This window comes from Nerophis lumbriciformis, linkage group LG01 (assembly GCF_033978685.3).
Source record: "Nerophis lumbriciformis linkage group LG01, RoL_Nlum_v2.1, whole genome shotgun sequence".
In the NCBI taxonomy this organism is placed as follows: Eukaryota; Metazoa; Chordata; class Actinopteri; order Syngnathiformes; family Syngnathidae; genus Nerophis; species Nerophis lumbriciformis.
The window spans coordinates 54291634-54357500 of NC_084548.2; the positions used below are offsets into that span (position 1 = coordinate 54291634).

Here is a 65867-nt window from a genome sequence, read left to right on the forward strand (position 1 = left end):
CATAGTAACTTACTTAAGTTTGACTGCCATCCATCTATTTTCCATATCATTCCCCTTTAAGAAAGTATGCCCACATGATAACCACTTTAAAGATCCAATGTCACAAATGTTTAATCGATACTGTACCCTAGTGTTCCTTTTGATGTGTAGACTACAACGTCCCTGTAGTGTTTCCTTGCACTTACAGCACACAAAAGATTGCAGATTATAGCACATTTGAGCAGAATATGTGAGGATGTCAGAGCTATCGGATTGGAGGGAAAGTACTCTGATCTTCAAGATACTGTCAGTGTCATTTTGCTGCATCTTTATACCATAGCAGTCCTTTGTTGCAGTGAATGTGTGCCAATAGGATGTGGGCGCGACTACATCAGTGCAACTGGATTGGAAGTCAAGTTAGTGTATGATGATTCTGTCTATGACCTCGCCTTTGATCTATGGAGCACCAAATCTATCACATACACCGGATGTGATGCAGTTTATATTTCAGATTTTGTTTTACCCTAATATAACCTTGTTGCAATGTTACGAACACAAGGTGAATACAAAATAGTATCATGATCTCATCAACTTATCGTTAGCACAATGTAGCATACCATTAGACACAACACAGCACAAGCGCTGACAGAGAGAAACTGAATGGAGAGAGACGTGACTGACTATACTGAATTATATGTATATAGCACTTTTTTCTAGTGACTCAAAGCGCTTTACATATTGAAACCCAATATCTAAGTTACATTTAAACCAGTGTGGGTGGCACTGGGAGCAGGTGGGTAAAGTGTCTTGCCCAAGGACACAACGGCAGTGACTAGGATGGCGGAAGCGGGGATCGAACCTGGAACCCTCACGTTGCTGACACGACCACTCTACCAACCGAGCTGTACATAGCATGCTGGAAAGGTGAGAAGATTAGGCAGTTAAAACTCGGATGCATTTTATGATAACTGATAATAAAAGAATGTAGAGTGTATGAAGCACACATGCAAGATTAAAACCCCATATGAATTAGCACTGCACAAGCACATGAGATCTGCACAAGCAGTTGGGAAAAACATCAGCAAAACAACAGTTTATATAATTATTTACTTGTTTATTTTTTACATTGGGAATTTGCAGAGACAATTCTCATTACTACTTGGAAAATGCATTGACATTGCCTTATAGCAGGGGTCACCGACCTTTTTGAAACCAAGAGCTACTTGGTTACTGATTAATGCGAAGGGCTAACAGTTTGATACACACTTAAATAAATTGCCAGAAATAGCCAATTTGCTCAATTTACCTTTAACTCTGTTATTATTAATAATTAATGATATTTATCTTTGTGGAAACACTGATCATCTTAATGATTTCTCACAATAAATATACATAGAAACAGATAAATATCAATATGCAACACTTTATTTTTATATTTTCTCTAAGTGCACATTTTTCAAATTGAAAATTTTCAAATGATCACTTCTAAGACAGTCTTGTGAAATCACAATATCCCATTTTAACTAGCTAGCCACTAACATTTTTTAACAAATCATGAATTACTTTGCACCATGTTTGTACAAATAATAACTTGTAAAATACAAAAGTCAACTCTCAAATGTTTAAATAAATCATGTCACACTTTGAACTGGACACCAAATCTGTTATCTGTTTCTTTGTCAGTTAGTGAAGACCAAGTCTTTAAAATATTTTTCTTGGATTTTCAAATTCTATTTGAGTTTTTTCTCTCTTAGATTTAAAAATGTTGAGCAAAGCGAGACCAGCTTGCTAGTAAATAAATGAAATTTAAAAAATAGAGGCAGCTCACTGGTAAGTGCTGCTATTTGAGCTATTTTTAGAACAGGCCAGCGGGCTACTCATCTGGTCCTTACGGTCTACCTGGTGCCCGCGGGCACCGCGTTGGTGACCCCTGCCTTATAGAATTATTAAATATATATACTTAAAGGTTAAATTAACTAATAATACTTATACGAAACAAACGTTGATATACAGAGTCTTGTATGTTTTCCCATAGCCTGTACACAATTTCCAAAGTAAATGGGTTCAATTTGCAACAAGTACACCGCTTTAAATCAGGTTTAAATTGAACTTTTCACTTACAGTTGTCATATACACCAGTGGTACCCAACCTTTTTGTAACTGCGGACCGGTCAACGCTTGAAAATTTGTCCCACGGACCGGGGGGAGGGGGGTATGTTTTTTTTGTTTGCTTTGTTTTTTTTTGCTTACGGACTGTATCCCTGCAGACGGTATTGCTCTATATTGATATATAATGTAGGAACCAGAAATGTTAATAACAGAAAGAAACAACCCTTTTGTGCGAATGAGTGTGAATGAGTGTAAATGGAGGAGGGAGGTTTTTTGGGTCGGTGCACTAATTGTAAGTATATCTTGTTTTTTTTATGTTGATTTAATAAATAAAAATAAATTTAAAAAAATGTATTTTTTTATTTTTTATTTTTTAAATTTCTTGTGCGGCCCGGTACCAATCGATCCACGGACCGGTACCGGGCCGCTGCCCGGTGGTTGGGAACCACTGATATACACAACTGACTGTACAATGGAATATTACATAATACACAATAAAGCCACGTCCTCTATGTTTTTTTATTTTTTTATTTAAATCTTTATTTATAAATTGTAAACATTTACAAATAATTGAGAAATAATAATAATAATCAAAAACAGTACAAAAACAGTACAAAACAGCGCCAGGTGGTAACTACAATTGAATACAATATATATATATATATATACGGTATATATATATATATATATATATATATATATATATATATATATATATATATATATATATATATATATATATATATATATAATAATACTTGCGCATAAGCCAAATTTTCAAAGAGAACGGCCTACGGATCACGATTGAAGCCAACAAGCAAACCGTCAACTTCCTTGACGTCACTTTCAACCTGAGAAATAACAGCTACCAACCATTCACGAAACCCAACACAACACTCCAATACGTGCACCACGACAGCAACCACCCACCCACCACCACGAAAAGAATACCTACCGGAATCAATAAAAGGCTATCGATGCTGTCATCTAGCAAAGCTGAATTTGACCAAGCAACCCCCCTGTACCAAAAAGCCCTTGATGAAAGCGGATACAATTTCACCCTCACCTATGAACCCACGCCAGGAAACCAGCCAAAAAAGAACAGAAAACGGAACGACATCATCTGGTACAACCCCCCATACAGCAAAAACGTCTCAACGAACATTGGACACAAATTCCTCAATCTGATTGACAAACACTTTCCCAAAGACAACATCCTAAGAAAAGTATTCAACAAGAACAACATTAAATTGAGCTACAGCTGCATGAACAATATACGACAAATCATCTCAAACCACAACAAAAACAATTGCAAATGAGCCGTCGGCCCTCAGACAGAGCGACTCCAAAACCAACAAAGGATGTAATTGTCGAAAGAAACCTGATTGCCCCCTCAACGGGGGGTGCTTACAAACATCAGTTGTCTACCAATCTAAGGTAATACGCAAGGACATTAACACATCCGACACATATGTAGGATTAACCGAGGGAGAATTCAAAACCAGATGGAACAATCACAAGGCTTCTTTCAGGAACAAAAACCTGCGAAATACCACAGAACTCAGCAAACACATTTGGGACCTCAAAGACAATAATGTTGAATATTCAATAACATGGCAAATTCTTGCATCCAGCACACCTTACAATAGTGGTAATAAAAGATGCAACCTATGCTTGAAAGAGAAACTGTTTATTATTTACCGTCCAGACCTGTCATCCCTCAACAAGCGCAGCGAAATTGTAACAACATGCCGCCATAGACGGAAACACCTCCTAGGTAACACATGAGCCAATCACCACGCCCCTAGGCCAGCCTGTACCCACCCACTCTGTGCCCTATATAAACCATGGTATGCGAATGCTCCCATTAAAATCTCCTGACGATTGAGGGTACCCCCCCTCATGAAACAGGCCTGTAGAGATGAAATAGTCTTGTGATTTTTTTCCCACACATACATATATTGTGCTCTACTACGGTATCGAGCACTATTTTTTGGATAACCTTATTAAGACATATACTCCGCTCCAAATTGACATTTGTTGAGCACTGTACGACGATCAGAAATGGAAAAATTCAACATCGACTACTCCACGAAGAACATTCCCATACCCGCGCAGAATGACTACAAGCTAAGGCTCATAGAAAAGACGGAACACTTCCTAAGAAGGATGCGGTGGAAAGCACATTTTTTCCTCCACCCTGAAACAAAAGGAATGCAAAAGGAAACTTACGGATTCAAATCTACCAAGAACCCACCCACAGTTGAGGAACTAAAGGATTTTGAGAACGACATGCTCAAAATGATACAATCAGTCAAATTCAAGCCAATCCGCAACCCACTCCTCACCAAGCTGAAAAATGACAAGGAGCGCATCAAGAAAGTAAACAACCTCATCATAGCTGCCGATAAAACCACAAACTTCTACAGAATGGACATACCAGAACACCACACCTTACTGGACAGAAGCATCACCAAATCATACAAAAAAGCGCAACCCAACACCTTACAGAACATCCACCTGGAAAATAAAAGGATCGCGGCTGAACTGGACATTGAGGACAGGGTGGACGCCACAGCCAACAAGGAAGCCTTCATCACATTGAAGGACCACAAACCTAACTTCGCAAATAACCCAACATGCCGACTAATAAACCCAACTAAATCTGAAATAGGAAAAATCAGCAAAATAATCCTGGACAGAGTCAACACAAAAATCAAGGACAAAACACCACTCAACCAATGGAGGAATACAGCAGCAGTAATCAAATGGTTCAACAACATCCAAGACAAACAACAGCACAACTTTATCTCCTTTGATATCGAGGAATTTTACCCTTCCATCACGCAAGACCTACTGACTCAAGCACTAGACTTCGCCTCAGACTACGACTCAATCACAGGCAACGAAAGAAACATCATCATCCACGCAAAAAACTCCATTCTCATCCACAACAGTACACCATGGCAAAAAAAGAACAATGCAACATTTGACGTCACTATGGGAAGTTTTGACGGAGCAGAAACGTGTGAACTCGTTGGGAGTTTCCTCCTCTCCCAGCTCGCTAGCCTCAATCTGAACCTTGGTATTTACCGTGATGACGGACTGGCAGTGTGTCGCGCCTCACCAAGGAGCAGCGAGAATACCAAGAAGCGCATATGCCAAATTTTCAAAGAGAACGGCCTACGGATCACGATTGAAGCCAACAAGCAAACCGTCAACTTCCTTGACGTCACTTTCAACCTGAGAAATAACAGCTACCAACCATTCACGAAACCCAACACAACACTCCAATACGTGCACCACGACAGCAACCACCCACCCACCACCACGAAAAGAATACCTACCGGAATCAATAAAAAGCTATCGATGCTGTCATCTAGCAAAGCTGAATTTGACCAAGCAACCCCCCCGTACCAAAAAGCCCTTGATGAAAGCGGATACAATTTCACCCTCACCTATGAACCCACGCCAGGAAACCAGCCAAAAAAGAACAGAAAACGGAACGACATCATCTGGTACAACCCCCCATACAGCAAAAACGTCTCAACGAACATTGGACACAAATTCCTCAATCTGATTGACAAACACTTTCCCAAAGACAACATCCTAAGAAAAGTATTCAACAAGAACAACATTAAATTGAGCTACAGCTGCATGAACAATATACGACAAATCATCTCAAACCACAACAAAACAATTGCAAATGAGCCGTCGGCCCTCAGACAGAGCGACTCCAAAATCAACAAAGGATGTAATTGTCGAAAGAAACCTGATTGCCCCCTCAACGGGGGGTGCTTACAAACATCAGTTGTCTACCAATCTAAGGTAATACGCAAGGACATTAACACATCCGACACATATGTAGGATTAACCGAGGGTGAATTCAAAACCAGATGGAACAACCACAAGGCTTCTTTCAGGAACAAAAACCTGCGAAATACCACAGAACTCAGCAAACACATTTGGGACCTCAAAGACAATAATGTTGAATATTCAATAACATGGCAAATTCTTGCATCCAGCACACCTTACAATAGTGGTAATAAAAGATGCAACCTATGCTTGAAAGAGAAACTGTTTATTATTTACCGTCCAGACCTGTCATCCCTCAACAAGCGCAGCGAAATTGTAACAACATGCCGCCATAGACGGAAACACCTCCTAGGTAACACATGAGCCAATCACCACGCCCCTAGGCCAGCCTGTACCCACCCACTCTGTGCCCTATATAAACCATGGTATGCGAATGCTCCCATTAAAATCTCCTGACGATTGAGGGTACCCCCCCTCATGAAACAGGCCTGTAGAGATGAAATAGTCTTGTGATTTTTTTTTTCCCACACATACATATATATATATATATATATATATATATATATATATATATATATATATATATATATAAATATATATAACGTGGACCCCGACTTAAACAAGTTGAAAAACGTATTCGGTGTTACCATTTAGTGGTCAATTGTACGGAATATGTACTACACTGTGCAATCTACTAATAAAAGTTTCAATCAATCAATATATATAACAAAGTGCAAAGGCATAGGCTCACACAAGCTCAGTAAATAATTTAAATTTGGAACACAGCATCATCGTTTTCACAGCTTTTTGGTTGTTAGAGGTAGGGTGTTTTAACGTAGAGTTCTAATTCTTTTTTGCTATGTGCACTGTTCTAGAATGTTCGTTTTATTCCACTGCTCATGAGGCCCGCGAGAACAAGGAAATCTCGCGATTTTTGGACAGCGGGCTCGTTGACGTCATCTAGTTAACGGTTTATGTTTCAGTAATCTTCTTGAGCTCTACAACTAGTTCACTCTGTTGTCCATATCATAGTCCGACGGAGGCGATAAAGTGCACGCACAGTGACGATGTAAGTGTTGTTAACTTGGTAGGCGTCCTTGCTTACTACGCTTCGTATTTGAGTGTGCATTGCGGGTTAGTTAGCTAATGTTGCTAACACATGATTTAGCCACTTCAGTGAGTTGATAGTTAAACGGACATTATATCCCCTCAATGAATGAACAGCCTTTCTAAAGTGCATTGTCTATGACCGTATCCCCCCACTAAAATGCCTTTAAAGCTGTGTTTTGATAGTTGTGTGACCTATTTTTAATCGTTAACGCCTTAGCAAAGGTCGAGCTAGCACACCAAAAGCATGGTGTCACGATTAGCTAGTAGCTCAAATATTTTCATTGAGTGAAAACAATTACTATACAAATATTCAGTCTCATTGAAATACCTTGTTGCATAGGTATCGCTTTTTAGGTAATAATACTATTGGTATGATATATACTAGCACAGTGGTTCTTAAAAGTTTTGTAACAAAGTACTACCTCAGAAAAAAACGTTGCTCTCCAACAGTAGCGTAGTAGGCCTAAGCATTCATTAAAACAAGGCAGAGGTTTTATTAAAAAAATATATGTAATATTTTGGCCACTGTAACATTACACAGATTTTGAACAGTAACACTGTGGTAGAATATAGGAAAATAAAATGCTGTACTTTAATCAAATGATTCTTTGACATACCTCTAAATGGAGCCCGCGTTTGTGAATGACTGTACTAGTATTTAGTTAAATGTATAAGGACATGGTAAATTACTAACTAGACTAACAGCGCGCTACCGGAAAGTTATTTGAAATATAAATATGCACCATACGCTACCATTATTTGATGTACCTGCATCATATACAGCAATTGTTTTCGCTGTGTGGCTTAGTCAGACTGCCCTAAGAGAAAATACTTTATATTCTCTTTGTGCAGGAAGTTGGAGATGGGACATATGGCTCTTTGAAGAGAGACAGATCTTCATGAACTATTTTTATCAAAGAGCTGTTCAAACGTCTGGCTCATAGTTTTATTTATTTCAAGTGTTACTTTAGAGTTATTGTGTAGAAATATAAGGAAATAACTACAAAAGTACACTACATTCACTGACTCCGTTTACAAAAGAGGTCAGTTTGAATGTTAATTGTAGAGAACATTCAAACCCTTTTATTTATTGAATCAAAAATACTAAAATGCACCGATATAGTGAATTTGCAAATAGCTAAAATTATGTACAAAGAAAACTATAACCTGCTACCTAAGAATGTACAGCAATTCTTCTCAACAAAAGAGGAGAAATATAACCTCAGAAAAAAATGTAATGTATAACAATTGTATGCATGTGCATCACTTAAGACCTTGTAGTATACAAATTGAGACCAGGAAGTGAATACAGGTGTTAGTAATTGTTATGAAACGGAAAATAATTAAATAAGCTCTGCTTCTTCCTACTGCTTTTCGAACATGTTGAAAAACTAAACTGGAAATTGTGATGTAAGATTTGACTCATTTCTGAACGTCACATCTCGACGCCTCATACTGTACTTTGAAAACCTTTGATGTAAAGAGGTTAATTAGAGGTAATTTTTTCTAACAATCTTTACAAAGATAATGTTCATTGTCAGTGAGTTATTGTAATGTTCTCACAAACATAACAATAAAGTGAAGTAAAGTTAAATACTGTAATTATATTTTGTATAGTACAGTATGTATGGCCAGTTGATGCGTCTTGTCTTTGTTTGTGTGCAACATGTAGGCAGCCTGCAGCAGCTAAGTGGTATGACAGACGGGACTTTGTCTTCATAGAGTTCTGCGTGGAGGACAGTAAAGACCTGCATGTACATTTTGACAAGTCCAAGCTTGACTTCAAGTGAGTGACTTGTATAAAATAGATGTACCTGAGATCAATAGATCTTGTGTTAAGAACATCAAATTTTGGTATGAGTAGTCCTGATTTTGTTTGATTTCTTTCATGTGCAGCTGTGTAAGTGGAACAAGCGACATCAAAAATCAGAATACGGTGGACCTTTATGGGGAGATTGACCCCAAAGTGAGTTTGTCACATGTATTGTACTTCCCGGTATGTGTTACAGGTTTTAAATAATTCTAAGTATTTGTTTCATACAGGAATCCAAACACAGGCGCACAGACAGGTCTGTGTTGTGTTGTTTACGAAAGGCAGAGCCTGGGAAAGCGTGGCCTCGACTTACCAAAGACAAAACAAGGGTAACAATTGGCAACTTTGAAATATTTCACATTAATTGTCGTAACTCTGAGGTGAGGCACAGTCCTTTCCAGAATGCTGGGCCACCTCTGATTTGTTTTGATTGTGGATCCGTTTTTTCCCCAGAGGAAATAATGGTAACCTTTGCTAGTAGTAAAAGGAAAATCACTACACACTTACCGGCTTTACTTTCCTCAGTTTGGTGCAGTCCGGTTCGTTCTTTACTTGAAAGTTGTACCATAGGGAACTACAACAATAAATGCATGACAAGACAACCTAACAAACAACAACAAAATATAAAGAGGGGGCTCCTGAATATAATTTGTAGCTCTGGCTTTTGGGCTGGGTAAAGGTAAATATAATGATTTTAATTTACCGTATTTTCCGGACTATAGAGCGCACCGGGATATAAGCCGCACACACCAAATTTTAAAAGAAAAAATAGTTTTCCCGTATATTACCTGCCTGACTGTAAGCCGTAGATATATACGTTGCGAAATGAGTTATTTAAACAGTAAGATTCTGTAAATGTTCATTTATTTATTATTTATCAGCTAAACAGACTCAATAACTCCACGGTGAGGTATTGGTGAATTTACTGAGGAATTTGTGAAACTGAAACAATACAAAAAGAATGCTGTTGTTAGGTAATCCTAACACAGACACTCGTAAACGTGGTAGCATATTAGCTAATGCTAACTATGCTACCATCATTACCGTATTTTCCGCACTATAAGGCGCACCGGATTATTAGCCGCACCTTCTATGAATTACATATTTCATAATTTTGTCCACCAATAAGCCGCCCCGGACTAAAAGCCGCGCCTACGCTGCGCTAAAGTGAATGTCAAAAAAACGCTGCGCTAAAGTGAATGTCAAAAAAACAGTCAGATAGTTCAGTCAAACTTTAATAATATATTGAAAACCAGCGTTCTAACAACTCTGTCCCAAAATGTACAAATGTGCAATCACAAACATAGTAAAATTCAAAATGGTGTAGAGCAATAGCAACATACCGGTAATGTTGCTCGAACGTTAATGTCACAACACACAACACACAAAATAAACATAGCGCTCACTTTCTGAAGTTATTCTTCATTCGTACCGGTAAATCCTTCGAATTCTTCGTCTTCGGTGTCCGAATTGAAAAGTTGCGCTAGCGTGGCTTCCAAAATGGCCGGCTCCGTCTCTTCGAAATCATCGGATTCAGTGTCGCTGTTGTTGTGCAGCAGTTCTGTGAATCCTGCCTTCCGGAAAGCTCGGACCACAGTTGTGACAGAAATATCTGCCCAGGCATTTACAATCCACTGGCAGATGTTGGCGTATGTTGTCCGGCGTTGTCTGCCCGTCTTAGTGAAGGTGTGTGTGTTCGCCTTCGGTCATCCATTTTTCCCACGCAGTTCGCAGTCGTGATTTGAATGCCCTGTTGACACCAATATCCAGCGGTTGGAGTTCTTTGGTTAATCCACCCGGAATGACGGCGAGTGTTGTATTTGTGTGCTTCACTTGTTTTTTGACACCATCTGTGATGTGGGCGCGCATAGAGTCATATATCAACATGGACGGAGCAGCGTGAAAAAAGCCACCCGGCCGCTTCGCGTAAACTTCCCTTAACCACTCGCTCATCTTTTCTTCATCCATCCATCCCTTCGAGTTAGCTTTTATGATGACGCCGGCTGGAAAGGTCTCTTTTGGCAAGGTCTTCCTTTTGAATATCACCATGAGTGGAAGTTAGCATGGCAAGCTAGAACCACAGTGAAGGATGACTTCTCATTCCCTGTGGAGCGAATATTCACCGTACGTGCTCCCGTTCCACAGTGCGGTTCAGTTGCTGTGAAATACGGTAGTAATCCGTGTGCGGATGGAGAGATTGCGTCTTTTTATGACCCGGATCGTTTAGTAGGAGCCATTTTGTGGTCTTTACAGATGTAAACAGGAAATGAAACGTACGGTGATATCCGCGCGTTTTTTCTTCTTCTTCCGGGGGCGGGTGAAGCGCTTCCTGTTCTATGGGGGCGGGTGAAGCGCTTCCTGTTCTATGGGGGCGGGTGCTTTCCTTGGCGGTTGCTTGCGTAGAAGAAGAAGCGCTTCCTGTTCTACCGGGAAAAAAGATGGCGGCTGTTTACCGAAGTTGCGAGACCGAAACTTTATGAAAATGAATCGTAATAAAGCGCACCGGGTTATTAGGCGCACTGTCAGCTTTTGAGAAAAATTGTGGTTTTTAGGTGCGCCTTATAGTGCGGAAAATACGGTACATTACGATAGTGCGTACAAATACACACAAAAACTCCCCTACAGACCTCACACATGGGACGGTTTAATAAGTATACACAGTTTTAGTTGTACTGTAAAACATACCAACGTTGCTTGGAGTGATGAATGAAAAATCAATACGAGTAAAAACGTTATGGACAGCTAAAAGACTGACTGTCACTCTACTTCCTGTTGAAAGCAACATCGGTAAATGGAAGGACACAGCAGCACCTGCAGTGAGTGTCCAAAAGATGGCGCCGTAGCACAAACAATAAAAAAACCCTCATGGTGTTCTTGGTTCTTTTTTAATATATTTTTCTGATGGCCGTAAGCGAAGAAAAATCCATAAATTACCTGCAGGGTTCAAAGTGTAGAAAAGTAACCATGTAAAAAGTAGGGGCTTATAGTTTGGAATTTACGGTACAGTCAACAAACTTCTTGTGGTCTAGATCAGTGTTTCTTAAACATTGGGCCGTGAGGGCCACCAAAAATATACTTTTCTGCGGCCCATATACAGCTATATTTAGTTGTAATACATTTTCCCACCACTTTTCGCAGTAACGACATGCATCCATTTTCTACCGCTTGTCCCTCTCAGGATTGCGGTGGTGCTGGACAATATCAAACAAACAGAATAAGTCTGTTAACAAGCTATTTTCTTAAATGTTTTTCTTTTTCCCAGTTCGGGTTTTTGAAGTTTTTTCTTGCACGGATATGAGTTCAGATCAGAAGATGTTGTGGTTTGTAAAGCCCTTTAAGGCATGTGTGATTAAGAGCTGTATAAATAAATTTTGATTAATTTATTGTTCCATCTAATGCACAAGCATGCTGAAATCCTTCGCTGTTGACATTTCTAACAAAAAGCGGTGTACTTATATCCATCAGTAGAATCATAGCGCTAAATACTAAAACGTGGCTGACTGAATGGAAACACAGTCAAAGGGGTCTTAGTCTCAAGGAGGCATGCGGCACGAAAATAAGACCGCCAACGAAAAGGCGCATTCCGGAGAGACAGTCAGAAAGCGGCTTGAAGATGGTCTGTTAAACCAAATCAATGCTAAATTTTGACCAAAGCACCACAATTGCATGTTATGTAGACCACAAGAAAGTAGGGCAGCACGGTTTAGAGAAAAAACAAATTGCGATTTTCTCTTAAAAATTGAGATTGCGATTCGATTTGTGATTTTCATAATTTATACATATAAATGCATACAACTGTGAAAATAACGAGTGAAGGAAGAAATGTTACTTTTAGACTGTTAATCAACATTTGTGTCCCAAGGTGCCACACATTAGAACAATATGCAATAATTTACTTTAAATTGTTTGGCTTTCTGCTGACCGACACAGAGCTTTTGTTTACATCATTCTCCTAAATTGAAGAACCAACCGATAAAAACTATGCAGTGATTATAATGTAATGTAATCATAATATAATAATAATAAATAATGCAAGTAACCATTCAGAAGGATATACATGTTTTTGTCATTACTGTAGTATTGTTAACCATTGTACTGTAATTGAAAGGTAACATTGTTATACTTAAATAAACAAACAAAAAAATAAAATGGACTAATTTCTGTAAACAAATATTTAGCTTAAATATTGAACATCTTCAAGTGCCTTTTTATTTCTCAGTTGAAAAAACAAGGTCGGACTTTGTCCTTTCGTTTAATTGCCATCATTATTATTGTGATCATGGCATTCTCGCTCGTTCGTCCGTGTGGATGGGAGTGTATTGCCTATCCGATTTTGAATATTACTACGAGACGTTGGGCGTGGTAATCATATTTTTTTCCTCCTAATTTTGGTTACTTTGCGGAACTTCTTACTGGCGAGTCACGAATAGGGAGGCTGTCTGTGTTTCTTTCCTGTGTGTTTGTAAGCGAGAGATCTTGCTTTCCGCCCAGCGAAACGAAGATTGTGAATGACTGTAAAGAGGGCTCAGTGCGTTCAGTTAATTGTACTGTTAAATAAACAAGCTCAGGTACTGAGAGCGATGCACAGAGTGAGACCTCTTTCTCCCTGTTTGAAGCGAGAGACGAACAAACGAAGGCGAAAGAACTCTGATCGGCAAACATGACTTTCACTCAAATGCCAGTGATGGCAGAGAACCATAGTTGGGCCGCAGCGGTACACATTTGTAATACACTTGTCAACCACTTGTGGCAGCAATGTGTTATTTGACTCAGAGCCGTGGTATAAATACCGTATTTTTCAGACTATAAGTCGCAGTTTTTTTGATAGTTTGGCTGGGCTCCAGTGCGACTTATATATGTTTTTTTCCTTTTTTTATTCTGCATTTTCGGCAGGTGCGACTTATACTCCGAAAAATACGGTAGATTATAGATACATGCACCATGTTGGAGACCGAGGACGTGTACGGCTATGCCCGGATGCATGCATTTGAGTCGTTCTGACATTAATTTTATTTACGATATAAACCAAAACAATTCAAATAATAGGTCTAAACATACTCTAGCTCGTGAACTTACAATATAATATGTTGGGGGTTTTTTTTCATTAAAGTATAATTTGATGCACTCCGCCACTATAGTGATGCAGTGTTTAGTTACCAGTGGGCTTCTAATATGCTCCCGCCGGCGCAATGAATGTCAAAGTACAGAACGACCCAAAAAAACAACTTATCCTCATTTTGTCAAAATCCTCATTACGGTAGCTTTGGAGCAACAATTACTGAGAATTTATGACTTATGTCAACTCTCAGATTTACTTTGTCTTCTGCTTCTTTGATAGAGCAACTGTATCAGTGTGGATTTCAATAACTGGAAAGACTGGGAAGATGACTCAGATGAGGACTTAAACAGTTTTGATAAGTTCTCAGAGGTAAGTCGATTACAAAACTGGTACTAAATAAAAGTATACATTTTCAAAAATAATTGCTAATGATTTTTTTTCACTTGGTTAACATGTTTTCTGCTCTTGAATTTCATTACACATTGTATCCATACAGCTGTATGCAGCTATCGATTATCAAGTAATCGAATAAAACAAGGGAAAATAATTGAAATAAACAAAGATTTTTCTGATTAATTTTATTATTCTTATAAATGCACAGGACATTGAAGTTTGCACTTTTACCACAGGAGCATCGCTTTATATTATATTTAAAAAGAAAAAAAACTTTTTACAGTTACAACTCATTAAGATTAACATATACAGTAAACGAGACACTGAAATGCTGTTTGAATCAAACATTTGTTATGCAAGTCAAACATAAAATAAACGTACTTTTTTTTTTACTGTTTTTAAAGCAAAATGTCACCATGTTTCAGCACCATGTCAGTCTTTCAAATTATCACAAAACCTTTGACAGCGTCTCTCGTCTTCTCTCTCGTTTTTCTTCAAGCTTTCCCCCCCACACACACAGACACGCGCACAGAGGCCACATCAGTGGCAGGCTGAGCTACATCACCAACAGGTGCACTGCTCTATTGAAGCAGTCTTGTGTTTATTTTACTCTTTAAATCAATTATCGAAATGACAAAATACAAATCGATGAATCATTTCAGCCAACTCCATAGTGACGTTTCTGAAAATAAATAATAGTGATGAAATGCTGCATTTACGGACACCACAATTCCGAACTTCAGAACCCCATCAGTACAGGATAGTGTCCACTGTTAGTATTTTATTGATTGGCTTGTTTAGCTGCGTCTTATATATAGCTTGTACTGGAATTTGCACAGCACTTTTGGGCAATAGGGGCTGTTTTAACGTGCTATTAAAATAAATAAACCTTAACTTTGTCGTGATCTGGTACTATATAAATGCTACAGTATGTACAGTAGGGTAGACACTCACTGTATTTTGTCTTGTTCGTGTATTCAGATGATGAACAACATGGGAGGAGATGACCTCCCTGACTTAGATTGTGCTGATGATGAGGTAGGCTTTTAATACACACAATCCTATTTAGGTCAGCACACATCCATGTTAAGATGTATACAATTTGCCAGCAGTTTTAATTTGGATTTGTAGTTTTAGAAAATAAATGTTTGTTGTCTCCTGCAGCACGGGTCCGCAGACAGCGACGATGAAAGTAAGTGATGTTTTATTAATAAATAACTGTATTACATCTAATAAAATATTACATACTGTACATTATATACAGTGGTATCTCGATTTTCATACACTCCAGTTTTAATATTATTAGGTTTTAAGCAAACAATTTCGTAAAAATATGTTTGGCTATTTCTTCGTTGTCTAAGTACAAATAAACACACGTTTGTGAGTCAATCGCTGTGCTGCTTTAATTTTTTTCATTGAGTACGACTGCAAAATAAGCCACCATGGAGCCAAATAAAATCCCACCTTACAGTAATAGTCCAATCAAAGGCAATGAAAGCCTTATAGTTTGTGTTCCCAGAGGGAAGTCTAGACAAACTAGTTTTGTAGATGACGTGATCTTGCATCGACACCTTGATGGCAGGGATGGTATTCTCCCGCTAAAACAACTATAAGCGCTGCTTGCGGTCCGCCACTTTCAGGGTTCCCGCAGATCCTTAACAAGTCTTTAAAGTCAGTGAATTCACAAATTTTAAAACAATGCACCTGGCATGTAATGTACCCTCTAGGCTGTGCACATGTGCACACCTAGTCAGTGGCCTAGTGGTTAGAGTGTCCGCCCTGAGATCGGTAGGTTGTGAGTTCAAACCCCGGCCGAGTCATACCAAAGACTATACAAATGGGACCCATTACCTCCCTGCTTGACACTCTGTATCAAGGGTTGGAATTGGGGGTTAAATAACCAAAAATGATCCCCGGGCGTGGCCACCACTGCTGCTCACTGCTCCCATCACCTCCCAGGGGGTGAACAAGGGGATGGGTCAAATGCAGAATACACATTTTACCACACCTATTGTGTGTGTGTGTGTGTGTGTGTGTGTGTGTGTGTGTGTGTGTGTGTGTGTGTGTGTGTGTGTGTGTGTGTGTGTGAGACAATCATTGGTACTTTGACTTAACTTAATGTTTGTGTTGTCTGCACACAACCAATCTATACAGCGGTTAAAGAAATTCCAACCAGAATCACTAGAGCTGGATCTGCTTATCACTCAGCTTCTAAAACTTGTAGCTCATCCTCTGTGTATTCAGGCTCGAAAATAGAATGTTCTGGATCATCATTTGTCCCAAAGTAGTCACTGGAACCCATGAAGTCTGCCATGATTAATAGTAGTTGTTGCTGAAGCAAATAGCAAACGCTGCAACGCGATTGTAAATGATAGGCAATATTCCAAAAAAAGTCCAGTTTTCCTTTAAGCTTGTGAGCCAAGTTGTAAAAGGTATGACAGACAAAAAGTATGTTTGAACATTGTCTGAAAATGTGTACAATGTCAGGAACCTCACTATGCACTACACAGCTCATGAAAAAACATTATTTTCAGTGTTAGTGTTTTTTAAAAGTTGTGTAGATGTTTCTTATAACCACTGTCTGCGTTCTTGAAAATAACAAGAGTGCCAGCACTTTGATAAAGAAGGTGAGAAACACTATTAAATTGAAGTCACACAGTACAAAGTATGGAGGTGGCGTGTGTGGCTCTTCCCTCCTCCCTCTTCGTGCATCACTATCAAGAGTCTTCAATTAAGGTAAAAGTGATGCTAAATGTTCATTTGTCCATTTATATGCATTTTTTGTGTACAATTATTGTAGATGTGTGTAGAAAGGATTCATTTATTTTTTGCAACTGTTTCCCTGGTAAAAACGCTTAGTTTTTGTACGACTGTTTTATCGGACCCTTTGTCGGGTTACTAACGAAAACTGAGGCACCACTGTGTAATAAAACAATTTTGTTGGCAACATGCATTCTAAAAGCATGTGCGATGTAGCCACTTGACATTCTTGAATTGTATTTTATTTAGTAATTGTTTTCTCAGAACAGCCTTTACTTGGGAGATGTAAAATAAAGGGCCGCTATTAACTCGCCTATTTTTTTATGTGTTGCCTAGAAATGCCTGACCTTGAGTAGATCTACTGGAGTGGTAAAACGTGAAGATGGAAGTCGACTGCAAGTTGACAGCAGTCATCTTCTGGAAAAGAAAGCTTGTTTGTGCAGTTTCCAAAGCAAAGGATGAAGGCGATGAAGACATGCACACGTCTTCTCCACATGGACAACTGTGTTCCAATCCAAATGTTCTATGACTGTAAAAAATGTGCCGGTGTCTTACACCCCCTCACCTCCCTTTTTGTTCTGTGTATTGTGATTTCTACAAAGCCAGATTTGTTTTGCTCCTAAAAAGACAAATCCCCCCCCCTTTTAATACTTGTAATGAAAATTGCACTTATTTTGTTTGATTACAAAAAAGAGGAATGTTTTTAATTGTACGTCAACATGTACGAAGATTTAACATTTAAATGCATTTCAGCCAGTGAAGTAAAGAATGATGTCATGTGTTGAGAACGGTACAGTCCCAACTTGTGTACAAAATGTTGTGTAGCAAATGCAACAAAAACACTTCTTCCAGAGGCATTCTAAGGTAAAGACATTGATTCTATACCAAGCTTTGTGCAGGTGATTGATGTGTTTCCCTCCCAAAAACAAAACACTAAAACTACACTTTGGAAGGTGTGTGGTTGATCAAAAATGTGTTTAGCATCATTTGTACTTGACTGTTGGCTCAACATTTCTAATAAACTTTGTTCACTCTGGTCAACGTCAGTCTCCGAGAGTTCTTCACCTGCTATAAATTCATGGATAATACGTATAGTAATACAGAAGATGTTCTATCTCAAGGCCATGACAGCACAATTGAAAGGAAAATAGTCATACAAATACTGATTTCTAGGGGTTATTAAAAAAAATAGATTTCCATCAGAATCACAATATTTATTCCGACTTTTTATCAATTCAGAATTTTCAAAAATGTATTAAATTTTTTTGTATATAATCATTTTAAAAACTAAAAGTTTTTAGGCCATCTCCAAGCTTACTGTGTGTAGGTCATACTTCAGCAACTAAAGGAGGTATTGAAACCTGCTTTGAAACGGTTTTAATACACCAAATAATACATTAGGAGAATCCGAGACTTGATTCTGAATCGAATGGTGAGGTGCCCAAAGATTCCCACCTCTACCAATGACTAGTTTGAGTGGGTCAAGTTGTATAATGCAGGTGTCAGCGCAGGGTAGGAAACTCCAATGCAAGCACCTTTTAAACCCCCCCCCCCACACACCCCTTGTAAAACTAAACTGGGGCTTAAACCCACAACAGATGGCTTTGTTGGGTTGGAGATGCACAAGCTAACTAACAAGATGTCAGCATGGGAAAGAAGTATGAAAAATGGTCCTTGTGTTAATTTGTGCAATGTAAAGTAATATGTAGGTAATATCCTGCAAGTAAAAGAATTGAAGTAAATGCATTGCTCCGACAATAAGGCCAAGATAAACACGATAGAGAAAGCAGCAGAAACTGTTGCTGCCAGCATTTTATGAGCAGACAAAGCCTCACTGAGCTCAGCACAATCCTTTCAAAACGGCCTCTCATCGGGCGCCCATCGAGCTGCCCCGGTCAGCACGACGCTCCAGTGCGGACGTTCAATACCCGCGCCCCACTCTCTCCTTTTTTCCTCTACGCCCGTGGATTTTCCAGCGCTTTATCCAGCCTGAGCCTGCAACGCTGTCCCGACACACAATGTAAAAAGTCTGCCTAATCACTTCTGATGCCACACCGTGCATTTTACCAGCACCCAGAAGCTAAAGCTCAACTTTTATGTTGTTTATGATGCACAGGCCGTCAGCTAAATAAACACTTTGTGTCACATTCAATGACTCATTTCACATTGAATGTAATAACTTTTTTACCCCAAGTAATTGAGTTGAAACTATGCACAGCTTAACTCGGCCTTGCTGAGCTGTACTGTGCAACAGTCTGCATTCAACAATGAAATGTCTTTTTAGGGTTTCCATCTATACGTTTAATTGTTTGCACTTTTAAAAACAGTATATGTGACATAGTGTAGTTTAAAAGTAGGACTTAAAATGTGCTTCTTGTGCGTGAATTCCAATAAATATAACAAATACTTATATTTAGTAACAGCATTAGAAAAAAACGTTCTTCTGCTTATTCTTATGGAAAAGCGGCTGGCATTTATTTGAAAAAAGTTTTTTTTGTATATAACTTGTCTATTTTTGTAGATTTTTTATTCAATTTAAGAATAATATATATGCTTTAATTTGTATTACTCATTTAAAAAAAAATACAAATTAACGATTTTTTTTTAAGGATAAAAAATATATATCGATATTTAGTTTTATGATTTCTTTCTATTGCATATTTGTAGAAACATTGTCGAAATTGAATTGATTAAACAATTTTTTTTATTGAAACAACTCAATAATTTTGTGAAATTTATGGGTTTTTAATTTTATTATTACGAAAATTAAAAAAAAAATTTTTTATATTAAAATGTTTAGATTTATCTTTTACCCGTTAACTTATTTGTATTAAAAATATAATACGATTTTGAAAAAGTTTTTCTTTTCAATAATTTTTGTCAACTTCAAAAGTACATATTTTTGCATTTTTATTATTCAGTGAAAAAATACAAAACATTTAAATGCATTATTTTTAAAAGATAAAGAAAATCTATCAAATGCTAAGAGTATATATATATTTTTACGCTCATTTGTACGTAGGTAAATTGAGTGGAATTTAATGATTTTTCTTTCTATTTTATAAGCAAAGCATGTTTGTACGGTTTTATTCTGTCAACTTAAAAAAGTATATATTTTTATTTAAAAAAATGCAACTGAAATATTTTTTTAATAAAGGGCAGCAAAAAATCAAGTCAACCAATCTCTGAATTTTTTTATGGCTTTAAAAAAATGTTTTGCCTAACCAGTGTAATGATGGGCTTTTTGCACAGTGTTGTATGCTGATGAACTTGCATTGGATGGCACAGTACAGTATATTCAATCTGATGGTTTCTAGATGGACCCTGTGCTCCCATCAGCTGAGTGATGGCTACAATGATGATAGCGTGGCGGTCATGGCAAGGTAAGGGTTAATGATGTTGTTGTCACTTGCAGTAATGTGCGCTGACCACTCCCCTGGGCTCAGCGAGGCTCTTATAAAAAGGCCTCCGAGTCCCCCCTGGCCTGGTAAAGGAGCTGAATGAGTGCAGTGCTTGTGTCTTCATGTTCCGCTAACATCCCTGAGGTTGGCTCCTACATGCTAGCAGAACTGTGCGGCGCTCCACTCAGGAGCTCTCCATGAATATCAGAATTCGCAAAGTATCCAAACGTGCATGTTGATAGTTGAGCTTTCGAGAGGCACTTAGATTTGAACTGAAGGTGTTCAAATCTCCTTTTATTTTTTTATTTTTAGTCAAGTACGAGCACCATGTGGGAGGTTCGCTCCATGTCTTTCTGGCGGGCGGTGTTCGCCGAGTTCTACGGCACCATGTTCTTCGTCTTCTTCGGTCTGGGGGCCGCCCTCCGCTGGACCACGGGCCCTCACAATGTTCTGCATGTGGCCTTTTGCTTCGGGCTGGCGGCGGCCACGCTCATCCAGTCCATCGGCCACATCAGTGGAGGACACATCAACCCTGCCGTCACCTTCGCCTTCCTCATCGGCTCCCAGATGTCTCTGTTCCGTGCCATCCTCTACATTATGGCCCAGTGTCTCGGAGCCTTGGCCGGTGCTGCCGTGCTCTACGGTGTCACACCCAGCAACATGAGGGGCAACCTGGCCCTCAACACGGTAAGACACCCCCGAGTCCTCCAGTCTGATGGCGTCCGCTAACTTCTGTCTTCTTCTGCTGTCCTGCAGCTGCAGCCAGGCATCAGTCTGGGAATGGCCACCACCATGGAGGTCTTCCTCACCCTGCAGCTCGTCGTCTGCATCTTCGCCGTCACAGATGAGAGGCGCAACGGACGCCTAGGATCCGCCGCCCTGGCTATCGGTTTCTCAGTGCTGATGGGACATCTTCTTGGGGTGCGACTACTTCCCGTTTACTCTTGTGTGCATTTAATTTAATAGCCTATTCTTATTGTCCCTAACCTCACGTTTCTTTCACTTAGATGTATTACACCGGAGCAGGAATGAACCCAGCGAGGTCCTTCGCCCCCGCCGTGCTGGTCAGGAACTTTGTCAACCATTGGGTAAGATCACATACACACCTGACAGTGCAATGTTTTTATAACACACCTCTTAATTAGGGCAGAGTACCACCTCAGAAAACACTTGGCTGTCCAAGTACCACCATAATGACCAATATTGAAACGCAGTAACGGAACTAATTATTCATTAAAAAACAAGGCAGAGTATATTTTTAATGTAATCTTTTTGGCCACTGTTCTTTGGCATACCACTAGATGGAGCCAACATACGACAATTTGAGAATCACCGAATTAGGGTTTTCCGTGATGTAAAAAAAAAAAAAAAAAAAGTGGTGCTGTCAAATGATTGTTTTAATCGGATTAATTACACATTTGATTAATCACAGGTTATTACACACTTGCATAATTTAAACTAACTTAAAAAACAATATTCGGACAAAATTGCAATTTTGTTGTTAGAATGTCATCCAGGAATATTTAAAAACATGTTTTAACTGAGTACTTCATTTATTTACTCAAAACTTGTTGAAAATGTATCTAATGTCCGGTCAGGGCTTAATTTGGCGTATGCATTGACCTGATAACTGATCATATAGGTATCTGTGTTTAAAGTAAAAACTAAAAATAAACTGCAACTATACATGCAATTAGACCAGTTAATGCATTCAATTTGACAATGTTATGTTTTTAGGTCTTCAAAAGTTGTATTTTTTTTAAATTCTTTTAACAAAAAGTTATATATATATATATATATATATATATATATATATATACAAACCCCGTTTCCATATGAGTTGGGAAATTGTGTTAGATGTAAATATAAACGGAATACAATGATTTGCAAATCCTTTTCAACCCATATTCAATTGAATGCACTACAAAGACAAGATATTTGATGTTCAAACTCATAAGCTTTTTTTTTTTTTTTGCAAATAATAATTAACTTAGAATTTCATGGCTGCAACACGTGCCAAAGTAGTTGGGAAAGGGCATGTTCACCACTGTGTTACATGGCCTTTCCTTTTAACAACACTCAGTAAACGTTTGGGAACTGAGGAGACACATTTTTTAAGCTTCTCAGGTGGAATTCTTTCCCATTCTTGCTTGATGTACAGCTTAAGTTGTTCAACAGTCCGGGGGTCTCCGTTGTTGTATTTTAGGCTTCATAATGCGCCACACATTTTCAATGGGAGACAGGTCTGGACTACAGGCAGGCCAGTCTAGTACCCGCACTCTTTTACTATGAAGCCACGTTGATGTAACACGTGGCTTGGCATTGTCTTGCTGAAATAAGCAGGGGCGTCCATGGTAACGTTGCTTGGATCCAAAACCTGTATGTACCTTTCAGCATTAATGGCACCTTCACAGATGTGTAAGTTACCCATGTCTTGGGCACTAATACACCCCCATTCCATCACAGATGCTGGCTTTTCAACTTTGCGCCTATAACAATCCGGATGGTTCTTTTCCTCTTTGGTCCTTAGGACACGACGTCCAAAGTTTCCAAAAACAATTTGAAATGTGGACTCGTCAGACCACAGAACACTTTTCCACTTTGTATCAGTTCATCTTAGATGAGCTCAGGCCCAGCGAAGCCGACGGCGTTTCTGGGTGTTGTTGATAAACGGTTTTCGCCTTGCATAGGAGAGTTTTAACTTGCACTTACAGATGTAGCGACCAACTGTAGTTACAGACAGTGAGTTTCTGAAGTGTTTCTGAGCCCATGTGGTGATATCCTTTACACACTGATGTCTCTTGTTGATGCAGTACAGCCTGAGGGATCGAAGGTCACGGGCTTAGCTGTTTACGTGCAGTGATTTGTCCAGATTCTCGGAACCCTTTGATGATATTACGGACCGTAGATGGTGAAATCCCTAAATTCCTTGCAATAGCTGGTTGAGAAAGGTTTTTCTTAAACTGTTCAACAATTTGCTCACGCATTTGTTGACAAAGTGGTGACCCTCGCCCCATCCTTGTTTGTGAATGACTGAGCATTTCATGGAATCTACTTTTATACCCAATCATGGCACCCACCTGTTCCCAATTTGCCTGTTCACCTGTGGGATGTTCCAAATAAGTGTTTGATGAGCATTCTTCAACTTTATCAGTATTTATTGCCACCTTTCCCAACTTCTTTGTCACGTGTTGCTGGCATCAAATTCTAAAGTTAATGATTATTTGCAAAAAAGTTTGAACATCAAATATGTTGTCTTTGTAGCATATTCAACTGAATATGGGTTGAAAATGATTTGCAAATCATTGTATTCCGTTTATATTTACATCTAACACAATTTCCCAACTCATATGGAAACGGGGTTTGTGTGTATATATATATATATATATATATATATATATATGTGTATATATATATATATATATACTGTATATATATATATATATGTATATATATATATATATATATATATATATATATATATATACATACACAGTATATATATATATATATATATATATACATATATACATACACAGTATATATATACTGTATATAGTTAATGATTATTTGCAAAAAAGTTTGAACATCAAATATGTTGTCTTTGTAGCATATTCAACTGAATATGGGTTGAAAATGATTTGCAAATCATTGTATTCCGTTTATATTTACATCTAACACAATTTCCCAACTCATATGGAAACAGGGTTTGTGTGTATATATATATATATATATATATATATATATATATATATGTATATATACTGTATATATATATATATATGTATATATATATATATGTATATATATATATATATATATACACATATATATACATATATACATACACAGTATATATATATATATATATATATATATATATATATATATATATATATACTGTGTGTGTATATATATATATATATATATATATATATATATATATATATATATATATACATATATATATATATATATATATATATTCAGCTTTGCTAGATGACAGCATCGATAGCCTTTTATTGATTCCGGTAGGTATTCTTTTCGTGGTGGTGGGTGGATGGTTGCTGTCATGGTGCACGTATTGGAGTGTTGTGTTGGGTTTCGTGAATGGTTGGTAGCTGTTATTTCTCAGGTTGAAAGTGACGTCAAGGAAGTTGACGGTTTGCTTGTTGGCTTCAATCGTGATCCGTAGGCCGTTCTCTTTGAAAATTTGGCATATGCGCTTCTTGGTATTCTCGCTGCTCCTTGGCGAGGCGCGACACACTGCCAGTCCGTCATCACGGTAAATACCAAGGTTCAGATTGAGGCTAGCGAGCTGGGAGAGGAGGAAACTCCCAACGAGTTCACACGTTTCTGCTCCGTCAAAACTTCCCATAGTGACGTCAAATGTTGCATTGTTCTTTTTTTGCCATGGTGTACTGTTGTGTCACTTTCAACCTGAGAAATAACAGCTACCAACCATTCACGAAACCCAACACAACACTCCAATACGTGCACCATGACAGCAACCATCCACCCACCACCACGAAAAGAATACCTACCGGAATCAATAAAAGGCTATCGATGCTGTCATCTAGCAAAGCTGAATTTGACCAAGCAACCCCCCCGTACCAAAAAGCCCTTGATGAAAGCGGATACAATTTCACCCTCACCTATGAACCCACGCCAGGAAACCAGCCAAAAAAGAACAGAAAACGAAACGGCATCATCTGGTACAACCCCCCATACAGCAAAAACGTCTCAACGAACATTGGACACAAATTCCTCAACCTGATTGACAAACACTTTCCCAAAGACAACAACCTAAGAAAAGTATTCAACAAGAACAACATCAAATTGAGCTACAGCTGCATGAACAATATACGACAAATCATCTCAAACCACAACAAAACAATTGCAAATGAGCCGTCGACCCCCAGTCAGAACGACTCCAAAACCAACAAAGCATGTAACTGTCGAAAGAAACCTGATTGCCCCCTCAACGGGGGATGCTTACAAACATCAGTTGTCTACCAATCTAAGGTAATACGCAAGGACATTAACACATCCGACACATATGTAGGATTAACCGAGGGTGAATTCAAAACCAGATGGAACAACCACAAGGCTTCTTTCAGGAACAAAAACCTGCGAAATACCACAGAACTCAGCAAACAAATTTGGGACCTCAAAGACAATAATGTTGAATATTCAATAACATGGCAAATTCTTGCATCCAGCACACCTTACAATAGTGGTAATAAAAGATGCAACCTATGCTTGAAAGAGAAACTGTTTATTATCTACCGTCCAGACCTGTCATCCCTCAACAAGCGCAGCGAAATTGTAACAACATGCCGCCATAGACGGAAACACCTCCTAGGTAACACATGAACCAATCACCACGCCCCTAGGCCAGCCTGTACCCACCCACTCTGTGCCCTATATAAACCATGGTATGCGAATGCTCCCATTAAAATCTCCTGACGATTGAGGGTACCCCCCTCATGAAACAGGCCTGTAGAGATGAAATAGTCTTGTGATTTTTTTTCCCCACACATACATATATATATATATATATATATATATATATATATATATATATATATATATATATATATATATATATATACATACATACACACATACACACACACACACACACACACACACACACACACACACACATATATACTTTATATAAATATATACATATATTTGTATATGTATATACATATACAAATTAGTGTGTGTGTGTGTGTGTATTTATGTATGTATGTATGTATATATACGTCACCTCACTGGGGGGAAAGGAGCCTGAGCTAGTGCGCGAGGTTGAGAAGTTCCGGCTAGATATAGTCGGACTCACTTCGACGCACAGCAAGGGCTCTGGAACCAGTTCTCTCGAGAGGGGCTGGACTCTCTTCCACTCTGGCGTTGCCGGCAATGAGAGGCGACGGGCTGGGGTGGCAATTCTTGTTGCCCCCCGGCTCAGAGCCTGCACGTTGGAGTTCAACCCGGTGGACGAGAGGGTAGCTTCCCTCCGCCTTCGGGTGGGGGGACGGGTCCTGACTGTGGTTTGCGCTTACGCGCCAAACCGCACCTCAGAGTACCCACCCTTTTTGGATTCGCTCGAGGGAGTACTTGAGAGTGCTCCCCCGGGTGATTCCCTCGTTCTACTGGGGGACTTCAATGCTCATGTTGGCAGCGACAGTGAAACCTGGAGAGGCGTGATTGGGAAGAATGGCCGCCCGGATCTGAACCCGAGTGGTGTTCTGTTATTGGACTTTTGTGCCCGTCACAGATTGTCCATAATGAACACCATGTTCGAACATAAGGGTGTCCATATGTGCACTTGGCACCAGGACACCCTAGGCCGCAGTTCCATGATCGACTTTGTAGTTGTGTCATCGGATTTGCGGCCTCATGTTTTGGACACTCGGGTGAAGAGAGGGGCGGAGCTTTCTACCGATCACCACCTGGTGGTGAGTTGGCTGCGATGGTGGGGGAGGATGCCGGACAGACCTGGCAGGCCCAAACGCATTGTGAGGGTTTGCTGGGAACGTCTGGCAGAGTCTCCTGTCAGAGAGAGTTTTAATTCCCACCTCCGGAAGAACTTTGAACATGTCACGAGGGAGGTGCTGGACATTGAGTCCGAGTGGACCATGTTCCGCACCTCTATTGTCGGGGCAGCTGATTGGAGCTGTGGCCGCAGGGTAGTTGGTGCCTGTCGTGGCGGTAATCCTAGAACCCGTTGGTGGACACCGGCGGTGAGGGATGCCGTCAAGCTGAAGAAGGAGTCCTATCGGGTTCTTTTGGCTCATAGGACTCCTGAGGCAGCGGACAGGTACCGACAGGCCAAGCGGTGTGCGGCTTCAGCGGTTGCGGAGGCAAAAACTCGGACATGGGAGGAGTTCGGGGAAGCCATGGAAAACGACTTCCGGACGGCTTCGAAGCGATTCTGGACCACCATCCGCCGCCTCAGGAAGGGGAAGCAGTGCACTATCAACACCGTGTATGGTGAGGATGGTGTTCTGCTGACCTCGACTGCGGATGTTGTGGATCGGTGGAGGGAATACTTCGAAGACCTCCTCAATCCCACCAACACGTCTTCCTCTGAGGAAGCAGTGCCTGGGGAATCTGTGGTGGGCTCTTCTATTTCTGGGGCTGAGGTTGCTGAGGTAGTTAAAAAGCTCCTCGGTGGCAAGGCCCCGGGGGTGGATGAGATCCGCCCGGAGTTCTTTAAGGCTCTGGATGCTGTGGGGCTGTCTTGGTTGACAAGACTCTGCAGCATTGCGTGGACATCGGGGGCGGTACCTCTGGATTGGCAGACCGAGGTGGTGGTTCCTCTTTTTAAGAAGGGGAACCGGAGGGTGTGTTCTAACTATCGTGGGATCACACTCCTCAGCCTTCCTGGTAAGGTCTATTCAGGTGTACTGGAGAGGAGGCTACGCCGGATAGTCGAACCTCGGATTCAGGAGGAACAGTGTGGTTTTCGTCCTGGTCGTGGAACTGTGGACCAGCTCTATACTCTCGGCAGGGTCCTTGAGGGTGCATGGGAGTTTGCCCAACCAGTCTACATGTGTTTTGTGGACTTGGAGAAGGCATTCGACCGTGTCCCTCGGGAAGTCCTGTGGGGAGTGCTCAGAGAGTATGGGGTATCGGACTGTCTGATTTTGGCGGTCCGCTCCCTGTATGATTAGTGTCAGAGCTTGGTCCGCATTGCCGGTAGTAAGTCGGACACGTTTCAAGTGAGGGTTGGACTCCGCCAAGGCTGCCCTTTGTCACCGATTCTGTTCATAACTTTTATGGACAGAATTTCTAGGCGCAGTCAAGGTGTTGAGGGGATCTGGTTTGGTGGCTGCAGGATTAGGTCTCTGCTTTTTGCAGATGATGTGGTCCTGATGGCTTCATCTGGCCAGGATCTTCAGCTCTCGCTGGATCGGTTCGCAGCCGAGTGTGAAGCGACTGGGATGAGAATCAGCACCTCCAAGTCCGAGTCCATGGTTCTCGCCCGGAAAAGGGTGGAATGCCATCTTCGGGTTGGGGAGGAGACCCTGCCCCAAGTGGAGGAGTTCAAGTACCTCGGAGTCTTGTTCACGAGTGAGGGAAGAGTGGATCGTGAGATCGACAGGCGGATCGGTGCGGCATCTTCAGTAATGCGGACGCTGTATCGATCCGTTGTGGTGAAGAAGGAGCTGAGCCGGAAGGCAAAGCTCTCAATTTACCGGTCGATCTACGTTCCCATCCTCACCTATAGTCATGAGCTTTGGGTTATGACCGAAAGGACAAGATCACGGGTACAAGCGGCCGAAATGAGTTTCCTCCGCCGGGTGGCAGGGCTCTCCCTTAGAGATAGGGTGAGAAGCTCTGCCATCCGGGAGGAGCTCAAAGTAAAGCCGCTGCTCCTCCACATCGAGAGGAGCCAGATGAGGTGGTTCGGGCATCTGGTCAGGATGCCACCCGATCGCCTCCCTCGGGAGGTGTTTAGGGCACGTCCGACCGGTAGGAGGCCACGGGGAAGACCCAGGACACGCTGGGAAGACTATGTCTCCCGGCTGGTCTGGGAACGCCTCGGGATCCCCCGGGAGGAGCTGGACGAAGTGGCTGGGGAGAGGGAAGTCTGGGCTTCCCTGCTTAGGTTGCTGCCCCCGCGACCCGACCTCGGATAAGCGGATGAAGATGGATGGATGGATGGATGTATGTATATATTTAAATATAGGGCTGGACGATTAAGGCAAAGATAATAATTACGATTATTTTGATGGGATTTGCAATCACGATTAATTACACGATTATTCATTAATTTGAAAAAATATTTATTTATTTAAGAATTTATTATACCACCAAAACTCAACTTTAAATATAGTTAAAAAAACGGATATAAATTAGTAACGAATAAACCACAACAAGTAAAATATTATTAATAGTACTAACGATACATTTAAATAACAATGGCAATATAAAAAACAATACAATTCAGTTTTTCCGTTTTAATGGTTTTTAATTCCGTGTTTTACCTTTCACACTGAAATTACCATACATAGAGTGTGTGCTTTTTGTGTCAAATAAAACGTATAAAATGTTTTTTTAATTACAGTAAATGCAAAAATCCTCACATTTATTGGTACAATACCTCTTTGGACAATTTTGACCAATATTTTAGGCCACGTCCGGTCGAAAAAATTGTAAAGGGAAAAGTGTGCTGTGCTTTTGTTCTCAGCTTGACGAGTCAAGAAAGCACTTGATGTAATGGATTGATGTAAGATCCATTATGTTGTTTACAACAACGCAAGCAGATGAGATGTGTTGTAGGTAAATGGATTGTTCTTTCTTGCTGGCTTTTGCTTCGTAGTTTAGTTGCTGTTTCAAGTGACCTTCTCGAATTCAAGACGTGTTTCGGGGGTTAATGAGCATTCCCGGACACATACCAGCTGTCCCAATACTTGTGTCCACGGTTTGACCGCGGTATGACATCATTCAACTTGTTGTTTCCCGGCAGGTATACTGGGTGGGGCCTATGATTGGCGGCGCTATCGGCGCTCTGCTCTATGACTTCATGCTCTTCCCTCGTATGCGCGGCCTCTCCGAGCGGCTGGCCACGCTGAAGGGCACCAGGCCTCCGGAGGCCGAGGGCCAGCAGGAGACCCGAGGAGAACCCATCGAGTTGAAGACCCAGGCACTATAAGCCCACAGAAGAATCCCATCTGCTAACTCCTCACTCCTCCATCCCATCCACAACAGCTGAGTCACAGCATGTGCTCTTGTGCCTCCCTCTTTTTTGGACTGCAGGACAAAGATGATGACCTCCCTTCATCTTTCTTTCTCTTCCTTTTCTAGTCTGCTAGGAGTGAAGCTACATTAGAGACTTCAGCATGCTTTTTTTCTTCTCCAATTTGAGACGGCATGATTTTGCCCTTTATAGTTTTGTTCCAGCAACCATCGCTTATTGACATGTACGTATTGTACTCCATCATATTATCACATTTTTCTCTCAGTTTTTTTTAAAGTGTGTGTCAGAGAGGATGCTTGTTGTCTGTGTGCGTGCGTGTATGCTTGTTTCAATTTTTCCTTTTTTATTTTTTTACTTTTCAATGCTTCCTATGCATGGTAACTTAAAAAAAACTATACACCAGACAAGGTTGTTTCCAACAAGACATTCAATTGAAATCCTCCTTTCTGAATAATCAACACCATGTAATGAAACCCTCATATTGGCGCTGTTTAATAAAAAGCATGCTAATTTTGTATCTGGCTTAGGATAATACCTACAAAACGTGGACATGCACACTATTCACTGGATTTCCTTCCTTATGTCAATAAAAAGGGTTTCATTCTTTAGAAAATTCTACACTTTTGCAGCATCCCTTATCCCAGAAAAACATGACTGCTGGTTTCCTTGTGTTGTGTCAAAGCTGACCAAGTCAAAAGCAAAGACGTGACATCAACATGGACTCAAAAAGAGCGCATGAGTGTGCTGACTTAATAAAGGCTCTTTTAGACATGCAATGGTTTCCAGAGAGAAAGAAAGAGAGAACTTTGAAGATGATACTTTACATCCCCATTCTCATCCTCCTCCAATCAGGTTCACTCCAAAATTCCCGACTAGCATTGTGACTTTTACCAGGCATGTAAGCTTTCCTTCTGAGTTACCTTTTTTATTCCTGTGTGGTTTCCCTGAGTAAAGTGGTTGGTTGACTAGATTTGACATTTTAGTGCCATGTTTTTTTTTGGAGTTTTTTTCCTGTGATGTACGGTGTAAAGTTTTCTTTTTTTTAAAGCAAAATTTGAGGAATTCTTGAAGCTGAATGTGTAGGAATGAAAATCATTTACTACTCGTGGATGCAATTGTGTTCTCACACCGTCATGCTCTTATGGAATGGACAGCATTTCTTTACACTGCAGGCATGCCTTCCCAATCAAATGGCATTGATCTATTTTTATATGTCCAAAAAAACATGTCCCAAAATTCTTGCTTGACATCTTTTTTTCTTGTCCGTTTATCGTCAACTTTTACACTGACTGTTGAAAAAAACAGCATCTTTTAAATCTAAAGCACAGGCTTCTACTGACAAGTCGCACAATTGAAAAAAATGCACACGTTTTTTTTTGTTTTTTTAAAGGATTATATTCAGGGTAACACAAATGACAGATGACATACTGTATTACTAATTACCAGTGTAAAATATGAAGACACAAAAATGTACTTCATATCACATTATACTTATTTCCCGCACACATAATAGTTTGGCGTGGTAACATATTGTTGGTAAATATTCAGTTAAAAAGCTGCTTAAGTTGAGACTTTATAAGTGTCATTGTTCATTTAGCCCTTCAGGACCAATATAAAACCTATTACTCTGTCATAAGTATGCACTCTGCATAACTGACTGCAAGTGATTGTCAAAGGTGAATAGATTTGAAATAAAATAAATTGATATGAAGTGGGCATCACATAAAATAAACATTTCTACATTCAAATGTATAATTTGAAAGTTTAGAAAGTAGAAACAGCTACATTGGCTAATACTGTTTACATGCATACTGTCAGTGGGTGTGTTTAAGAAGTGCTTCACATCCTATGGGTGGAGAATTCAAACATTCTTTTTGCCTCATGCAACATCTTAAAATTAATTTCTTTACCATTTCATTTTCATAAGTGCGACACATTAAGTAAAGTGTTGAGTAATCTGTTCAATAATAAAAAATAACCAATCGCCAAAGATTTGGTAAAAAGAGTCACTACTTTTTTTTCTTCCATGCAGCCCTAAATCGATTTACCTGCCAGTCTGATTGTGAAGGCTGGCTGCGGAATTTCCTCAAAGGCAGAATGTTTTGTTTACGCACTCCAAACGACAACAATGCCATGTCCTCTACTCTCCGTAGGAATAACTCAGAAGACTGTCCAAGACTAGGCCCATATCATCTGTGGCCCTGAGAGAGACAGACAAACTTGAAGAAAAGCAAAAGAAGAACAGGGAAAGGAAGTGAAGGAATCACACCTACACGTCATCATTGAAGACAGAGGGGGAGTTTGAACTGAATTCTACAGCAGGAGACTCCGAGGTCTCCATCTGGTCCGTTGCGAGCGACTCTGCAGGGCTGAATTGCTGGAACTGATGCCTGAGAGAAAGGGCAGTAAACATCATTTAATTACAGTAGGAGAAGACAAATGTGCATACGTTTTTCCTGACAAAGCGTGAATAGAGACAGTGAGGAAACACCCTTCTTAAACTCCCCTTTAAGCCTTTAAGTTTGAGTTCAAGTTTTAGGTGAACAAGGGGTCCTGACATTTTTTCCTCATCTTGAGGCTTAAAAATAACAATAATGGCTAGCCGTGCATTGTCTTGCATAATAATCATGGTCAGACAAAGGGCCGGATCTACTTAAAATTGATGTGCACTAAAACACGTGCTGAGCTGCGAAACTTGTGCCCAGAGGATTGTGTCCCTGAAATATTCAGAATAGATTGTATTCGGTCACGTGACTTTTGAACGTAAGTAAACGAATTGGTGGGCCACCAAACCAACATGGCTACTGTGCAGTAAACAGAGTACGCAAGGGGCCTAGATCTTACCACTAAAAGCAGATACGAGCAAAAAAATCAAACTATACAATGGAATCCATGCCTATACGTTGTCAAAAAAAGATTTGTCGAGTGATCTCAAGATTTGTACGTCGGTCACGTTCCCAGACATATAGAACTTTTGTGCTCCAGACGTCATTCTACACGACAAAACAGATGACCATTTTGAAAAGCATGGAGATCTACAACTTCTTTGTGTGTGTTTGGGTCAATGAAATTAGTATTAAGATTCTCCCGGATAAATATTCTTCGTTTTTGCTCGGGTAAGGTTGCATTTCACGAGAGACATGTAACCAAATATTAACATTGCTGCATGTATACTTTTGATCCAGCAGATTTGGTCACATTTTCAGTAGACCCATAGTAAATTCATAAAAGAACCAAACTTCCTGAAAGTATGTGCTCCAATTACTATATCACAAAAATATAAAGAGTTGTGGAAATTATTGGAAACTCAAGACAGCCATGACATTATGTTCTTTCAATCAATCAATCAATCAATTCCTTTATTACAAGTGTATGTCTCCTCTCTGAGCTGCCACTCCTCTCTGAGCTGCCACCTTAACGTGGTAGAGGAGTTTGCGTGTCCCAATGATCCTAGGAGCTATGTTGTCCGGGGGCTTCTATGCCCCCTGGTAGGGTCTCCCAAGGCAAACTGGTCCTAGGTGAGGGATCAGACAAAGAGCAGCTCGAAGATCTCTATGAATAACACTGACAAGGAACCCAGATTTCCCTCGCCCGGACGCGGGTCACCGGGGCCCCCCTCTGGAGCCAGGCTCGGAGGTGGGGCACGATGGCGAGCGCCTGGTGGCCGGGCCTGTCCCCATGGAGCCCGGCCGGGCACAGCCCGAAGAGGCAACGTGGGTCCCCCCTCCAATGGGCTCACCACCCATAGCAGGGGTCATAGAGGTCGGGTGCGATCTGAGCTGGGCGGAAGCCGAAGGCAGGGCACTTGGCGGTCCGATCCTCGGCTACAGAAGCTAGCTCTTGGGACGTGGAACGTCACCTCGCTGGGGGGGGGAAGGAGCCTGAGCTAGTGCGCGAGGTGGAGAAGTTCCGGCTAGATATAGTCGGACTCTCTTCGACGCACAGCAAGGGCTCTGGAACCAGCTCTCTCGAGAGGGGCTGGACTCTCTTCCACTCTGGCGTTGCCGGCAGTGAGAGGCGACGGGCTGGGGTGGCAATTCTTGTTTCCCCCCGGCTCAGAGCCTGTATGTTGGAGTTCAACCCGGTGGACGAGAGGGTAGCTTCCCTCCGCCTTCGGGTGGGGGAACGGGTCCTGACTGTGGTTTGCGCTTACGCGCCAAACCGCAGCTCAGAGTACCCACCCTTTTTGGATTCACTCGAGGGAGTACTTGAGAATGCTCCCCCAGGTGATTCCCTCGTTCTACTGGGGGACTTCAATGCTCATGTTGGCGGCGACAGTGAAACCTGGAGAGGCGTGATTGGGAAGAATGGCTGCCCGGATCTGAACCCGAGCGGTGTTTTGTTATTGGACTTTTGTGCCCGTCACAGATTGTCCATAACGAACACCATGTTCAAACATAAGGGTGTCCATATGTGCACTTGGCACCAGGACACCCTAGGCCGCAGTTCCATGATCGACTTTGTAGTTGTGTCATCGGATTTGCGGCCTCATGTTTTGGACACTCGGGTGAAGAGAGGGGCGGAGCTTTCTACCGATCACCACCTGGTGGTGAGTTGGCTGCGATGGTGGGGGAGGATGCCGGACAGACCTGGCAGGCCCAAACGCATTGTGAGGGTTTGCTGGGAACGTCTAGCAGAGTCTCCTGTCAGAGAGAGTTTCAATTCCCACCTCCGGAAGAACTTTGAACATGTCACGAGGGAGGTGCTGGACATTGAGTCCGAATGGACCATGTTCCGCGCCTGTATTGTCGAGGCGGCTGATTGGAGCTGTGGCCGCAAGGTAGTTGGTGCTTGTCGTGGCGGTAATCCTAGAACCCGTTGGTGGACACCGCCGGTGAGGGATGCCGTCAAGCTGAAGAAGGAGTCCTATCGGGTTCTTTTGGCTCATAGGACTCATGAAGCAGTGGACAGGTACCGACAGGCCAAGCGGTGTGCGGCTTCAGCGGTCGCAGAGGCAAAAACTCGGACATGGGAGGAGTTCAGTGAGGCCATGGAAAACGACTTCCGGACGGCTTCGAAGCAATTCTGGACCACCATCCGCCGCCTCAGGAAGGGGAAGCAGTGCACTATCAACACCGTGTATGGCGAGGATGGTGTTCTACTGACCTCGACTGCGGATGTTGTGGATTGGTGGAGGGAATACTTCGAAGACCTCCTCAATCCCACCAACACGTCTTCCTATGAGGAAGCAGTGCCTGGGGAGTCTGTGGTGGGCTCTCCTATTTCTGGGGCTGAGGTTGCTGAGGTAGTTAAAAAGCTCCTCGGTGGCAAGGCCCCGGGGGTGGATGAGATCCGCCCGGAGTTCCTTAAGGCTTTGGATGCTGTGGGGCTGTCTTGGTTGACAAGACTCTGCAGCATCGCGTGGACATCGGGGGCGGTACCACTGGATTGGCAGACCGGGGTGGTGGTTCCTCTCTTTAAGAAGGGGAACCGGAGGGTGTGTTCTAACTATCGTGGGATCACACTCCTCAGCCGTCCCGGTAAGGTCTATTCAGGTGTACTGGAGAGGAGGCTACGCCGGATAGTCGAACCTCGGATTCAGGAGGAACAGTGTGGTTTTCGTCCTGGTCGTGGAACTGTGGACCAGCTCTATACTCTCGGCAGGGTCCTTGAGGGTGCATGGGAGTTTGCCCAACCAGTCTACATGTGTTTTGTGGACTTGGAGAAGGCATTCGACCGTGTCCCTCGGGAAGTCCTGTGGGGAGTGCTCAGGGAGTATGGGGTATCGGACTGTCTGATTGTGGCAGTCCGCTCCCTGTATGCTCAGTGCCAGAGCTTGGTCCGCATTGCCGGTAGTAAGTCGGACACATTTCCAGTGAGGGTTGGACTCCGCCAAGGCTGCCCTTTGTCACCGATTCTGTTCATAACTTTTATGGACAGAATTTCTAGGCGCAGTCAAGGCGTTGAGGGGATCTGGTTTGGTGGCTGCAGGATTAGGTCTCTGCTTTTTGCAGATGATGTGGTCCTGATGGCTTCATCTGGCCAGGATCTTCAGCTCTCGCTGGATCGGTTCGCAGCCGAGTGTGAAGCGACTGGGATGAGAATCAGCACCTCCAAGTCCGAGTCCATGGTTCTCGCCCGGAAAAGGGTGGAGTGCCATCTCCGGGTTGGGGAGGAGATCTTGCCCCAAGTGGAGGAGTTCAAGTACCTCGGAGTCTTGTTCACGAGTGGGGGAAGAGTGGATCGTGAGATCGACAGGCGGATCGGTGCGGCGTCTTCAGTAATGCGGACGCTGTATCGATCCGTTGTGGTGAAGAAGGAGCTGAGCCGGAAGGCAAAGCTCTCGATTTACCGGTCGATCTACGTTCCCATCCTCACCTATGGTCATGAACTTTGGGTTATGACCGAAAGGACAAGATCACGGGTACAAGCGGCTGAAATGAGTTTCCTCCGCCGGGTGGCGGGGCTCTCCCTTAGAGATAGGGTGAGAAGCTCTGCCATCCGGGAGGAGCTCAAAGTAAAGCCGCTGCTCCTCCACATCGAGAGGAGCCAGATGAGCTGGTTCGGGCATCTGGTCAGGATGCCACCCGAACGCCTCCCTAGGGAGGTGTTTAGGGCACGTCCGACCGGTAGGAGGCCGCGGGGAAGACCCAGGACACGTTGGGAAGACTATGTCTCCCGGCTGGCTTGGGAACGCCTCGGGGTCCCACAGGAAGAGCTGGACGAAGTGGCTGGGGAGAGGGAAGTCTGGGCTTCCCTGCTTAGGCTGCTGCCCCCGCGACCCGACCTCGGATAAGCGGAAGAAGATGGATGGATGGATGGATGGACAAGTGTATGTCAACTTTTGACCACGACTGTACCTACAGTATGTAGACACAGTATGTAAGTATTTGTATGTATGTATACCCCTATGTATGTACAGTTTAATGAATCAACTGTATGTACCTCAATATTACATACGTATACAGTATGTATGCATATATCTATTGATGCATGTGCATAGAGTATGTATGTGCGTATATGTGTTTATCTGCTTAAGCTGCACTCTCTAAGTGATTTAAAAAAATCCATCATTATATGACCCTTACATTGAGGTTTACTTGGAAAAAGGATTGTATGGTCATAATGTCCCTAATAATTGTGCACACAGTGTGAATATAACTAGTAGCTCTCAGCTGCCAATGTTTCGTCAATCTAGCTGCCATAGCTCTCTGTGTCGGGGCTGCGATGCGGTGGAAATTCCCCCCCCCCTGCAACCCCGAGAGAGACAAGCAGTAGAAAATGGATGGATGGATAGTGTAAAAATAATAAAGACCTCATCCCCAAAGTGAAGTGTAGAGAATATGTAGAAAGTGCAACCTACATTGCAAACCCAACAGAGTTGTGGGGGCTATCAGCCATAGGAGCCATATTGGCAACAAGAGGCACAACTGGGCCAGTCTCCCTGCAACACAAACACAGGATGTGTTAGCCATTCATCTTCAGTTGGTTCAGTTTATGTGATATTGTATGATAAATGAGAACATCATTATTTATATTTTTAAAGAGGACCTATTGTGCAAAAATCAACTTTTCTTACCTATTGGTACCTGTTTTGGGGTATTTGGGATCTGCATAAGTCCCCAAAAATTAAAATCAAACCATGGAAGAACGGCAGAAATATGTATAAAAAAATATTTCCCTCCTTCATACTTCCTTCAAACGAGCAGTTTGGAAGTTGTCTAATTTGTGATGTTTTTCCCAGTTGTGACGCCAACAGATATCTTCATGTATGGTAAAGTTTTACCCAAAGAGCTTTGCTCGGGCGAGTCCACCATTGTAGTCTGACACTGTAGTCAATAAGCTCCTTCATTTTCTCTATCCTCTTGCTGTGGGGCAGACTGGCTCGTACATGCACATGATTCCACCGCTGTTATAATTTCTAATGTAAAGTAGCATATAGTTCTAACTTACCTTTGTCAGTAGACTCCATAGGGAAGCAATACAACAGGGGTCGGGAACCTTTTTGGCTGAAAGAGCCATGAAAGCCAAATATTTTAAAATGTATTTCCGTGAGAGCCATATAATATTTTTTAACACTGAATACAACTAAATGCATGCATTTTTAAGTAATACCAATATTTTTAGAGTACAATAAGTCTCTTATTCTTTTTAATAACATTGTTATTCTGAAGCTAACCAATAATAAATAAAATACTTCTTACCAATAATGCGACTTCTTGAACAGGTGCGGTAGAAAATGGATTAAAATCCATGAGAATGTTTTATATTTTTAACATTATTTTTAACACTGTGATTACCAGCGGAATTATTCATTACTTATCATGTTAAGCAATGTCAGCTAAGATTTACCTGAGAGCCAGATGCAGTCATCAAAAGAGCCACATCTGGCTCTGGAGCCATAGGTTCCCTACCCCTGCACTACAACATGGCTGATGGGGAAAATAGTATACTGTTTGTTAGAGATCGACTGATATGGTTTTTGCAGGACCAATACTGATACCAATTATTAGAATGCAAGGAGGCCAATAACTGATATTTGGAGCTGATATTCATTTGCAGTAAAAGTTATTTAAACATGACTTTGTAGCTGAGATAGGCTCCAGTGCCCCCCGCGACCCCAAAGGGAATAAGCGGTAGAAAATGGATGGATGGATGGATGGATGGATAGTAAAAAAAAAACCACCAAAAAAAACATGAATAGTATACACCAGTAAACAGCTGGATAAGGCTTTAAAGTTGTTGGGGTTTTTTTTCCATTATTTTTTGAGGAAACATCTGACCAGTATAGCGGCATAATGTTTTATGCGGCACTAATGTTGTGGTTAATTTAGTAGCAAAAAACATCAGGGGATTTCACAAACACCTTTATTACGTGTGTCTAACGCTACGGGTCGGAGGAGCATCAACATCTGCATTTCAAAATATGGGAAATCTCCAGGGAAAATTGGTAATATGGGATTCCTCTACACCACAATAACCTAGCTTTAAAAGATTACAGTTGGCACAAAATGCAGCTGTTAGACTTTAAATTAGGACACGAAAGTTCAATCATATTACGACAATACTGGCCAACCTGCACTGGCTCCCAGTCAAGGTTATATTACTTACATAGTTATATTACTTACATACAAATATGAAAAGGTTTAGCACCATCTTATCTTGCTGATTGTATTGTACCCTGCGTTCCGTTCGGAAACCTACATCCCAAGAACTCTGGCTTATTAGTGATCCCCACAGCCCAAAAAAGTCTGTAGGCTTTAGAGCGTTTTCTATTCGGGATCCAGTACTCTTGAAAAAACCTACCGACAACAGTTGAGATGCCACCTTGGGTGGAAGTGTTTAAGACCATTTGACCTGCCGCTTTTCATTTTTGCCCTCCTCTTTTAAAAGGAGAGATAACCAAAAGACCACGGCTAATACCTGGAGAGATACCTGGAGGAGGTGCGAGCTTTCCTAATTCATAATCCACAACCACTCTATCACCTGGATGGAGACCTTCTAAAATCCTCTGCTTGTTACCAATGGACTGGACTCTCACATTATCATGAATAGTTTGCAATAACTGTACCCACTTGGCATCTATTGCAGCCAGTCACCCAGGATGTGGGTTTAGACTAATAATATCATTGTGGTTTTTGCAGCCATTCAAGGCACCTGTAATTAAGGGCTATATAAACAATCTTTGATTGATTGATTGATTGACTGATTGATTGATAGATTGATGTGATGACAGAAGCAAGACGCATTCAATTTTCTGGAGCGTAGGCAACACGTCTGCAATGTGGACGTACTTAAAGGGTTCATATTATGATTTTTTTTCAACATTCAAAACACTTCCTTGTGGTCTACATAACATGTAATGGTGGTTCTTTGGTCAATATTTTGCACAGATTATATTTAACAGACCATCTTCAAGGCGCTTTCTGACCGTTTCTTTGGGAAATGCCGTTTTGTGGGCGGTCTTATTTACGTGCCTCCTCTTTGATAGCGTCTTCTCCCACTCAGCCATGTTGTAGTTTTTGGTGCTTCCCTATGGAGTCTATTGATAGAGATAAATTAGAACTATAAGCTACTTTATATTAGAATTTTTTTAATAGCGGAGGATGCATGTGCATGTTTGAGCCAGTCTGCACCACAACAAGAGGATAGAGAAAAAGAAAGAACTTATTGACTATAACGTCAGACTACAAAGGCGGACTCGCACAACTTTACCATATATGGCGATATTTGCTGATGTCACAATTGGGAAATACTTCACAATTTTGAAAATTCCAAATGGCTTGTTGGGAGGAAGTATGGCAAGATTGTTTTATAAATATCTCCGCCATGGTTTGATTTAAAATATTTGGGTCTCATGCAAATTCCAAGTACACAAAAACAGGTACCAATAGGTAAGAAAAGTTGGTTTTGCACTACAGATTTCCTTTAACATAGTAGAGATATATACCCACACAGCGAGTTACAAAATGTGCAATGTGGAAATATTAGGAGGACAGTTCTCTTGTAGGAGAAAAAATGCAGTTGGAGCTGCAGAGCGATGCAAGTGTGACGTCAGGCTGGCAGCAGTTCTGGCTATTTATCCCTAACATTGAGCAGCGGAATTTAAGAGTATCCAAACATGAGTACTCTACAATAACCCCAAAAAAGATGTTAGATTTGCTGCTAGTCTTCTCAGGGCATTCAATCGATCACAAGTAGGCATCATCAGTTCATGCTCATAGACTTAGATTGGTCAGATCTACAGTATACATAATTGGGGCTTTGGCACCAGCTGCTAGACTAGATCTGACCAATCTAAGTCTAAGACAAGATCTGACCAATCTAAGTCTATGGGCATTAACTGATGAAGTCTACTACACACCCCAAACAGTCCATTTGCGATTGATTGAATGCTCAGAGACTACAATGACCTGGATGAATGAGAACATTCATAGACTTGTTGCTAGTATTTTTAACAGAGAAAAAGTCACTAAATGAATTGGAGAAGTCTATAGAAATTTGAAAATTCTCAACAAAGTGCAGCCTGTGTAACATTTTACAATAAGCAGCAACAATTAAAAAATAGAACAAAAATTATATCAAATAAGAAAACATATATGTTAATTATAATTACTAATAACACATATTTGTTTTTAAATGTGTGTAAAACTTTTTTGTATGTTTTAAAGGAAATATATGCATCAGTGCCGATTTTAGAAATGATATGATGTTGTCATATTGACCGCACCCCCTAACACATTGGCAATCTAGGGAAACCCTGTGTCCACCATGTCTGACATATGTTGACACACACTGATTGCCTTTTTCTCTCCACAATGGCCATAGCCATTTGTGCGCAAGTTTGCCAGTTTGCACGTACAAACCAAACATGCTAGACACAAAAACAGCAGCCGGCTAACACTTTCAGGCTTGATAAATCACATTGCATGCACAAAATGATAATTTTCTCCTCATACTCTAAGCATTGTGGGCTTTCTGATCATCAGCATATATTTTGCATATACATTAAGGCAGTGTTCTTAAAGTGTGGTACGTGTACCACTAGTGCAGGGGTCGGCAACCTTTACCACTCAAAGAGCCATTTTGACCCGTTTCACACATTAAAGAAAACAATGGGAGCCACAAAACTCTTTTGAAATTTAAAATGAAATAAACACTGCATACAAAGTTTTTTTTTTGCTTTGTGCTATGTATAAACCAGGGGTCTCAGACACGCGGCACGCACCTTAATATGAAAATGTAATGTTAGTGCGGCCCGCGAGTTTTATATGAATGGCGCTTGACAGCGTCATACTTGCCAACACTCCCGATTTTTCCCGGCAGACTCCCGAATTTCGTGGCAACTATTCTCTCGAATGCCTGCTGATTTTCACCCAAACAACAATAATAAGGGCGTGCCGTGATGGCACTGCCTTTAGCGCCCTCTACAACTTGTACCAACAGCGTGCCAGCCCAGTTACATGTCATATGAGGCTTCTGCAAACACACATGAGTGACTGCAAGGCATACTTGGTCAACAGCCATACAGGTCACACTGAGGGTGGCCGTATAAACAACTTTAACACTCTTACTAATATGCGCCACACTGTGAATCCACACCAAACAAGAATGACAAACACATTTCGGGAGAACATTCGCCCACCTCCGTGCGTCGGTTGAGGTGGGCGGGGTTTGGGGGGCGGGGTTTGGTGGTAGCGGGGGTGTATAATGTAGCCCGGAAGAGTTAGTGCTGCAAGGGGTTCTGGGTATTTGTTCTGTTGTGTTTATGTTGTGTTACGGTGCGGATGTTCTCCCGAAATGTGTTTGTCATTCTTGTTTGGTGTGGGTTCACAGTGTGGTGCATATTAGTAAGAGTGTTAAAGTTGTTTATACGGCCACCCTCAGTGTGACCTGTATGGCTGTTGACCAAGTATGCCTTGCATTCACTTGTGTGTGTGAAAAGCCGTAGATATTATGTGATTGGGCCGGCACACAGATAGTATGGTGAAAAAGCGGACGCGACGACAGGTTGTAGAGGATGCTAAAGGCAGTGCCATCAGGGCACGCCCTCAATATTGTTGTCCGGGTGAAAATCGGAGAATGTTTGCCCCGGGAGAGGCACTGAAATCCGGAAATCTCCCGGAAAAATCGGGAGGGTCGGCAAGTATGCAGCTGAGCCGCATCAGAGTGATCAAAGAGCCGCATGCGGCTCCGGAGCCGCGGGTTGCAGACCCCTGCACTAGTGGTATGCGGGCTCTATCTACTGGTATGTCAAATACTCACTTGATTAAAGTACAGTGTTTTTTTCCTATATTTAAACAGTGTCACTGTTCAAACTGTGTATTGGCCAAAATATGAATTATACTTGTTAAATAAAACATCTGCCTTGTTTTTAAAAACTTAAAATGTCATCATGGTGGTACTTGAAGAGCCACGTTTTTTTCTGAGGTGGTATTTGGTAAAAAAAAAAAAGTTTGAGAGCCACTACATTAGGACGACTATCAAGTCTGCATATATTTTAATACATGCAAACCTTTGGTATATCAGGACCATGATGTATTTAGTATGGACATAAAGTGACAATGAGTGACCAAGACCTACAGAGGATATCCAACAGCCTTGTGAGAGCTTTCAGCATGATGCGTCATATTGGTTAAGCTCGCTGCAGCTACCCTGCGAACACATATAATGTTAACCAGCCAGCACAAACTCAGTGTAGGTTTTGGTGGAACAAATAAGAGGCCAACTACAATACAACAACTCAAATTTGGTAAATGGAATTGGTTCCTGGGAGAGGCAGACCAGTGACTTTAGAGCTTGTGGTGATTTTGTACATGTCTGTATTTCTGACCTAATAACAATAATTTCTTGTTATACTTTAACATGTGCATGCCATTTGATTTAACAAGTACAGACATTGGCAGTAGTTTTTTTTCAATAGACATGTATAAATACTGGGACTTACAGTGGATACCCGGCAGCATTGTGGTGACTTTCGGTGTGTTGTGCCATATTGGCACCATTAGGTGCTTCTGAGCCAGCCTCCCTGCAAAAAGACACACATACTGTTAAAATATCAAAAATCTAGATAAATGTATTTATGAAGACTGAGATTCAAAGTGTTTCTTACATGCGGAGTGAGAAAGGGATGTAGCCCGCACTGGTTAAAGTTTGAGGCTCTTCAAAAAAAACAAAAAAAACATGATTAGTCCTAAATTTCCCCAGGATTTGAAATAAGCTTTGTCCGAACATGGAGGTGTTACCTGAATAGTACTTTTTGAAAACTTCATGTTTAGGAAAGTCAGGGTAAAGAAATGTTATGTCATTGATATCTCGAATGCTGTCACCAAGGCTACGGATTTCAAGATCCTTCTTGGTGAAGGGCTGGATGTTTTGAATGATCTGTCTACCATCTGGAAGAACCATGGATCAAAGTTTTTGGTGATTTGGGGAATCAGAATCCAGAGAATGCAAAACTGTTACTGTATTAGCAGTGACCATCATACCAAGGAAAATAAAATATATTACATTACAATAAATATATAATGCATTACAGTATACAGTGCATAGAATCTACTGTTTTGAGAACTTTATTTTGCTAAGTGAAATATTAAAAACAATAGTTTTAAACCACAATCCAACCGATTAACATAGTGTTCAATTAATATTTTTCTGACAGTGACAATCAGAAAAAAAATCTAATTATTTACAAATATATTGGATCTTTTACATAGTTGTACTATACAAGCGTCATACCCTGTACTCACTCTCAGCTGCAGAAACATAAGCAATGGTGATGCCTCCAATCTCAGAGTCGCTAAAGCGAAGCAAAAATGTTCCGTTGGGCCTGGCTTTGAGAATCAGGTGTAGATGTTGCTTGCCAATGAAACCAAATATGAGCCTTTGGGAGCAAAACAAGGCAACATTTGTTTATGAACAAATTGTCACAGGTTGGTAATATTTACCGCAACAAAAAGATGTATTTATACCCGTCACTCCAATATGTTCTCAGATGTTTTTTGGTTAACTCCATCACTCCCTCAAACCACTGCCAGAAAGTAAACAGTCGTCCGGGGAGCACTTCCTATCAAATACAACAAAGTCATACTAAAGGTGTGAGCAAAGAGGTGTGTTCATCGGTGTATCTGTGTACCTTATTGAACTGAGGCCAGGAAACCATCATGTTGCTGAAGTCATCGTTAAAATCTGGCTTATCAAATATTTTCTGGGCCAAGAAGTGCTGATTGTAGTGGTGAAGGTTATGATTTGTCTGGACCTCAGAAGTGAACTTACTGTTGAGAGTGTTACACATTACTTTCCAGGGGACACGCTCTGGCACCACAAACGGCACTCTGTCCTGGTGACACCAACACATACAGCACTTGTTATAAGTTAGATGAACATTTTTGTGTGGACAAAATGTATTGATGGTGTTTAAATAATATGTAATTGACTTAATTGCTAATGCTAGTCTGACAGGTCATAAAAAGGATAACAATATAAAAGTGGTGCGGGCAATCTGTGCAAATGTAAAGTATGTGGACTGAGCAGTCTAGGATGGGTATCTATTAAGCAGTGTATTGATAGAATGTTAGTAGCTCATGTTGGGCCTGATCTACTAAAGGTTTGCTTGTAATAAAACACATGCAAACTTGATAGAAAATGCAAAGCTGATCTACTAAATTAAGATTGTGTCTCTTAAGTGATAGCAATAAGAAGTCCAATCCATTTATCGTGTCTGTCTAAATGAATATGCAGAATGGATGATGATTATCAGAACGCCCACAATACTGGGGGGATAAAATGCATTTATAATTTAGCACACGCATAGTGATTTATCAAGACTGAAACTGTTCTCCAGCTGCTGTTTTCCGTTCATATTTACTATGTCTAGAAAGGACGTGCAAACTAGCAGTTCCACAGAAATAACTGTGAGAAAGAAGAAGATCACGCTTCAACTCCATCCTACGTACTATATGCTTGTCAAAAATACAATTATTAGACATATAGTCTATTCAGCAACATAATTTTATAGCTGTTGAATGACTTAAAAGGGGTAATATGTTTTTTTTTCTACATGTAAAACACCTTGTGGTCTACATAACATGTAATGGTGGTTCTTTGGTCAAAATCTTGCATAGATTTTATTTAACAAACCATCTTCAAGCCCCTTTCTCATTTTCTCTTCAGTATGCACCATTTTGTGAGTGGTCTTATTTACATACCTCCACTTCAACTGCATTTTCTCTCCATCAGCTATGATATAGTTTTTAGCGCTTCCCTATTAAATCTATTGACAGATATAAGTTGGAACTGTATGCTACTTTGTATCAGAAATGTCATCCATCCATCCCAGCAGTCAACCTGGAATCTCTTGCGGCTGACAGAATTATTTGGCATGACATCTGTGCTCGTAGCATAGATGCCTTCGAAACGAGCTGCACCCAACAAAAAGAAGCTCTCTGCCACCGATACCAACAACAAAAATTGAGGACAGGAGTTTGCTATTCAATTTGTGGAAACTTTGTGCCTCTGAGTTTGGTCTCCGCAGCCATATGAGATCCCATGCCTCCGGAAACAACCGTTGCGTCGGGCGTCGTCGATAACAACGGACTACCAAAGAAGAATTAGAAATGGCAATAGCAGACAATGCATGTGCATGTACAAGCAAGACTGCCCCACAACAAGAGAATATAAAAAATAAGGAACTTATTGACTACTTCCGACTGCACAAAGCACTTTGGGTAAAACTTTACCATATATGAAGATATATACGCTGACGTCACCAGTGAGAAAAACATCACAAAGTGGGCAAATTTCAAACGGCTCGTTTGGAGGAAGTTTAAAGAGACGTAAAATTGTTTTATAAATATGATCGCCATGCATCCATTGTTTGGTTTCAAATTTTGGGGACTTCTGTAAATCTCAAATACACAAAAACAAGTGCTATCTGGTAAGAAAAGTGGGTTTTGTATAAAAGGCCCATTTGAAGGGTCTTATTTAAACAAATTAAATTGATGTGTTTTGCTGCATCTGCTGAGGTTTTTAATGGAATTATTTTTTTCATGAATATGAAAAAATATCTTGCAATACACATTTTCTTGTGGATGGAAAATTCTAACGCAAGCTTGTTGTTAGTGCCAGCATCTTCTATGAGCGCACATTTAGCACGCTAAGAAAGTGGGTTCTGTTGTAGATCGCACTGCAGGACTGCTTCTATAATGCCCATACAAAGAGGTCCACGTCCGCTGCATGTTTCAAAACATAGCAAAACGCCACAGATAAGGAGCATCATAACATAAATGTGCAATAAATTATGGTATCTATGGTGAAAGTCACATACTACAGGCAAAAACCTCATTTAAATAAGGCGGTCTGCATCAGTTATCAATTGTACGGGGACAGTCTTTGCACACGCTGCTTAGCGCGTGGTATTTGGATCTCAGTAGATCAGGCCCTTTGTGTTTGATGGTGTGTGCATGTGTGTGAGTGAGATCAATATAATTTTATCTAATTCATATTCTACACATCAACATGTCACTTTTAGGCTATGTTAACACAGTAGGGTCGAATGTCCAATTCTGATTTTTTTTGTCAAATCCAATCTTTTTAGTGGCCGTTCACATTACAAAAATAAATAAATAATTGATTTCTAATGAGAATGCAATCTGACCGGTATTCGGATATGACGTTTTGATGTTGCACTCTTCAGACGGACATGAAAAAATCCAATACAGGTGGCATATGGGCAAGAAAAATCGGAATTGATCTGCAGTGTGAACAAGGCCTTACACTACTTAAAGGGGAACTGCACTTTTTTTTTTAGAATTTTGCCTATCGTTCACAATCCTTATAAAAGATATGACAGATGGATTTAAAAAAAAATGTATTCTAAATATTAAATACATTTGATCAAAAGTCTGCTTACAGTGGAGCCTATGGGAGCTGTTCAATTCTGCCTATAGAGCCCCTAAAAAAATATCCAAACACCTCCATTAGGGTTTACATGATGTAAGTATATATGTAATGTAGTAATGGACACATTTATAATAACATTTAAGATTTACATATTTTGATCATTTAAAGCATAGGTGGTGGGGCGAGGTGAGGGTGCGGGGGAACAAGCGCCTCTCGTGTTGTCCTCGCAAGTTCCAGGTCCGAAATGGCTGTCAAAGTCTCCCAACTTGTCGGATTACATTCTGAGTCATCTATTTTTCAGGTGAGAGGCATCATTTATGATCTACAATAATCTTGAAGGGAGCAAGGAAGGAAGGAAGGAAGCAGCAGACCACTCGATGTAAACATAGGCACACCCGGAAGTAATCACGGCGCAGCTCCAAATAGTTTGTCTGCGTTAGCGTTTATAATAATAATAATAATAATATCACTAATACTTGGTTAATATTCAAGTCACAAAATGTAAATTGAGCATTGTTGCCGTTATTTATGGGATTTTATGGGCGTAATAATGGAGCTCCAATTGGCTCCGCTGTAAGCGGAATTTTATTTACCGTATGTTTATTAATATATTTAGAATGCATTAAAAAAAAAAAATCCATCCGTCGTCATGTCTTTCATGATGATTGAGAACGATAGACAAAATTCCAAAAAGGTGCAGTTCCCCTTTAAGCATCACTCTTTTTTTCTAAAGCAATCTTCATAAATTGTGAGAAAGTGTGTACATTGCACTGTATTTTGTGAGGCTTGTATTGTATATAGTGCTTACTCTTCACGATTAATTATTGTCCCCAAATCAGGAGACTGAGTTCAACTTTATCATACATCAAAACATTTTTAAAAATCCTCTTACTGGTTCGGAAAAAGCACAATCCCATATGATGGTAGCCATTGCGTTATTTTCTTGGCTGCCATGTACAATAACAACTATTGGCAACGAGATCATCTGCAATGACAAACAATTCAATATCAATAAGTGACATTTATGATTACAACCGATGCAAAGGGACAGTGACAACAAAAACAAACCTGTATCTTGTAAGGAGTGTCACAGCCTGTGATGGTGATCTCTGTTGAGAAGAGGAGGGCAAATTTCTCCTCAGTCACAGACTCTGATCCCTTCCTGTCTGCTCTCTTGATCTTTTTGATGGACTGTTGCAAGAAAGGAACAATCGGATCAGTTATCACTGAGAGTGCTCACTCCATTATCAACTGCAGCCAGAGAAGTAGGATGCAGTACATACCATGTTTCTGAAGGTGGCACATGTGCTCTTGGTGGCTGTGTTGTGTTCAAGAATGGCTGTGTTATTGATTACTTCTCCAACATTATCACTGCAGATAATGCAAAATAGTGTCATGTGTGTTTCTTCATTGGAGCAAAAGCCATTTTAAACCTATTTAATTCTATTACATGAATGCAATTTAGTATTTGCCTTAGCCACATACCTACAATTTAAATCAAAATGGCTAACATTAGCAAAAGAAGAACGTAATGTGTTGGAATACAATAAGTAAATTGAACAATACTAACCTAACCACTACTAACCTGAGTGTAATATTCAAGCTTCTGGCCTGCATTTCATTAATAATTTGTGCCCTCAACACCACAGGCTTCCCCGATGCGACTTTCTCCCCTAGCAGGTAGCGCACAGTAGTGGAGAACTTGGATTGTGTCTTAATGACATGAGGGGGCTGCTTGTCCACCACAAAAGAGCTAAGGGACACGTTGTGACATGGAAAAGTACACAAACATCAGTGATGTACAGTATGTTGCTTTTTATAAGTGAACCAGAGAGAATTTTTTTATAAAATATACTTAACATTGTGGGAACAATCACACAGTATGTAACAACAACTGTAACAAACATTATGTATCTGCAAGGATAATGCTTAGCTGAGAGAAAAATACCTTTGAACAAGAACCTGCAGAAGTTGTCTGAGCCTTTCTTGCAGCTCTGGGATTGGGTCCCCTATGATCATTAGTTCTTGCCTCAGATTGCCATTTACACCAAGAAGCTGCTCACACCTGACATGATCACATGGGGAAAAATGAAGGCAAAAGTGACCAGTCTAATAATTTAATCGATTAAATAGCATAATATTTTAAGTATTCCCGTTGACTAAACAGGACCTTACCGCATCTGCAAGATATTGAGGTCATCAGCAAAAGGATGTCCGATGGTCGCCTTGTACTGCTCCCACCTCCAAGTCTTTAGCCTGCTGAGTAGTTGTGCCTGACACTGGTCCAGACAGTCCACACTCTCATTGAGCAGCTGGAAACGTTTCTGAACCAATCAACATCCCAACACAGAAAATGTATTCTACATAAATATATGATTATGCACTGTAAATATGCATGCACATAAAATCATTCTGTACTTCTGGGACCCAACAGAGTGATTCTAAACCAGTGGTTCTCAAACTGTGGTACTTGTACCACTAGTGGTATGCGGGCATCATCTGGAGATATACGCCAAATAATTACTTGATTAAAGTACAATCTTTTATTTTCCAGTATTTAAACACAGTGTTACTGTTCAAAATGTGTGTAGTGTTACAGTGCCCAAAATATGAAACATACTTGTTAAATAAAACATTTGCGTTATTTTAATGAATACTTAGGCCTGCTACGCTACTGAATTTTAAAGTTGGTCATTATGGTGGTACTTAAAGGCCTACTGAAATGTGATTTTCTTATTTAAACGGGGATAGCAGGTCCATTCTATGTGTCATACTTGATCATTTCGCGATATTGCCATAGTTTTGCTGAAAGGATTTGGTAGAGAACATCGACGATAAAGTTCGCAACTTTTGGTCGCTGATAAAAAAGCCTTGCCTGTACTGGAAGTAGCAGACGAGTAGCGTGACGTCACAGGTTGTGGAGCTCCTCACATCCGCACATTGTTTACAATCATGGCCACCAGCAGCGAGAGCGATTCGGACCGAGAAAGCGACGATTTCCCCATTAATTTGAGCGAGGATGAAAGATTCGTGGATGAGGAAAGTGAGAGTGAAGGACTAGAGGGCAGTGGGAGCGATTCAGATAGGGAAGATGCTGTGAGAGGCGGGTGGGACCTGATATTCAGCTGGGAATGACTAAAACAGTAAATAAACACTAGACATATATATACTCTATTAGCCACAACACAACCAGGCTTATATTTAATATGCCACAAATTCATCCCGCATAACAAACACCTCCCCCTCCCGTCGATATAACCCGCCAATACAACTCAAACACCTGAACAACACACTCAATCCCACAGCCCAAAGTACCGTTCACCTCCCCAAAGTTCATACAGCACATATATTTCCCCAAAGTCCCCAAAGTTACGTACGTGACATGCACATAGCGGCACGCACGTACGGGCAAGCAATCAAATGTTTGGAAGCCGCAGCTGTATGCGTACTCACGGTACCGTGTCTGCGTATTCAACTCAAAGTCCTCCTGGTAAGAGTCTCTGTTGTCCCAGTTCTCCACAGGCCAATGGTAAAGCTTGACTGTCATCTTTCGGGAATGTAAACAATGAAACACCGGCCGTGTTTGTGTTGCTGAAGTCGGCCGCAATACACCGCTTCCCACCTACAGCTTTCTTCTTTGCTGTCTCCATTGTTCATTGAACAAATTGCAAAAGATTCACCAACACAGATGCCCAGAATACTGTGGAATTTTGCGATGAAAACAGATGACTTAATAGCTGGCCACCATGCTGTCCCAAAATGTCCTCCACAATCCGTGACGTCAAGCGCTGACGTCATCATACCGAGACGTTTTCAGCAGGATATTTCGCGCAAAATTTAAAATTGCACTTTAGTAAGCTAACCCGGCCGTATTAGCATGTGTTGCAATGTTAAGATTTCATCATTGATATATAAACTATCAGACTGCGTGGTCGGTAGTAGTGGGTTTCAGTAGGCCTTTAAAGTTATTTCTGAGGTAGTACATGGTGATAAAAGTTCAAGAACCACTGTTCTCGAGGGTTAACAAAAGGAAACGGTGTAAGCCTGCTCACCGTTGCCATGGCGGTTACATTGTACTCCAGCTGCTGGATGTGTTTCTGTAGTTTGTTGATTTCTGAGGCTGTGGGATCCAGTCCATTCTGTTGCCTCCTACCTGTGCAACCAATAAGCAGTAAGCAAAAGTAAGTTTTGGACAGAACAGAAAGATAGTTTTAGATATCAATCCACATTACGATAAGAAGAGATTTTTGTCATTGTATTTATTGTATGTTATATTTGTATTTATTGTGTTTTGAATATGCTGTTTGCTGCTGCAAATCTACTATATTTTCATTCGGGGCTTGCTTATATAAGTGACTGTTATTAGATTTATAATACCTTGCAAAGACTCATAGTTCTGCCTCTCCCAATTAAGCTCTTCCTGCAGCTGGTGTATCTTCTTTCGCAGGTCCCGGACCTCCACCACTTTGAGAACCAAGTGATCTACATCCTGCTGTTTGGGGAATGTGGATTCCCTGGTGCCATATAGAGGATACTGGGGAAGGCTGTTTACCTGGCTTGCCTCCACATGACACAACATGTAAAACGAACTGTTATAGAGCTACACTCATAAAATCCGATCAGGTAAACCGAAAACACTTTTTGTAGAACAAGAACAATAAAGTAAGAAATGTTTCTTACAGTGTCGAGCAGAACCCTCTCTTTGCGCAGGGTGTCCCTCACCATCACTACAAACTTAAGCGACTGCTGCTGGAACATGCTGTGCTAAAAAAAAAGAAGTGCACATGCTTTTAGTTCATCGTACATAATTGGTTGAAATTGTTGGTATTCTTCAACCGAAAAAGGAAAACACGAGAATCACTGAAGTTAATGGAAACTGACGAAAGTAATACTACGGATAGTCATGAGCAAACTGCTCCAGTTCTCTCAGGTTTGATAGGTGCCTTTTCCAGACTGCATGTTTCAGATCTTTTCCCAGATGTTCAATTGGATTTAAATTAGGCACTACAGAAGGCCACTTTTAGAGTGAACCAATGTTTCACCCTTAGCCATTCTTGAATATTTTTGACTTTGTGTTTTTGTATTCTAATTATTAGAACATAACCAAGTATTCTCCATGCTTCACAGTAGGAATTATGTTATTTAATGCTCCACATTTGTTTCCCAGAAACCCAGTAGCTTGGCAATACTCAACTTGGGGAAAATTCCAGGATTTTCTTTTAAACTGCACCCAAGACCCAACCTCCGGGCTGATGATTTTAGGTTGTCCTGCTTGCCATCATGCTTGACAGTAGGAATAGTGTTCCTGGGATTAAAGGCCTCACCTTTTCTCCTCCAAACATATTGCTGGGTATTGTGGCCAAACAGCTAAATGTGTGTTGCAGTTGGGTGTTCCAACAGGACAATGAGCCCAAACACACGTCAAAAGTGGTAAAGGAATGGCTAAATCAGGCTAGAATTAAGGTTAAACGTGTGGACAATTCTGAAGAAACAAGTCCATGTCAGAAAACCAACAAATTTAGCTGAAATGCACCAATTTTGTCAAGAGGAGTGGTCAAAAATTCAACTAGAAGCTTGCCAGAAGCTTGTGGATGGCTACCAAAAGCGCCTTATTGCAATGAAAGATGCCAAGGGAGATGTAACCAAATCTTAACATTGCTGTATGTATACTTTTGAACCAGCAGATTTGGTAGACCCATAATAAATTCATAAAAGAACCAAACTTACTTAATGTTTTTTGTGACGAACAAGTATGTGCTCCAATTAGTCTATCACAAAAAAATAAAAGTTGTAGAAATTATTGGAAACTCAAGACAGCCATGACATTTTGTTCTTTACAAGTGTATGTAAACTTTTGATCGCGACTGTAAATATAAATGAGTTATGAGTTATTCGTATCGGTTTTGAGAGGCAGGAATTTATCGGTATTGGCTTGAAAAAATAAATATTGTGCATCCCTAGTTAAGATAATTTAGCATGTTTTTTCACCTGCCATTGTTATCTATCTTTGAAATCTTGACGTTGTGACAAACATAATGTTATTCGAACACAATCTGGATTCTAACTTCTAAATTTCAGTTGTGTTTCAGTTGACTCTAATGGTGTCCCTACCATGTTCCTACTAATCTGCATCAGCTTCATTTTGTCCACCACGTTGGCGTTTTGCTGCGAAAACGACTGCAGCCGGAGGATGATCTCGTCTAAGAGAGCCCGAGCGTTTGCCTCCTGCTCCACGTTCTCCAATGCAAACTCCTCCCTGACAACAAACCCAAGCACGCACGCAGGCATGCACACACGCACCCGCACACACAAACGCCACAGGTGAATGATAAAAATAGAATAAAACAAATAAACAGATTATTAAATACAACATGTTAACATTGTTTACACAGTGATGATAAAGACTTTGTATAACAACCTCTATGTGTGTTAACCTGGCAGTGTGTGTCTCTTTGAGTCATACCATCTTTGTTCCTCAATCCAGTCAGACAAAAAGTGCCGCACTTCAATGGCAAAGGTGGCTGCAGGGTAGAGGTCGTCGATGTGATCAGGAAGGTAATGTAGCAATTGGCTCATGCGATTCCACTGGGCCATGGTCAAGCTAAAAATGGTCAATAATCAAAATAAACATTATGAATGCATTTTGAATAGTTCCATTACAATATATCTAGTATTGAAAGTATGTTGATAGACATAAATATTTTAAATACACTGGATATAATTTGTTAGATTTGCTGTATTAATGCTGAAGAAATCAGGAAGGAAATAACTGAAACAACGAAGGGGGATTCTTGAAATATCAGTGACCTAGCTGAAAGGTTACCTTACCTACTGTGTTTATTGCCTATTGTTTATTTAGGGGACCCTAAATGTCTCATAAATATGATAAATGAAATGTTATTCTAGTTAAAGCAATCCTTAATATGTTTTGTGTAAATTTGTGCTGGTAATAATACATGTAAATACTTAATCAATCATGATAGTTTTGAAATCATCCACCCCGCCTTTTTAAGTAGTAATCAGTACCTAAATTAATTTTTAAAAGTAAATTGCAACACAGGAAGTAGCAAATCTTATCAAATCCTACCTCTTTTCTACTTAATAGCAAATATTAACATATATCTAGACCAGGGGTCGGTAACCCACGGCTCCGGAGCCGCATGCGGCTCTTTTATCACTCTGATGCGGCTCAGCTGCATACTTGCCGAACCCCCCGATTTTACCGAGATGTTTCCGGATTTCAGTGTCTCTCCCGGAAATCTCCCGGGGCTAACATTCTCCGATTTTCACCCAGACAACAATATTAAGGGCGTGCCGTGATGGCACTGCCTTTAACATCCTCTACAACAGTGGTTCTCAACCTTTTTTCAGTGATGTACCCCCTGTGAATTTTTTTTTAATTCAAGTACCCCCTACTCAGAGCAAAGCATTTTTGGTTGAAAAAAAGAGATAAAGAAGTTAAATACAGCACTATGTCATCAGTTTCTGATTTATTAAATTGTATAACAGTGCAAAATATTGCTAATTGTAGTGGTCTTTCTTGAACTATTTGGAAAAAAAGATAGGTTTTTATTTATATTTATAAAGGATTTTTGAATTGTTGCTATTTTTACAATATTTAAAAAAAATCTCACGTACCCCTTGGCATACCTTCAAGTACCCCCAGTGGTACGCGTACCCCCATTTGAGAACCACTGCTCTACAACATGTCGTCGCGTCCGCTTTTACACCATGTAATATGCAGCTTCTGCTTACACACGTAAGTGACTGCAAGGCATACTTGGTCAACAGCAATACAGGTTACACTGAGGGTTGTGATATAAACAACTTTAACACTCTTACTAATATGCGCCACACTGTGAACCCACACCAAACAAGAATGACAAACACATTTTGGGAGTACATCCGCACTGTAACACAACAGAACAAATACCCAGAATCCCATGCATCCCTAACTCTTCCGGGCTACATTATACACCACCGCTTGCTCTGTTGACATATTTTCACCTAGCCACACTAATTGCTTTCTGTTGGTTAAGTAGCCCTTCCCCCAGTTCAAGACCGATCCCGATGCCATACCTTTATAATTTGTTAAATGAGATATTATAAATAATTGCGTCAACTGCTTTTGTCAGAACCTACGCATTTGTGGCAGTGAAGAAGAGCTCTGAAGGAGTTTTTATTGGTAAGTAGCTTGGAAAACCAGGGAGGAAGCCTATCAAATGAACCATTAGTGCACAGGAAGTGCCTTGGGTTCCTTTTGTGTGGGTTTTTTTCATGCCACAGTCCATCCAACTGCCTTTTATGTGCCCTGTGGCTGCCCCATCAGCACTACACTAACAGGCCCAGGTTGTTATTACTGTAAAAATAACAAACTAATGGTTAGGTGTCATATCAGCTGTGCATTTCTTGTGTTATCTAGGGATGTCCGATAATGGCTTTTTGCCGATATCCGATATTGTCCAACTCTTAATTATCGATACGGATATATATACAGTCGTGGCATTAACACATTATTATGCCTAATTTGGACAACCAGGTATGGTGAAGATAAGGTCCTTTTTTTTTTTAAATTAATAAAATAAGATAAATAAATTAAAAACATTTTGTTGAATAAAAAAGAAAGTAAAACAATATAAAAACAGTTACATAGAAACTAGTAATTAATGAAAATGAGTAAAATTAACTGTTAAAGGTTAGTACTATTAGTGGACCAGCAGCACGCACAATCAAGTGTGCTTACGGACTGTATTCCTTGCAGACTGTATTGATATATATTGATATATAATGTAGGAACCAGAATATTAATAACAGAAAGAAACAACCCTTTTGTGTGAATGAGTGTGGATGAGTGTAAATGGGGGAGGGAGGTTTTTTGGGTTGGTGCACTAATTGTAAGTGTATCTTGTGTTTTTTATGTGAATTTAATTTAAAATTAAAAAAATAAATTAGAAAAAAAAAACGATACTGATAATTAAAAAAAAAACGATACAGATGATTTCCGATATTACATTTTAAAGCATTTATCGACATCTCTAGTTATGTCAAATGCACCATCATGTTAAGGACGAGATGAAGGTGAGGGACATAACGCATGATGGGAGGGTTAATATTAATTGAAACGTATGTTGTTATTGTGAATAATATCAACGCGGCTAAATATTGATGGTGGTTGAGGACTGTGGGTGGATCTAACACAATGAAAATGCGCAGATAAGAGTGCAAGAGGAAGAAAATGAATGACACTTCGCTTAAAGTTAGTGTAGCTAACATCCAAATAGAGAGACATTGAAAGGCTTACCTTCAGTTCGTGTACAGTTCAAACATTAAAAAGACTTAATGGTCACCTCTGGTGCACCAGAACACATTGGGCAGTCCGGAAATAGCTTTCCGAACCAGGCCTTTTTTCTTCAAAAGTGGACTAGGAAGGCTAAAGATGAAGAAATTAAAAAAAAAAAAAGTAAGTTCGCTGGTCGTGACTTCCTCGTTGCTTTGGAGTCGATGGTAAAAGTCGCTTCCGGCTTTCGCTCGAGAGTCGGCAGCGCGTGCACGCGGGCCGATGTGACGTCAGATGTTGTTCATCTGCGGACTTTATTTTAGGGTGACACGACACGACAGTACAGTACACGGACACGGCACCGCAGGGCGTTTACGTCGTTATTAATGACTTCCAGAGAATCAATCCGAGAAGAAGGTGGTAGGCGGAGACAGCTTGAGTCATCACGCACACGCGCGCACGTACACGCACACGCAGTGACACTTCCAGTAAAAAGTCCGGGTTTAAACTACGGATGCCTGGAAGTGCAATAAAAACACAGCACAAACCATCCTCCCAGGCTTTATTAAACAGCTCTGTACTTATTCGAATTCCTAAAAAAGCAGGTATTGATAATTGTTCAGCAATACTCATACATAATTTAATAGCAGTTAAGTGCCACCAAGACGATTTTTTTTAAAATTAATAACACTTAATTGGCCCTAGTGCACGTGGTTCTTAACCTTGTTGGAGGTACCGAACCCCACCAGTTTCATATGCACATTCACCGAACCCTTCTTTAGTGAAAAATAAAATGTAGGGTTTTTTTTCAAATTCAAGACAAAATTATATGTTTTTGGTAACACTTTAGTATGGAGAACATATTCTAAGTAACAAAGACTTAATTTAGAGTTTTTTGGACACTAGGGCAGTGGTTCTCAAATGGGGGTACGCGTACCCCTGGGGGTACTTGAAGGTATGCCAAGGGGTACGTGAGATTTTTTTCAAATATTGTAAAAATAGCAACAATTCAAAAATCTTTTTTTCCAAATAGTTCAAGAAAGCAGCACGGTGGAAGAGGGGTTAGTGCGTCTGCCTCACAATACGAAGGTCCTGAGTAGTCGTGAGTTCAATCCCGGCCTCGGGATCTTTCTGTGTGGAGTTTGCATGTTCTCCCCGTGACTGCGTGGGTTCCCTCCGGGTACTCCGGCTTCCTCCCACCTCCAAAAACATGCACCTGGGGATAGGTTGATTGGCAACACTAAATTGGCCCGAGTGTGTATATTTGAGTTTGAATGTTGTCTGTCTATCTGTGTTGGCCCTGTAATGAGGTGGCGACTTGTCCAGGGTGTACTCCGCCTTCCGCCTGATTGTAGCTGAGATAGGCTCCAGCGCCCTCCGCGACCCCAAAGGGAATAAGCGGTAGAAAATGGATGGATGGATGGTTCAAGAAAGACCACTAGAATTAGCAATATTTTGCACTGTTATACAATTTAATAAATCAGAAACTGATGACATAGTGCTGTATTTTACTTCTTTATCTCTTTTTTTCAACCAAAAATGCTTTGCTCTGATTAGGGGGTACTTGAATTTAAAAAAGATTCACAGGGGGTACATCACTGAAAAAAGTTTGAGAACCACTGCACTAGGGGAACATATTCTAAGTAACAAAGACTTAATTTAGAGTTATTTGGTTAGGGTTAGGGCCAGGGTTCGAGGGTTAGGGTTATAATAAGGCCATGCCGAATAAGGCATTAATAAGTACTTAATAATGACTAGTTAAGAGCCAATATGTTATTAATTTGCATGTTAATAAGCAACTAATTAATGGTATTACCATGTTTTATTACTGGTGCACAAAATGAACCGTGCATGAACATCACCTTGTTCAAAGAACAAAACCAACACAGTGCATAAACTCACAACAAATTACACACCTGCAAATCAGTCTGACTTCTGCTGTTGCCATATCCGTAATACGCCGATAGGGAGAAGTTTTTATTTACACGATGAGTCGGGTGTGTCTTGACCTCCGCCGAACCCCAGAGCCCGACTCACCGAACCCCTAGGGTTCGATCGAACCCAGGTTAAGAACCACTGCCCCAGTGTGTGAATGTGAGTGTGAATGTTGTCTGTCTATCTGTGTTGGCCCTGCGATGAGGTGGCGACTTGTCCAGGGTGTACCCCGCCTTCCGCCCGAATGCAGCTGAGATAGGCTCCAGCACCAACCGCGACCCAGAAAGGGACAAGTGGTAGGAAATGGATGGATTGATGGATTTTTTTCAATTTTTGTGCTGAAATCTCTCAGTCAACTTTAGTCGTAAAAAAAATAGCCAACATGTCATGTTTTTTCAATTTTAATGCTCAAGTGAACTAATTATGTGTTTTTCTTATTTTGAAGAATTTGCATAAAATGAGTTATCATGTTAAAGATCGGCCACAATATACATAATACTAGTAATAAAGAGGGGCGCAGCGCCAAATTATGGACCTCCATAGACAGGCCTTTGCGAGAAATTCTGGCCTCAATGAAAAAGTATGGGTGTGGGCCCTTTTTTACCCCATTGCCACCTTCAATGTTTTTGTTTTTTAGTGTTCTTGATGGTGCCTGGTGTAATGCACCCAGTTTGTTTCCTTTTTTTATGATGTAAATTAAGTATCATTAGTTGTCTTTTAACCTTTTTGTATTTAGGCTATTCAAATTTTCATACAACAACACATTTTACAAGACCACATAGAACACATCATGCTGACGTAGCTGAACTTCTTCAGAAGCTATATTAATTATGAGCATCTGACAAAGGTCATTACTCAGTAATTATTTAATTAAAATGTTTAGTAATTATTATTAATTATTAATTACTGAGTATGACGATTGTAGCTGAGATAGGCTCCAGCGCGGTAGAAAATGGATGGATGGATGGACTTGAATGTGTCATAATACAATTCAATGCAGCCTCTGATTGGAGCACTGTCCGATAGTGATACGTGTATGCAGTTCCCCTTTATGCATGTCTAAAACAAATAAACCTTACCATAGGTTGGCCTGTCCGTATATGAATAATGGCATTGTTGTAGACCATAATGTCATATTCCAAACCAGACCTGGACAAAATACAACCCGTCAAGATTTAAAATCCGGCCTGACGGACGTCTCGAAAAAAACATTTTCAAACCCATCGAAACTGTAGCTACATTTTCAAATTATTGTCAGTTTTGAACAGGGGTCCCCAAACCTTTTGACTCCGGGGCTGCATTGGGGTAAAACAATTTGGCTGGGGGCCGTGCTATATATATATATATATATATATATATATATATATATATATATATATATATATATATATATATATATATATATATATATATATATATATATATATATATATATATATATATATATATATCTATATATATATATATATATATATATATATATATATATATATATATATATAAAATATGTAAATGTGTGTGTGTGTGTGTGTGTGTGTGTGTGTGTGTGTGTGTGTGTGTTTGTGTGTGTGTGTATATATATGTATATGTATATATAAATGTGTATATATGTATATGTCTATGTATATGTATATGTCTATGTATATATAATGTGTATGTGTATATATGTATATGCGTATATATGTATATGTGTGTATATATGTATATGTGTCTATATATATATATATATATATATATGTATATATATATATATATATATATATATATATATATGTATATATATATATATATATATATATATATATATATATATATATATATATATATATATATATATATATATATATATATGTATGTATATGTATTCGTACATATATATTCCTCGCGCACTAATTGACTTAAAGAGCGCACTTGCTGCATGTCACGTTATCTATGGTAAAATGCATTTTTAGACAATATGATATGCCTGACTAACTAGGAGACGGTAGAAAATGGACTAGTAAGGACAAATAAAAAATAAAAAATAAAAAAATAAAAATATATATATACATATTTTATTTTTTTTTAACTTGGGACTTCCCGCGGGCCGGATTTTGGATGCTGGGGGGCCGTATCCGGCCCGCGGGCCGTAGTTTGGGGACCCCTGGTCTTGAACTTTGGAAAGTTTTCCAATGGTTGTAATTTATTGATTTTGAGTGATATGCAGGTTATTACTGTAATCATAGGGACTATAGGGGAGAGGTAAGATGAGTCACTTTAAACTTATATTAAACCTGGGGGTAAGGAAATATGACACACAAATAAAATGCAAATATAAGTCCGTGAATTGATTTACGTGGACCCCGACTTAAACAAGTTGAACAATTTATTCGGGTGTTACCATTTAGTGGTCAATTGTACGGAATATGTACTGTACTGTGCAATCTACTAATAAAAGTTTCAATCAATCAATCAATCAGTCAATCAATCAATCTGTGGGAAAGTCAAGCTGTCTGGTTACTCGGTGGTGCAGACATCGCGTTGTGTCAGCGGCGCCCAGCACCTCCCGACCTGAGTACTCCGTTTGAAGGGTTAATCTTGTCGCGTTGAGGACGAGACTTTTGGTCAGGGGCGAGGGAGACTCACCCAGGTATTCACGGCCTACCCACTACATTGAGTCCAAGGGTAATCAGAGTTAGTATCACACAAGGAGCTAAACCTTCTGCTTTATAGCCGCTCAACCTCTTCTGGTCTGTTGCGCTTGGTAAGGACCTGGGATAGATTTATTCATCTTATCTAACGATCAGTGGCACCTATTAAAAATGGTTATATAACCGGAATAACCTAAAAGGTAGTGATATGCGATACCACTCATGTTCTTTCCGATCCGATACCAAGTATAATAGGTATATTTGTGCAAATATATCTAATGTGTCTGCAAAAATTTAAAGAGTAGTATATTACAAATAATAACGTATAGATAACATAAAGAAAACACGACAAAGTTATTTATTTATTTCAAATTCTAAAGTATATTGAGGTAGTGGCATAAACTTTCATGAACAACAATATAGCCCGGCTATTACAATAGAAAAAGCAGGACAAAATCTCACAAAGTACACACAAATTGTGTTTTTAAACCATAAAAAAGGAAATAAGTAAAATAATAAAAGCTTTAAAATCAATTATGAAAAACTACTATTAGAATACAAACAAAATCCCAATTCAGTTACATGAACATGTTGATGTAAACATACTGAATAACACTCAACAAAAGTATCCAACCTTGACACATTGCCTCATTCGCAAGTTTAGATCGTTTTTTACAATGTCTTTCTGTTAATGATATACATCATCTCAAAAAAACTAACATGTTGACGTAATCATACTGAATAACACTCAACAAAAGCATCCAACTTTGACACATTGCCTCATTCACAAGTTTAGGTTGTTTTTTACAATGTCTTTCTGTTAATGATATACATCATCTCAAAAAACTAAAGTATCAAAAGTATCGATATTTTGACCTGAGGATTGATGTAACATCGGCATCGGTATTTCAGTATCGATCCGCACATCACTACTAAAAGGAGTTTACCGCGACGATAATGCACTTTGCGATATGCACTTTCATATCGCAAAGAATTTGAGGTGACCATTTAGTTATGAATTTGAACAATAGGAAATTATTAAAGAAACTGCGGATAAATAAGGAGTAGCGAGCAAGGTAATAAATCAAATAAATTCACATCAAAAATGGAATAATCAACCGCATCGTTGTTGAATGAGCTCCATTCACACGAAGTACGATTTAAGGGGGCGGTATAGCTCAGTTGGTAGAGTGGCCGTGCCAGCAACTTGAGGGTTCCAGGTTCGATCCCCACTTCCGCCATCCTAGTCACTGCCGTTGTGTCCTTGGGCAAGACACTTTACCCACCTGCTCCCAGTGTCACCCACACTGGTTTAAATGTAACTTAGATATTGGGTTTCACTATGTAAAAGCGCATTGAGTCACTAGAGAAAAGCGCTGTATAAATATAATTCACTTCACTTAAGAACACGTAACTTTTCTCCTCTACGACTGAACGAAAGGCAATTAAGTCCAAAAGTGAAAGGTTTCTGCTGTAAACTGACAAATCCGTGTAATAAAATGTCAATCTGAGCATATTGTACTAACAAACAGTTTCAAACCACATGTTTGTTTTCAAACCATTCAATAATTTATATTCAGTATTCCAACTGTCTAAGTTGCAGGGGAACGTCAACTGCTGCTCCTTTCTGGCAGTTCCTCCAGCTTTTAACTTCTTCAGCACATCACTCAGTGGGAGGATGCTTCCTACTTTTACTTGAATGTGTTTCTTCTGAGAAATCTGGCATGACAAAGTCACCTACTACCAGATCGAAGACATCTGGTTCACTTCCTTCATCGTTAGAGCTCTCACGAAGTGTCACAAAATGGGATCACTCTCCTTTCGCTCTGTTTTCCACAGAAGTTTTCTTCCGGGTTTTTTTTTGTTTCCTCCTAAGCTTATCTTGATCGTTGCGGTTTCTTTCTGTTTATGTTTTCCTCTCTTCATGAGCACGTTCAATTGCCTGTTTTTCAGGTGTATCAGTCAGGATTCTTGTCTTTACACAACTTCGGTTGGTTAGTTTTCTTGCCAGCTGATTTTGGGGTAAGGGTAGAACCTCAGTTGGCGACACATATGATCCAGCATGGTTGGGGTGTGAATATGTGTCACACGTGTGTGCAAGGCCTGGTGAAGATAGCTCAGCAGACAATAAGTAAAACAAGTAATGGTAGAGTATTGAACTACACAAAATAAATGAGTCTATGCCAACCCACTGAGTCTTGGTATTTATTGCACAATCTCGCGGCGAAACCTTTTTTTCTCCTTTCTCCATATTCTTTCTGCCAAGTCCAATGCCAATTCACAGTATTATTTTTGGAGTAAAGCCATAAAACTGGTCCACCAGCTTCTTGGTATGTTCTGCGTGCTCCGTCTTCACCTCTTGTGATAAAACTTTTTGCTTCTGCTGTTAAACCTTGATGTTTTTACTTCTTTTCCTCCCTCTTTTTCATGTTCCTCCTCAATGTTGACCTATCAACATGTCTATCTTTTGCCACTGATCTGATGGACCTTCCACCCTGGACATCATTGACTGCTGCCTCCATCTCTTTCAGGGCTGTTGAGCCCCAGCTGGTTTTTCTCTTGACACCTTTTGAGCATGTGACTAACACACCAAGCCAGTTCATACTTATAACTGAAATGTTGCTTAACATTACCGCACCTTTCCTTGTTTATGTTTATTTAAGTTGTATTTTTTTTTTTAGTTGTCTCATTTTTATTGCTGTTGTTGTACACTATTGATATCGTATTGTTGGTATTGTCTATTACATTTCATTTATTATGTCTTCCTCTTTTTTAGTGCCATTGAGAGTGTTTTAGTTATCCTTTCCCTCTTGTGTCCAACAATTTCCTTAGGGGATCAATAAGGTTTGTCCAAGTCGAAGTCAGCGTTAAACTGAATCACTGGCTCACTTTGCCCCATAGACCCTATTTTGAAAAAAAAAAAAGGGTCTGTTTAGAAATGTAGGCTAATATTTGGTGAAGTGATTTATCAGATTTTTTATACATTAGCAAATGTCCAACTTGTATAATATAACCTTTTAGAACAGGATACATTTGCTTTGGCATGAAAGTAATTTTACCAGAAATGTTTATTAGAAAATTAGTTTTTGTCGTGGTCTGCGTGGCAGTTTGGGGGTTTTGTGGTGTTTTCCTGTTTCTAACTTTTGTTCAGGGCAGCACGGTGGAAGAGGGGTTAGTGCGTCTGCCTCACAATACGAAGGTGCTGAGTAGTCTGGGGTTCAATCCCAGGCTCGGGATCTTTCTGTGTGGAGTTTGCATGTTCTCCCCGTGACTGCGTGGGTTCCCTCCGGGTACTCCGGCTTCCTCCCACCTCCAAAGACATGCACCTGGGGATAAGTTGATTGGCAACACTAAATTGGCCCTAGTGTGTGAATGTTGTCTGTCTATCTGTGTTGGCCCTGCGATGAAGGTGGCAACTTGTCCAGGGTGTACCCCGCCTTCCGCCCGATTGTAGCTGAGATAGGCTCCAGCGCCTCCCGCGACCCCGAAGGGAATAAGCGGTAGAAAATGGATGGATGGATGGAACTTTTGTTCAACTTCCTGTTTTGTGGTTTGTTCTGCAGTGACTTTACCCCTGCTTCAAAGCGCTACTCTCCTCACCTGACTCTGATTAGTGATCAGGAAACTCACCTGCTTCTGATCACGAGTCAGAGAGGTCTCCAGTTTGGGCTGGATCATTTTAACTGTTGTGCTTTGTTCGAAAACGCGCAAGCTATTCCGTGTGCTTCCCGTGCACTTTCCTGCTGCACTATCGACTTGTTTGTGAGTAAATACAAACTGTCTCCGCATTTTTGGGTTCCAGACCGACAGAACACAACCCCCCGTTGCCACTGGATGCGAAGTGGCAGAGGAACGGCACCGCCACGGTCACTGACTGTTCCCGTTTTTATTCAAGTTAATGCGCTCAGTTTCCACAACTGCACGTCAGTGCTATGTTTGCCGGTCGCTGCAACGCGGCCGTTCAATTTAGTTCAAATCTGTTTGTGTTGGACAGGAAGTCATGCACAAACACAATATAAATGATCCGGTTTACATTCTAAATCAAATATTATGTTTTCAATGCGTATCGTATTGTGAACTTTGTAACGTCCTAATGGGCGAGGACTTAGATGAAGTGAACTTGTCAAAGGTTTTCGGATGCAATTTCACCTTGTTGACACAAAAGGATGAGAAGGTGCTGATTCTGGAGGTCCAAAATTAAAGAATCATATCAGAGGCATATCCCGGGAAGCTATATGGGGACTTGTGTTAAATACCAGCTGATACGGGCATACTTGCCAACCCTCCCGATTTTCCCGGGCGACTCCTGAGTTTCAGTGCCCGTCCCGAAAATCTCCAGGGCCAACCATTAACCCGAATATCTCCCAATTTCCACCCGGTTAACAATTTTGGGGGCTTGTCTTAAAAAGCACTGCCTTTAACGTCCTCTACAACCTGTCGTCAAGGTCCGCTTTTCCTCCATACAAACAGCGTGCCGGCCCGGTCACATAATATACGCGGTTTTAACACACACACACACACACACACACA

At 40.5% G+C, this 65867-nt stretch overlaps 3 protein-coding genes across 7 annotated transcripts; 2 read left to right on the top strand and 1 right to left on the bottom strand.

Annotated features, from left to right (window-relative positions):
- Positions 1–6817: 6817 nt before the first annotated feature.
- Positions 6818–18080, top strand: ptges3a (prostaglandin E synthase 3a (cytosolic)). Of its 2 annotated transcripts, XM_061986842.2 has the most exons (9): positions 6818–6973; positions 8687–8800; positions 8911–8980; positions 9058–9156; positions 14166–14255; positions 14779–14850; positions 15261–15317; positions 15444–15471; positions 17376–18080. In XM_061986842.2, coding segments are annotated over exons 1-9 (552 nt in total). In that variant the 5' UTR covers positions 6818–6971; the 3' UTR covers positions 17396–18080. The 2 variants fall into 2 exon arrangements, with proteins under 2 accessions (XP_061842826.1, XP_061842834.1); XM_061986850.2 differs by lacking the exon at positions 14779–14850.
- A 2434-nt stretch (positions 18081–20514) lies between these two features.
- On the top strand, positions 20515–30670 carry mipa (major intrinsic protein of lens fiber a). The gene is made up of 4 exons (XM_061986900.2): positions 20515–21127; positions 21197–21361; positions 21448–21528; positions 29925–30670. The coding sequence occupies exons 1-4, from the start codon at positions 20768–20770 to the stop codon at positions 30108–30110; spliced, it is 792 nt and encodes a 263-aa protein (XP_061842884.1). The 5' UTR covers positions 20515–20767; the 3' UTR covers positions 30111–30670.
- A 516-nt stretch (positions 30671–31186) lies between these two features.
- On the bottom strand, positions 31187–57239 carry stat6 (signal transducer and activator of transcription 6, interleukin-4 induced). Of its 4 annotated transcripts, none has more exons than XM_061986864.2 (22): positions 56797–57238; positions 53959–54096; positions 53607–53751; positions 52176–52259; positions 51873–52056; positions 51548–51648; positions 49671–49819; positions 49444–49560; positions 49081–49248; positions 48779–48866; positions 48564–48686; positions 48388–48480; positions 44731–44934; positions 44567–44661; positions 44345–44478; positions 43841–43990; positions 43708–43756; positions 43543–43623; positions 43179–43250; positions 37459–37539; positions 32429–32545; positions 31187–32356 (listed from the first exon to the last, which is right to left on the bottom strand). In XM_061986864.2, exons 2-22 carry the CDS (start codon positions 54087–54089, stop codon positions 32296–32298), a joined length of 2427 nt encoding a protein of 808 aa, XP_061842848.1. In that variant the 5' UTR covers positions 54090–54096; positions 56797–57238; the 3' UTR covers positions 31187–32295. The 4 variants fall into 4 exon arrangements, with proteins under 4 accessions (XP_061842848.1, XP_061842857.1, XP_061842872.1 ...); XM_061986873.2 differs by having other exon boundaries at positions 32425–32545; XM_061986888.2 differs by lacking the exon at positions 49081–49248 and having other exon boundaries at positions 56797–57239.
- Between the last annotated feature and the right edge of the window lie 8628 nt (positions 57240–65867).

Excerpts from the sequence above, each read along its gene's own strand:
- stat6 (XM_061986864.2), bottom strand. The coding sequence starts at position 54,089 with ATGGCCCAGTGGAATCGCATGAGCCAATTGCTACATTACCTTCCTGAT. Across the intron at positions 48,867-49,080 it reads AGCTTGAATATTACACTCAG|TGATAATGTTGGAGAAGTAA; the intron begins GTTAGTAGTGGT and ends CATTATCTGCAG. Across the intron at positions 43,991-44,344 it reads TTATGTTTCTGCAGCTGAGA|ATGGTAGACAGATCATTCAA; the intron begins GTGAGTACAGGG and ends TGGTTCTTCCAG.
- ptges3a (XM_061986842.2), top strand. Across the intron at positions 8,981-9,057 it reads ATGGGGAGATTGACCCCAAA|GAATCCAAACACAGGCGCAC; the intron begins GTGAGTTTGTCA and ends TGTTTCATACAG. Across the intron at positions 15,472-17,375 it reads CGCAGACAGCGACGATGAAA|AAATGCCTGACCTTGAGTAG; the intron begins GTAAGTGATGTT and ends TGTGTTGCCTAG.
- mipa (XM_061986900.2), top strand. The coding sequence starts at position 20,768 with ATGTGGGAGGTTCGCTCCATGTCTTTCTGGCGGGCGGTGTTCGCCGAG. Across the intron at positions 21,128-21,196 it reads GCAACCTGGCCCTCAACACG|CTGCAGCCAGGCATCAGTCT; the intron begins GTAAGACACCCC and ends GCTGTCCTGCAG. Across the intron at positions 21,362-21,447 it reads TGATGGGACATCTTCTTGGG|ATGTATTACACCGGAGCAGG; the intron begins GTGCGACTACTT and ends TCTTTCACTTAG.